Source organism: Lycium ferocissimum, chromosome 11 (genome assembly GCF_029784015.1).
Source record: "Lycium ferocissimum isolate CSIRO_LF1 chromosome 11, AGI_CSIRO_Lferr_CH_V1, whole genome shotgun sequence".
Lineage (NCBI taxonomy): Eukaryota > Viridiplantae > Streptophyta > Magnoliopsida > Solanales > Solanaceae > Lycium > Lycium ferocissimum.
Window position 1 is genome coordinate 13,481,438 of NC_081352.1, and position 72,089 is coordinate 13,553,526.

At 35.6% G+C, this 72,089-nt stretch overlaps 3 protein-coding genes across 21 annotated transcripts; 2 read left to right on the forward strand and 1 right to left on the reverse strand.

Annotated features, from left to right (window-relative positions):
- The first annotated feature begins 16,851 nt into the window (after positions 1–16,851).
- Positions 16,852–29,768, forward strand: LOC132036363 (protein RAE1-like). 5 transcript variants are annotated; one of them, XM_059426685.1, is made up of 12 exons: positions 16,852–16,973; positions 18,899–18,976; positions 19,415–19,501; positions 20,228–20,305; positions 20,393–20,583; positions 21,711–21,852; positions 24,640–24,720; positions 25,968–26,096; positions 26,676–26,753; positions 28,029–28,100; positions 28,347–28,427; positions 29,209–29,768. In XM_059426685.1, exons 2-12 carry the CDS (start codon positions 18,920–18,922, stop codon positions 29,257–29,259), a joined length of 1,047 nt encoding a protein of 348 aa, XP_059282668.1. In that variant the 5' UTR covers positions 16,852–16,973; positions 18,899–18,919; the 3' UTR covers positions 29,260–29,768. The 5 variants fall into 5 exon arrangements, with proteins under 5 accessions (XP_059282668.1, XP_059282669.1, XP_059282666.1 ...); XM_059426686.1 differs by having other exon boundaries at positions 16,853–16,964; XM_059426683.1 differs by lacking the exon at positions 16,852–16,973 and adding an exon at positions 17,022–17,119.
- Positions 29,769–30,682: 914 nt separating this feature from the next.
- Positions 30,683–37,477, reverse strand: LOC132037871 (cyclin-B2-3-like). Of its 14 annotated transcripts, XR_009410070.1 has the most exons (8): positions 37,272–37,477; positions 37,066–37,195; positions 36,918–36,967; positions 36,511–36,562; positions 36,286–36,441; positions 36,086–36,213; positions 34,704–34,760; positions 33,252–33,509 (listed from the first exon to the last, which is right to left on the reverse strand). XR_009410070.1 is itself a non-coding variant. In XM_059428512.1 (6 exons), coding segments are annotated over exons 2-6 (429 nt in total). In that variant the 5' UTR covers positions 37,127–37,195; positions 37,272–37,477; the 3' UTR covers positions 33,252–33,418. The 14 variants fall into 14 exon arrangements, 4 of the variants coding, with proteins under 4 accessions (XP_059284495.1, XP_059284497.1, XP_059284496.1 ...); XR_009410064.1 differs by lacking the exons at positions 34,704–34,760; positions 36,918–36,967 and adding exons at positions 30,683–31,306; positions 32,493–32,558 and having other exon boundaries at positions 33,386–33,509; positions 37,125–37,477; XR_009410071.1 differs by lacking the exon at positions 37,066–37,195.
- Positions 37,478–59,817: 22,340 nt separating this feature from the next.
- Positions 59,818–65,786, forward strand: LOC132037467 (putative methylesterase 11, chloroplastic). 2 transcript variants are annotated; one of them, XM_059428001.1, is made up of 6 exons: positions 59,820–60,208; positions 60,752–60,866; positions 62,424–62,660; positions 63,287–63,430; positions 64,498–64,629; positions 65,374–65,786. In XM_059428001.1, the coding sequence occupies exons 1-6, from the start codon at positions 59,997–59,999 to the stop codon at positions 65,650–65,652; spliced, it is 1,119 nt and encodes a 372-aa protein (XP_059283984.1). In that variant the 5' UTR covers positions 59,820–59,996; the 3' UTR covers positions 65,653–65,786. The 2 variants fall into 2 exon arrangements, with proteins under 2 accessions (XP_059283985.1, XP_059283984.1); XM_059428002.1 differs by lacking the exon at positions 64,498–64,629 and having other exon boundaries at positions 59,818–60,208.
- Positions 65,787–72,089: the final 6,303 nt, after the last annotated feature.

The following is a 72,089-nucleotide window of genomic DNA, read 5'->3' on the forward strand; positions in this document are numbered from 1 at the left end:
CACTTCGACTACCCATGGATTTACGACTAAGGGCATCAGCTACCACATTTGCTTTACCAGGATGGTATAGAATATTCACATCATAATCCTTCAGCAGCTCTAACCATCGCCTTTGACGCAGGTTTAATTCTTTTTGCTTGAAAATATATTGGAGACTTTTGTGATCCGTGTAGATGTCCATGTGGACGCCATACAAATAATGCCTCCATATTTTCAGAGCGTGAATAACTGCAGCTAATTCAAGGTCGTGAGTCGGATAATTCTTCTCGTGCTTCCGCAGTTGCCTGGAGGCATAGGCAATGACCTTGCCGTGCTGCATTAATACGCAACCTAACCCGACACCTGAGGCATCGCAATACACCACATAACCTTCTGATCCTTCTGGAAGTGTCAAGACTGGGGCTGAAGTCAATCTGTCTTTCAGCTCTTGAAAGCTCCGCTCACAAGCATCTGTCCACTGAAATTTAGCAGCTTTCTGTGTTAGCTTCGTCAATGGTGCCGAAATAGAGGAGAATCCTTCTACAAATCTCCTGTAATACCCGGCTAGACCCAGGAAGCTACGGACTTCAGTGGGCGTTGTAGGCTTTGGCCAAGTCTTCACAGCTTCAATCTTTTGGGTATCGACCCGAATACCATCGGCTGAGATAATATGGCCCAGAAAGGTCACAGAGTTCAACGTAATTCACATTTTGAAAATTTAGCATACAATTGGTGAGCTCGGAGAACTCCAAGAACAGTATGCAAGTGTTCTGCATGTTCTTCTTCAGATTTGAAATATACCAGAATATCATCGATGAACACAATTATAAACAAATCCAGGAATGGCCTAAACACATCATTCATCAGATTCATGAACACCGCTGGAGCATTAGTCAAATCAAACGACATCACCCGAAATTCATAATGACCATATCTGGTCCTAAAAGCTGTCTTTGGAATATCTTCTTCTTTGACTCTCACTTGATGGTATCCTGACCTCAAATCTATCTTGGAAAACCACTTAGCTCCTTACAATTGATCGAATAAATCGTCAATTCTCGGAAGTGGATACTTATTCTTTATTGTCACCCGGTTCAACTGCCTATAATCGATACACATCCGCAAGGATCCATCTTTCTTTCTTACGAATAAGACAGGTGCTCCCCATGGCGATGAACTGGGCCTAATAAACCCCTTCTCGAGTAAATCTTTCAGCTGTGCTTTTAATTCCTTCAGTTTTGCAGGAGCCATTCTATAAGGAGGAATAGATATTGGCTCAGTGTCTGGCAATATATCAATAGTGAATTCAATCTCTCGTTCTGGTGGAAGGCCTGGAAGCTCGTCCGGAAATACATCTGGAAACTCGTTCACTACTGGAACGGATTGAAGAGTCGGCGGCTTTGCTTCTGTATCATGGACCCGAACTAGATGATAAATATAGCCCTTGGCAATCATCTTCCTTGCCTTGAGGTAGGAGATAAATCTGCCTTTTGGAGATGCAGTGTTACCCTTCCACTCTAGAACTGGTTCTTCGGGGAATTGGAACCGGACTACCTTGGACCTGCAGTCTACGTTTGCATAACAAGAAGCTAACCAGTCCATGCCCATAATAACGTCAAAATCTAGCATCTCCAATTCAATCAAATCAGCTACGGTATATCGGCCGCACACTACAATTATACAATTTCTATACACTTGTCTGGCTAATACTGGGTCGCCAACTGGAGTGGACACTTCAAAAGGTTTGATTGGCTCGGGTGTTATCCCGATACGACCGGCATTATAGGGAGTAATATACGACAAGGTAGAGCCCGGATCAATCAATGCATAAACATCATAAGAAGATACTGTCAATATACCTATCACGACGTCGGGAGAGGTCTCCAAATCTTGTCGTCCGGTCAATGCATAGATACGGTTCTGGGGACCGCTCGAACTAGAGGCTCTTCCCTCGCCACCGCCACGGCCGGAACACAGGGAAGCTCGTCCCACAGACGTACCGACGACGATGAACCCCGTCGTCGAACCCGTAGGCTGGGCCTCATCTCGGCCGCTCCTCACTGGACAATCGCGCATAATGTAGCCAACCTGACCACAGGCATAGCAAGCATCTGAGCCTCGGCGACACCGACCCGGATGTAACTTGCCGCACTGACTGCACCGTGGTACCGGCGGTCGCCTCTGACTGGAATCACCATGATACTGGGACCCTGAAGCTCCTAAGCCCTGACTCGGCCCAGAATAAGTAGGGACGATCAAACCTTCGGCCCGTAAACCGAGGAGGCGCACTAGATGCAGACTGGCTAGAATGCCTGGAATACTGCTGCCCCTGGCCTCCTCTGTACTCGCTGCTAGCACCTGCTGACCTAGTCCTTTTACCATGTCCTCTGTCCATAACTCAATCTCCCCTTGGCGGCTGCTGTTATTCTTCTAGGTTCTGAGCATGCGCTTGAATGCGCAAAATATCCATCCCTTCCAACAACGAGGCTGTCAAACAGTCCTTAAATAAGTGTGGCCCTAAGCCTCTCACAAATCGATACACCCGGTCTCCCATATCCGCTACCATGGCCGGAGCATATCTCGCCAATGAATTAAATCGGAGACTATATTCTCGGGCACTCATGTTTCCTTGCTTGAGATTCAAGAATCTATCTGCGCGAGCCCGACGAACCTCAGGTGGCAAATAATGCCGAATAAAAGCATCCACAAACTCTTGACATTTTGGGGGAGGTGCATTTTCCCCTCTTGAAGAAATCCAGTTATTATACCATAAAACAGCTACGTCCCGGAGTCTATACGAAGCCAACTCTACGGACTCAGTATCAGAAGCATAGATAATCCTCAACGTCCTCAATATCTCATCAATAAAGCCCTGCGGGTCTTCATCTGGTTTCGACCCAAAGAATTCTGGAGGATTTAAACTTATGAAATCACGGGCTTGGGCATGGTCGCCCTATCACTAGAACCCACACTCTGCCGCTGAGCCTGCGTGGCAACTAATTGAGTCGGAATCGAACAAAGATCCCGTAAGTCCTGATCTGGAGCAGTAGGGGGAGGAGCTGGAGCCCTCTCATGCTCCTCTGCTGCTAGAGGAATAGGAGCGGGAGCGGTATGCGAGGGAGTGACACTCTCCGCCTCGTCGTGTCCCGACTCAATTGGAGGCTCTCGACTGGTGCCTTCCTCGGCGGCATCTAATATAGTGCGGATTTTCTTCCTTCTTGTCGGCATCGCTGAAATCATAACGAACAGTTAGAATAAGGGAAACCTTACATTCTGGCTCTATCGCACGATCTATGGAAAGAAGGACGGTCATTATTCCTAGATGTCCCGCAGCCTCTCGTTTATAAGTGTGGCGCGCTTCACACCCATAAACGAGACTCTACTGGACACGGCTCGTCGACACATCCTAGGACGAACTGCTCTGATACCACTTTTGTCACGACCCGCCTAGAGGGCCGCGACGGGTACCCGGAGCTAGATACCGAGCACCATACATTATACCATTATCGTCTTAACCTGTACTCATATAAGCTTCATAAACATGTACACATGTCCACATATACCAGGATTCATGGCAGCAAACGAATAATGTACGAAATATACATCGAGGGCACATGACAACTGCTACCCACATACAAGCATCTACGAGCCTCTAACTGAAACTCTGAGATCATGACGATGGGACAGGACCCCATCATATCCTAATACGTACACAAAAGAATATATCAAAGACGGCACCTCCGGTCTATGGAAGTGCTCTGGTGCCAAGGGGTCCGACTCTGTGAGGCCGGGTCGTCTCCGTCTCACCGCGGGGTACGGGCACGCATCCAAAGAAAGGGATGTCGCACGAACAACGTACCGAGTATGTAAGGCATATATCATAAAGTAACGGGAGAACAAGACGATGAAACAAAAGTGAAAAAATAGGCCGGTTTCTTGCTCTTAAGGCGGAGCCATGCATGCATACGCGTAACATGTCATATCATGTATTGCTGCGGAACGTGCAGCCCGATCCATATATTGTCGTGGAACATACGGCCCGATCCATTATCCATATAGCCCGCGTCCGGAATAATATCATAATAGGCCAGCTGATCAGGTGGCGGTGCATCTATAGCATATATTTAATATACGTAGCATGCATGAGAGCCCAAATAAAAGTGCGCTCTCGGAGTGACATAAGGTCGTAAGCCTCCGAGTGCATTATGACATCATCATCATTAGATCGTGTCCGTGCTCCATGACGTAACCTACGGCCATATGTAATATAGCTCGTACGTGCGCCCGAAGCCATATGCTTTATAGCCTGGGGCCATATGTAATATAGCTCACTGAGACACGTGCAGTGGCCATATGCTTTATAGCCCACTCGGTCACGTCAGGAAACTATTTAGAATGTTAAACTTGAAAATCTTTCGGATTGGAGTCATTGTAAGATTCTTTAGGAACCATAAGCTTTTGGCATTTCTGGGAGTACAAATATAGAGACTAACATAAACAGAATCAACGTATAGGGATCATGCCTTTGGAAAAAGAAGGGAATAGCCTCACATACCTTTGCGCCTCCTTATCGACGTCGACTAAGAGCTCTTCTTTCGACTTACGCTTCTACATATAAGAGGTTTCGTACGAAGGTTAGATTGTTGAGGGCATACTTAAGTTTAAGCTAAAGTGAATAAAGCTAACGAAAATTAGGCAGCATTTCGTCTGTTTCGACAACTTTTCCTCATACAATCAAACAGCTCCCAAACAGTACAACAACATCCATAATATCATAATACGTAAATTTCCCTCAAGTTAAGCATTATTCAACCTCTAAACTCATTTCCGGAATCCTCTATAACCATCGCTAGAATACAACTTCATACTTATTTGTAATTCAAGTTCTTCAACTACTCAACACCTTTATTATCATAAAATAATTATAATACTCACCTTGATTACGTAAGAATGATCTTTGGATAAAAATTACTCCACTTGAGAAGAACTCCACTTGACTACCAAGGAGATTTTCAACCTCTGTCACTCTTTCGGAAGCATTCACACCCTTGATTCTCCTAACTTTTGGTGTTTGATCCTTTAACTTACCTACTTGGATGTGTATTAGTATGATATGGAGAGAATTCTAGAGGTTTGGAGAGTGTTTGGATCATGGGAAATGAGAAAAAGAAGGGAAAACCGTGCCTTTATAAAATTAAAATTTGGACCCGACCCGGAATGTACGGTACAATATACGGTCCGTATAATTTATACGGTCCGTATATTGGACCGTATATTCCTTCCAGAATCTCCAAAAATTTCCCCCTTTACTGGAAGAGTTCTACGGCCAAACATACGGGCCATATAATATATACGGTCCGTACATTTGACCGTATAATTCCCTGTTTTCCCGATTTCGTTCTCGTCGCTTCGTTTGATCTCGAATCCTTATGGAAACTTCTTAGTACTCGTGCAACACCTCCTTAATGATCTAATGGACATTATAACTCGTCCTTAAATCCTTGCTAAACATTCCTTAGCTCGACGCCCATGAAATCCTTCCCAAACGTAACTTATACTCCACTTTCACGACAAGCCTAGTTTCGCCAAGTCCAATAGCCTAAGAATCTTATCGCATATACATTAAGGTTTCTAATCACTCTCTTGTAGTCGTGAAGGTCTCATGTCCGCCTTGATCGTCGCCAGTCCATTCGCGACGCAACGTCACGAAATGGCCGAGGTATAACAAAGTGACAATTAACTAATTAATGTTAATGAGGTCAAAATTCATTAAGAAACTTTTTACTTTTACCTCTACATTTATTACGTCAAAATAACTAAAATTACCAAAACATGTGGAAAAAAATTGCCCGCCATTTCTTCTTCTTCTTCTTCTTCTTCTTCTTCTTCTTCTTCTTCTTCTTCTTCCCCTTCCCCCTCTTCCTCCTCCTCTCCTTCCTCTTCCTCTCCTCCTCCTCTTCGACCTCAACCTCCTCCTCCTCCTCCTCCTCTTCTTCTTCCTCTTTTTCCTCTTCCTCCTCCTCTTCTTCCTCTTCCTCTTCGTCTTCCTCTTCCTCTTCTTTCTCCTCCTCCTTCTCGACCTCCTACTCCTCTTCTTCCTCCTCTTCCTCTTTCTCTTTCTCTTTCTCCTCTTCCTCTTCTTCCTCTTCTTTCTCTTCCTCCTCCTCATCCTCCTCCTCCTGCTCCTTCTCCTCCTTCTGCTCCTTCTGCTCATTCTTCGTCTTCTTCTTCCTCTTCCTCTTCCTCTTCCTCTTCTTCTTCTTCTTCTTCCTCTTCTTCTTCTTCTTCTTCCTCTTCTTCTTCTTCTTCTTCCTCTTCTTCTTCTTCTTCTTCTTCTTCTTCTTCTTCTTCTTCTTCACCTCCTCCTCCTCCTCCTCCTCCTCTCCTCCTCCTCTTCCTCCGCCTCTTCCTCCTCCTCATCTTCCTTCTCCTTCTCTCCCTTTTCTTCTTCCTCCGCCTCTTCTTCCTCTTCCTCTTCCTCCGCCTCTTTATCGGCCTCCGCCTCCTCTTCCTCCGCCTCCTCCTCCTCCTCCTCCTCCTTTTCTTCCTGCCTCTTCTTCCCGCCTCTTCTTTCTCCTCATCTTCTTCCCGCCTCTTGTTCTTCTTCTTCTTCTTAAGAATATCGAAATATTATTAGGTTTGTTGGACTGCATTTGCTTCGTTCTTGAGCTTGGAATTACTTCAAAGGACCATTCATTAATTATTTGTAAGTGAAAAAGATTCATTTTTGTGCATTCTTCAGCTGGGTTTAGCTAACTCAATCTGGTTGTTTTTGTTAACAACTTTTGTAGTTGTCCGGAAAACTCCGAAAGTTGTTGACATAAACAATTGAACATTGTCTATAGTTGTTGGACTATTGAATAGTTGATAGGACAACTAATTCAATAGCGACTTTTTTAGTTGTCGCAACAAATAGTTGGACAATTACAGACGTTATTCCAACAACTACTAAAGTTGTCCGACAACTGTGTTTAGTTGTTGATTAACTGATTAGTTGTCAGGACAACTAGTAAAATTATGGAACAACTTATCAGTTGTTGGAATAAATAGTTGAATAATTACAAAAGTTGTCCCCTAAAACTACTAAAGTTGTCTGACAATGTCGATGGTTGTGGGACAACTAAAGAGGTGTAGGGATAAGTAATCAAGTTCTTTAGCAATTTTGAAGTTGTTTGATGAATCTCTCTCTTGTAAGACCACTGAAATATGTATTTTTGTGATATCTTCAGGTATTGTGACCATCAATGGAAGACCAAATAATAATAATAGGAGTTGAGTTACCTGGTGAATGGGTAGAGAATGCTACTCATTATACTTGGCATTCAAAGGGTCGAGAGACAGTACCGATAATGATAAGCAAGGATGCTACGTATGATGAGCTAGTCGAGATCATCATTTCTAGTTTTGGTTAAGTTGTGATAAAGATGATCTTTCCATTACTTACCTGATGAAAAGCAAAAGGGATGTCCTGCTCCAATAAGGAATGATCTTGATTTGCGGTTTTATTTTTATGATCCAAACAAGCCCATTCTAAGGGTATCTGTGGTTGAAAAAATGGTAGAGGGAGAGATTCAGTGCAAGTGGAACCAAATATGACAAATGATGAAGATCATCTTGTGACTATAGATATTCCGATAAATGAAGGAGCTACACAACATCCTATACCAATGCAAGGAAGCCACGTAGATGATGACGGCACGGGTTTTTATAAGTTTAAAACTTTCAAGGACAAACACGAATTAATTAGTTTGTTGAACCTTGCTTTCGTGAAGAAAGATCAAAGATTCAAACTAGTGAAGATGTATATTGTGTTAGATGTGTCTATTCGGGTTGTGATTGGTGGTTGCGATCTACAAAGCTTAAAAGTTGTGATAGATTTGAAATTGTTATTTACCGCAACATTCAATCATGTGGGGCGCAACAGCTTACAAGCCATCATCCATGTGCTTCAGCGGACGTCATTGGACAATACATACACCATAGGTTCTTGAATGGAAAAGGTCCATCCATAAAAGAAATAAGAAATACAATGCAAGCTGAACTAGGTTGTAAGATTAGTTACTGGAAGTCCTTGAAGGCCAGTGAGATAGCTAAAGCTATGATAAGAGGGATACCTGAGCGCATGGGTATGTAGTTCTAGATGCTTACAGTTATATGCTTAGGTATGTAAATGAAGGAAGCAAGACATTGTTGAAAGTTGATGACAAAGGGAGGTTCAAATATTTCTTTGTACCTTATGTCACTTGGATTAAGGGATTTATGCATCTGAGAAAAGCCTTAGCCATTGACGGGACATTCTTAAGGGGCCCTTACGAGAGAGTTTTGCTATCTGCTATGGCACAAGATAGGGAAAATCATATTTTTCCTGTTGCATTTTGTGTAGTAGATAAGAAGTGTGATGCTTCATATGAATGAATTTTTTAGCAATTGCTAGACATAGTCCCCAATACTACGGATTTGTGCATCATTTCTGATAGGCATCCAAGCATAGAAAAAATGGTATCAAAGGTTTACTCTGAAACATACCACGGATGTTGCACAAGGCATCTTGCTGAAAATGCAAGAAAAGAATTTCATTGTGGAGATTTCCTTGGACTTTTTTATCATACAACTAAAGCATACCGTAGAGATGTGTTCACCTTCAGTTTGTTCTTTGTCCTAGCATTCTTGACTTTGGTATTTATGGCCAACCTTCTCCTTCATTCGGGAGTATAAGGAGATCGCATTACATAGCTCGAAAATCTATTCCTCTTTGGTTGCTGCTTTTCTAACTTCACTGACAATGAATTTATTGCCTCCAAAAAGGCATTATGCTTATCACAACATTTTTTGCATTCACAATAACAAGGGACCTTGGAGATGCTCACACCTGTTGTTTTTGTCACTCTAGGAGTATCTACTTCCCTACTAAGATCAGCTGCATACGAGTCTTCCTCCAACCCCACCAAAAGATCTACAAATATTAAAGTCCATGTGTGGACTAATGGGTTGGGTAGTAACTCTCTGCTGAACAACACAATCTCTCACAACACTCTTCTCGCCACCAGCTCCCTTAAGACTCTCATCACCACCAATTATATCTAATTTTATAGTTGTTACATGTGCCAACTCAGCTTTTAAAACATCAATGTTTGGATCCGGACCATCTTCAAAGGCGTAATATCTTGAATATAATCTTTCCCTTTCTCTATGTTTGTTGAAAAAAGAAAAGGGTGCACAATCTGATTTTGCATCTGCATTTAAGAAAATGAGTATGAATATTCAGTAAACACGAAAAACCCCATCAAGAAATGAGTATGAATATTTAGTAATTCTACATCTCAGTTTTCACTACATTGTAGTGAAATCACCTTTATCATATATACAGTACCCTCACCTAAGGTATCTTAGAACTTCAACTATTTATGCTCTCTAGAGTTGGTCCATAAGTTTCTAAATGAAAATACTAATCATAAATAGAATAAACTGAATAAGATAGCTCTAGTTCATCTTCACAAATGAGAATTTTCTCGTTACGACCATTCTACTGCATCTAAACAGACCATTCTACTGTATTGAAACAGATAATCTGTGTTTTCATTCTTTTGATGATAAGTCTGAGCTAATACATCCACTATCCAATTCTTACATGAAGCAAAGGATACGCATAATATTTTACTCTCTTAATCAGGGGAGGGTGGGCAGAGTAGGAACACAAAAGAAACAAATACTCACATGGTGCACATGTGCAGTACTTTCCTTTGTAAGACATAAAAAAATAAATGATTAAGCCCAATGCCAGCCAAGCAGTTAAAAGTACCAGATTATGGCCTTCCTACCACTGAATGTGATTTAGATGAGTTCTCATGAATCAATTGCTGACTGTTGTCTACTAGAACTAAAAGACCAAGAAGCAAGACACCTCATGTTAGCCCAAGGCTATTAGCTCAATAGTCAAGGATTCACCTCAGCAAAATTATGTTCCTCCTAACCCCTAAAGCCAAGCTTATCATTATTCTCACTCAACCCCACCACTCTATACAAGAAAAAAAAAAGTAAAGAAGGAACATGTTAGTGCACAAGAATGAAATAGGTGCACAATCTAGAAAACTGCCAATGCTGCATCTGATGAAACTACTAAACATATGCTTTCTACAGCTAGTCAAGGAAAAAAGGAAAACAACACATGTGAATAAATATATATCCTTCAAGCCTGGTAAAAATGAAGACCTCCATTTCCACTACCTGGAAAAGCCTCTTTCTAGGTCTTTGAAAAAGGACAGACTCTAAAACATCCAGCTTTAACCACACACTAGATATATATTACAAATCAATGCAACATACACATACATAATTATATAGAGCAGTTAGGCTTTGATCACTCGATCGCCAATTTGGGTTGTGTGAAACCAAGCTGCAGATTGTGGTTTACTTAAGAGTAGGAATTGGGCATAACAGATTCGAATATAAAGAAGTAGGCAATAACAGATGCTAATAAAATATACTGATGGAGGACTTTGGTATATTTTATTTCATATGGACAGGTCCTGAATACATTCTTTCTAATTTTATATGTAGAAGACTTCATAAACAAGATATACAACATAATTTTATATGTCATGATGGATTTTTCATCTTTCAAATACTTCTTAAGAAAATACACATAGATATAAAGATGTAGAAACAACACCAATAGTTATTTCAGTTGTCTGTGGTTGTGGAACAACTTCAATTGTTGTTGGACAATCGAAGCAGTTGTGGGAAAACAAGTTCAGTTGCCCAACAACTGTAGTTGATGTCCCCACTATTGCAAAACACTTGAAATTATTTAGATATAGAATCTTACCTCTTTTCTTGTCTGATCAAGAGGATCAACATTTGCCTAGTTAGAGTTGTTTTTTCTTGCTGGTTTTGAGGACAACCATTTAATCATTCTTGGCATTGAACTCTCAATTGAAGGATCCTTAGCTAGCCGTTGTACTGCCGTAATAGCTTCAAATGTCCAAGCCTATATAATAAGTAAAATGTAGTTTAGTGTACATAAAATCAAAATATTAATTTAACTCAAAACAATGAAATGAAAATTTTAATTACTTACCGCAAACGCCCATGGAAAGCCATAAAGGTTATATTGGTTTTTGGTTGGATTTTTTTAAAAGATATTCAATAGTAAGATTGAAGCTTATTCGACCTCATGGATATGAATCAAATACACTTTGATTCGACGCCATTTTTAATCAATTGGTGTCTACCTCTTTTTTTTGTTTTTTTTTTTTTGTATCTTTTGCACATAATATGCTATGCAAGAACCAAACCACGCTCACAGCCACCTTTTGTTTTTTTTTGTCAAGTTCGGATCCTTTAACTTCTCAATGAGACCGTCATCATCAACAGACTTCCCCACTATATCTACCAAACTTGTACCCTTTTTCAACCTTTGCTAACTGCTGACTAAGAGGGGGAGAGAATGGCATCAAAGTCCAATCATGATAGCGAATTCATTGAAGCCGAAACAAATAGGCAAGCCATTGTAATCACACCAAATTTCATTTTTCTTTTCACAAAAAATTCGGCGAAGAAGAAGGTCATGCACCAACTTCATTGGGAGATGTCTTTGCTACATCTTTCTTCAAGTTCAAAAAGTGACCAAAACAAATTTTTCTGAAACCATTTTCAATACGCTGATCGATCAAAACCTTTCTAAACTCAACAAATTGAGTTCCAAAGCTAACTCTCACATTGATCCTTGAATCATAAGGCCCAGACATATTCAAGTGGGTCTTAAATCCATACTTTTCAATGGAAATAGTCTTCACGCATTCTGGAACCGAAAGAGCATTGGGATAACTATTATTATATGATGATCCAGTACCTTTTGAATTACCACGACCAATATCATTATTTGATCCAGCCAAGGCTACTGATTGAGCATCCTCTTGATCATGTCGTTGTTCTTTGATATTTTCTGTTCTTTCTAATGTAGCTGTCGTCGAATCCTCAACCAATTTCTTAGCTGATGTATTATCCTCATTTCTTTCTTCTCTAGTCTGATTACCACACATGTCACCGGCCGTAGTTCTATCTTCTTCTTCTTCACCCGAACGCTCAGCTGCAGTCTCACCACTTTTTTCCTCTTCACCCGATTGCTCAGTTGCACTCTCGTCGCTTTTCTCTTCTTCACCTGACTTTTCACCACTATTCTCAAGTGTTTCTTTTTCACCAATCAACTGCTCACTGTTTGAAGGTATCAGCATCTCCAAAGGTGCATAAGCAAGAGCCTCACTTGCTCAGGCTGCTTCATCAGTCAGCTTTTGTACTGGTGTGGTAGCTCTTTTATTACGTGCAACATCTTGTTTTCTAGCAGCAGCCAAGCTCCTAGCATCAGGACAAGGTGATCTGGTTCTCTTCCTCTTATGTTGGACCATTTTATCTTATCTACACCAAAAAAAGAAGAAGTTAAAATTAGTATATTATACAATTTAATAATACCACCAAAAAAAAAAAGTTGAACAACAACCGTATTTGTAGCACAACTTCTAAAGTTGTGCCAGCAGTAAACAAAGTTGTCCTGCGACTAAGCAGCTGATCGGAAGAGAATTCACAGAATTGATTGTGAGTAGGAGAAATTTTGAAAAAGTACAAGTAGTGAAGTATTGGTAGCAAAACCATGTGGAAGAATTCTACTTTCTTAGCTCTCTGATTCAGATGCAAATGTGAAGTTGACTTTCTGTGTTTCCTTAATCTATATTTCTAATCCAGAACTTATCCATTCAGTATGTATCTGTATGAATACTAAATCATTTTGATGACGGTATTTGTTGTTTAGTTCTACCTTACAAGATAGAGTCGTGAGTTCCTTGAAATCAACTAAAGTTTTTCAAAGATTGTGGTTTTGCTTGTTTTTGCTAACCAACAAGAGCAAAATCAAAATTCATAATCTTTATCTTCTTCTTCTTCTTCTTCTTCTTCTTCTTCTTCTTCTTCTTTTTCTTCATTAAACCCTAGTTCTAACGGTTTGAAGTAAACAAGATAAAGGAAATTTACCTAATATTACGGCAAGATGATAATCTTGAAGTGAAGTTTTAGTCAAAATCCCAAAAAAGAACATAGAGTAGAAAAATGAGATTTTTTTTTTTTTTTGGTGGGGGAGTGTTGAATCGTGAAAAAGGAAGAGAGCAAATAATTTTGGAAAGGAAGAGAGCAAATAATTTTGGGGTTTTTTCTCAAAGTTTTGGTAATATAATTTGAGTCCCTTCCTCAAGGTTTTAAATATTATAATCTGACCCCATTCTCCCTAATTATTGTTTAAGTGGGGAAGAAAGAAAGAAAAATAAAACGGGACCCATTTGTCCCTTTTTTTAACTGCAAACTTCAGTGTCCTTTCGAGCTCAATATCCCGAGTTATTTAGTGGAGTTGTAACTTGCCTTCATGAATGAAGCAAGTTATGAATTTTTTCCATCAATGGGTGTACATCCTTTTCCAACATATACTACCATTTTTCGATAATATTTGTCTATTAAAACGTCGTATCGTCTAGTAGTCATTTGTCAGTAGAAAGACTTGAAGCAACATGCTCCTAGCTTTGAATATTAACCAACTTTGTCAACCACAATAAGTTCGTTTTGCTTTTCAGTTTCAGAAATTTTATTTATAGTCGTTGTGAATCACATTGAATTGTACTCTTAGTAAAGTTCAACTGAGAGAGAAACAGAAGATTGCAGAAATTGAAAGATGCAAGGAATATAAGTAAGGAAATCCTATCTTCTCCATATTGGAGACAAGCCTATGTAGCTTCCTCATTACTTCACTTATACGGGCTTTTCTCACATGAAAAAACAACCGTACAACTTTATCTCAAGAATATTGATATATAATTGAACTTTAAATATAGCTTGCTTTGTATTATCATTTGGGAAATCAACTACAAAGACTTATACTAATTTTGATAAATCTCTTCACATGCATCACCAAGTCAAGGCCTGTTTGAATGAAATCAAAGGGAATAATTTGAATTTACATGCATTAACTAAATAAGATTTTGAGAGATAGAAATTTGCACAAGCTTTGTAATTTAATTTTCACTACGGGCCTGTTTGGGAAGCCACCTGGTAATTGGAATTGGTGTAATTACAAGGGTAATAACTACACAGTAGTGTAATTACAACGACCTGTTTGTTTGTCATAACATAATTACAGTGTAATTACAAGCGTATTGTTTGGTTGCACAAGTGTAATTACACAGTTATTTTAATTTAAAAATAAAATTTAATTATAAAAAAATTAAAATTAATATTTAAAAAATATTTGCCTTTATAAATGATATTAAATTAATTATTTAATAACACATTATTTCTTGAAAATATATCAATTAACAATCATATATTTGTAACTAATATTGTAAAAAATAATTAATATATTTTTTTCAAATTAATAATATTTAATTTTAATTAATTATAAAACTGAAAAGAAGACTTTTTGTGTGAGAACGTCATGGGATTGGATGTTAGACAAAAAAAATAATATTTATAAATATAATGCCATAACATTATTCAAATATTTGACACAAAAAATTCATCAAATGTAAGTAAAAAATAAACAACATGCAATGTGAAAGCAAATAACTTAAAATTGAAAATATAACCTAAATTCAAAATCCAAAAGAACAAGTTTAACATAATACTCTTATGTTAAATTCCAACATTACATAAGTAAGTTCCAACGTAACTTAAGTAAATAATTCAAAAAAAAAGGGAAAAATATAAGTTTATAACCTCATTCACAACGAAATTCTACTTTAATAACGTCACTCGTTATAGGCCAAGTTTGTTAATGACTCATTCTTTCCAATAGTAAGACGTGTAGTTTCAAAAATTAGAATAATAACACGGTTATGCTAAATGAATAAAATAAAATATAAAAAACATACGAGCAATTACATGGAACCATAAGAAGTAAAGGTTGGGAATGAGAAGAAAGAAAATGAAAAATAAATAATATAAAAAGAAAAATATATTTTAAAAACAAAAATAATTAAAAAGTAAAAATAAAATGAAATAAAAATAAAAATAAATTAAAAATCAAAAGAAACTAAAAAAATAAATTAAAAATCAAAAGAAATAAAATAAACAAAAAAAAAACAAACTAAAAAGTAACCTTGTAATTACAGGGTGTAATTACACATAATGCTCAACCCCTCTTGAGAAACAAACTAAAAATAACCCTGTAATTCTCAATTCGGTAATTACTTAGTCAAACAAACAGACCAAACTATGTAATTACACTCAATTATAATTACCTGGGTGGCTTTCCAAACAGGCCCTACAAGAAAAAGCTTAAGTTCTGACAGTGGAATTGCGAGGTCTCTTTAAACCTCTCTGTAAATTCAATCATATTGTGGGGGTTTCCGTAGTCGACGTAATATTATAGGGAAAACTACATATATATATATATGTTAAGGAGAAATATTTACGAAACGTGACGATAATTTTCCTTATTTACAAAATATAATGATATATTACGAAACATGACGGATTTTCATATATTTTTTGTTTTTTTTCCAGAAAATATATTATTTATTTTAATTTTTTTTTAAAATAATTATATATATATATATATATATATATTTTTTTTTTTGGCTTAAAGGCTTAAAAAATTACCTCAATTTTTTGTGTATGAAATGTGTATATGTGAGCGAAATTTTTAATATAATTTTCATACACAAAGTTGTGAGCGAAAACTTTAAGCCTTGAATATTGTATGAAAATTGTTACAATGTTGTTGTAGTTGTATTAATTTTTCAGAAACCTAATATGAACTTTATATACGAAAAATGTGAATGAAATTCTAAGTCTTGTGCGAGATATACATGTTTCATATCATTCTCATGCATAAAATTTTGAGCGTAATGTTTAAGTCTTGATCGAGATATACACATTTCATACGTTCTTCATGCATAAAATTTGAGCGAACTTTTTAAGCCTTGAGCAAGATATACACATTTCATATACAAAAATTTGAGCGATTATTTTAAGTCTTGAATGTTGTATCAAAGTTGTATATAATGTTGTTGTAGTTGTATTAATTTTACAGAAATCTAACATGAACTTTATATACGAAAATATGAGCAAAATTTTAAGACTTGAGCGAGATACAAGTTTCATACACATGATTTTGAGCGGATTTTTTAAGTCTTGAACGAGATATACACATTTCATATATTTTTCATACACTAAATTTTGAGCGAACTTTTTAAGCCTTGAGCGAGATATACACATTTCATACATAAATTTTTGAGCAAAAAAAATATTTCAAAAAAAATATTTAAATTTTTTTTAAATTTTTTTTAAAAAATAAAAATTATTTTTAAAAAATAAAAAATTATTTTTTAAAAAATAAAAAATAAAAAAATAATTTTTTTAAAAATAAAAAAATAATTTTAAAAAAATAATATATATATATATATATATATATATATATATATATATATTTTTTTTTAAAAAAAAAAAGCATGCTTTGTATATAGTTTGTAATGTTATGTTTTGTAATTATAAAACTATCGTTACGTTTTGTAAATATTTCTCCTTAAGATATATATATATATATATACATAGTTGACCCTATATTATACCATCTACCTTTAAGAACGAAAAGAGAGAGAGATAATAGCATTTTTGATCCCTCCAATAATTAGTTTTAACTTTAATCCTCGTGATATATAACTTAGCATATTTCACCTTTAATTAATTAAAATGTGTGCTTTTAATCCCCGTATGAAAGAAATATGCAATGATTAAATATATTTAAAATTATATTACCGTCAAATATGAAATAATAATACAAATTTAATATAACACACCGAACAATTAAGTTGTGAAATAGTTCATAAATTTGTGAACATACAGAAGCAAAGCTATCAAAGTGCACGTTTTAGTTAATCGAAAGTCAAAAGCAATTAGTAAGATCAAAATTTATCAATAATTGAGAGATCAAAAATGCAATTTCCCAGGCATATATAGTAAGATAATTTTCCATCATTTTTTTTTTCTTTTCTCCCATGTAAACAGTAAATATCTCCCTATTAGCGGTTATTAATAATCCTACTACACCACAATAATCAAATCTGAGTCGGTTGAAGGCATCTACAAAGCTTCCATAATATCAGTAATTTCTTCTTCTCCGTTGTGTGTGTGTAAAAAAATATTTGGTGTACTGTAACTTGATATTTATGTGTTTTAACATTGCTTCTTATAGTCTTTCTTTCATATTGCATGTGCGTTTTTTCAATTTTATTTTGTCGATTGGAATTTTCTCTGTTGATTTGGAGTTTATATGTTGATTTGGAGTTTAAAATTTCTTTGGTGGAATTTCTTAGGATAGAAGGTTAGTACTTAGTCTAATTTGCATGTTATTATTAGTCTTGTACCATCTCATTCATCGGTTTTAGTACTACCTGTTGTTTCCTATGCTTCGCTTATCATATTATTTTTTGCTCTTTTGTCTTCCCCATTATTTGAAGGTTTCCTTAAATTAAGTTGCTCATCCTGCATGTGCTTTTTTTTAATTTTATTTTCTCCATTGTTTGTTGATTTGAATTTTTTCTGTTGATTTTTGGTTTATATGTTGATTTAGGGTTTATCCATCGGTTTGATACTTTTTATGTTGGTAGTTCCTTAAAAATTGATCAGAGTATTGTTTGCCCTTAAAATTAGGGAAGATTACCATTCGGCCATCTAGTTTACAAAATATGTACACAGTGTATTGGTAGTGTGTACTTTATACTAAAATTATTTGTTGATTTAGGGTTTGAAGTTTGTTTGTTTGTTAATACTTTTTATGTTGGCAGCCAAAGTGTTGTTGTTGAAGATTTTAAAAGGTAAAGTCAAAAGAGAAGAATTATAAGTTGTTGGTAAGAAGCGTAGCTGATCCATTTTGGATAAAGGAGGGATCCTTCCATCACAATAACGAATTGATATTACACCGGTTGTGATGACTCAAAGTGTAACGAAATTCTGTGTATATTTGGTCCCACCCTAAATTGGATTGAATTCTACAGTAAAAAATGTGATTAACATGGATTTTAAACATAATTCAAAACCAACCTGATTAGACCATATGAGAAGGTTGTCCGTTGCATAAAGATAGTCTTCAACCATTCCCCTACAAAGCAGTTAATATTATGTTTGTCAGTTGACAATGTTGTACTAGTCAGATGAAACAGTAAGATTGATCTCAGCTTTAGTATCCATCGCACATAGTTATAGTTCATGGTTTTAAAGTATTACATGCTTGAGAAATTTCACCTTCTTATAACAACCCTAGACAGAGCCTCTATATCAAAGTGCCATATGCTATTGTACGGTGCAGAGCTTATTTCCCTTGCATACTTGCTTGGCAAAAAGTTTTTGGTTGCAGTTGTCTATTAATAATAATACTTTGTTGTTTTCTTTTGTTTCATTTTCTTTACAGTTTTGCCTCTCTGTCGTTGTAATTATCTGTTCATGTGTTTGTGTCTAGGTACTGCTCTTCTACTTGCATATTTTTCCAACGAGTTAGATTTTGGGGTAACTTTTTCCTCTTTTATCCCACAAGTGTTTTGAGGTGTATACTGTGGTGACCCAAGTAAAACTATTTACATTATTATTATGTGTTCTTGTGCGAATAGAGTCAGCCCTCCCAATTGTAATTAAAATAAGCAATAGTATCCAAAAATAGTAGTATGAAGGTTTGAATTTTTTCTGGAAATTATGTGCAAAATAAGGTATAAAATATTGTATTTTTGCACCAATCCAATTCACCAAAAACAGTACACACATAATTTTATCATTTACACATCCTCAACTTTTGACTGCTTCTTTTTCACCATTCTGTTATTTCCAGTGAATTTTTATTCTGAAAGCTTCATCCATTTTTTTTTCCTTTTGACTTTGTTGTTCATTGTAGCTGAGCATAAGCTAAGCAGAAATGTCGATATTCGGGACCGCTGCTGCTGGGAACACAAATCCGAATAAGTCTACAGAGGTATTCCTTCATCAATTTTTGTTAATTTATTCCAAGTTTTTATCTGCTATTCGAAGTTTCTTTGTCCCAATTTGTTTCGCTTGGGAAGTTGAAGAAGTGTTTCCTTTGATTCCGATTTTCAGACATTTTTAAGTATAATTGTTATTTATAGTTTTTTTTTTTTTTGGTAAAGTTTCTAGATATGTATATATAAATTAAGGAATGTATATTCGGATTAGTAATGAAAATCAGTTGTGTTAACCGTCGTGCTCTAAATCCCAATTCTTTTGGGGACGGTGGGAATACAAGTTTTAGTTGTTGAAGTTAGATGCAAAATTTCCTGTTCTAGAAACTAATGATATTTCTAGTTCTTGGTTACTCTAATTTTGAGGGTATTTTTTTTTTTTTTTTCTCATGCTTGAAATTTGTATATAACATTGTGGGTACTCTACTCGTAAGGTTCAACAACCTCCTGCTGATTCTGTATCAAGCCTCTGCTTCAGTCCGAAGGCTAATCTTCTGGTTGCTACTTCATGGGATAACCAGGTTGGTTTGCTCTCAGTTGATATTTTCTCCTCCTCAGAAAATCTTTATGGGTCTTTTTACTTTTTGAGTAGGGATGGAAAGTATATAAATAATGTATATAGCTGAACTGAACTGATAGGGATTAAGGTGTAGTTAATTGATATTACTTTTAGAGCATTAAAAACATTTGATAAGCATTCGAGGCTCTCCAATCAGCAATCCCTGTTTGTAGTCTGTCCAAATAGGTTGTTTACATAATATTAGAAAAGTTAATCGAACTTTTAGATCTCTTACTTGTGTAGATAACTCTACTTTTGGATCTAATATGTATGTGATAATTAAGGGTGACCAGAAATCATGGCAAACTCAATATGTAACGTTTTCAAAATAATATTCTTAAATTCTCATTAGTGTATTTGCTAAACCTCGAAGTGGGATAATATTCTAAATGATTTTTCAATCAAAATATGAGGCGATGGGCTAAAGGTGGAGTAGGGTGTAGTACAGAGACAGAGACGTTTAGAAGTTCTCTTTTTTGTCTTTTGAATGTGTCTAGACTCTAGACACGGAGAGATGACCAAGGTAGTTACACTACATAATGTGTTTTATTAGTAATACATTTGTTAGTATGATATAAGGACTAGGAGGGGGATAATTTGAAGGTACAACCGTGTCTCTTCTATTTCTAGATGGTTTTGTTTGTAGGTGGAACTTGAAATCAATCTTATTCTATGAGCTTTTTTCTAGGTACGATGTTGGGAAGTGATGGGAAGTGGAACCAACATTGGAACTGTACCCAAGGCCTCTATATCACATGAACAGCCGGTAATATATGGGCATTTTGATGGTAAATTTACTCTTCTTGCTGTATGACTTTGGATTTATTAGCTATATACAATCTATTTCTGGCAGGTTTTATGCTCCGCTTGGAAGGATGATGGGACAACTGTCTTCTCTGGAGGCTGTGACAAGCAGGTGAAAATGTGGCCGCTATCTGGTAATCAACCCATAACAGTAGCTATGCATGACGCTCCCGTCAAGGAATTGGCTTGGATCCCAGAGATGAATCTCTTGGTCACAGGAAGCTGGGATAAGACACTGAGGTAAGTGGAATATGCTGCATATCGCATTTCTCAAAAATATCCATCTCAGGGGCCATTAAAATTTAAGAGAGATGAATCTTAATACGCATCTCAATGTTAAGATGTTGTCTTTAGATAGGACACTGAATGATTAAGAGTGCTTGTTTTTTTCAGCATCTGAATGTGTTTTAAGTTTATCAATATTTAAACATAATAAATATACAATTCAAATAAAAAATAATTAAATATTATATCAACAAATATCAAGGAAAATCTTAACTTTAAAAAGAAAATGTTATTATTTGAGATAAATTGTAGTAATATTTAAAGATATAAATGAAATACTATCGCCGCTTGAGGACTGCAGTAACCCAAATCTGATTTTAAAACATGAACTGTATAAAATCAAGAACAGATGAATTTCACTGCTTGAGAAATGCAGTATCCCGAATCTGGTTTGAAAATATCAACTATCAACTATATATAATCAAGAACAGATGAATTTAGGCAACCAAAGCTGCTCAGTCGATGGTCAATTAACAAAAGTCACATATTACATTGTTAACTGGAAAAAGACGTGTATTTTTAAGAGAGAAAAAGGGCGACTTTGAGAGAGAAAAAGACGTGTATTTTAAAGGTCTGAATGGTGTTGAAACTTTTGTACATAGCTGATTCATTCAGATCTATTAAGATGTTCTTTAAAAAAAAAAAAAACAAAACAAATGCACTTAATGGGATGAGACCTGAATGATTCAGATTCATATCCTTATTACGTGAACACAAATGAAGCCTTAGTACAACTAACTTTGTTATTCTTATGGGTGACCGGAGAATTGGAGTTTCAAACTATTGTTTTGTTTGTCAAAAGATGATTCATGTAGTAACGTATGCTTTTGGCGTTAATTTACTCAAAAGTGCATCTTTCTAGGGTGGGGCTTTCATTTCACTTCCTGCATACTTAGGTCATTACTCTCAATATGTAGTCAATCAAGTGCTTCTTTCTCTTGAGGTTCTTTTTTTGGGGTTCACATGCTAATATTCGCCCTTTTTTTTTTAAAAAAAAAAAACATATGTTGAATCAATGCACCTAGGATTCTGTAATAAACTTTGTGTTTTTCCTTGTAATCCTGGGCACAATTTTCTTGCAGGTACTGGGATTTGAGACAGCCAAATCCAGCCCATGTCCAACAACTTCCTGAGCGCTGCTATGCACTTACAGTGAAACATCCTTTGTTGGTTGCTGGAACAGCTGATAGAAATCTTGTAGTTTTCAATTTGCAGAATCCTCAGGTATTACTCCTCATGTTTTATGGAATTATTCAAGTCATTGAACAGATTTTAGCAGTTAGATTTCTTACCTGTGAGCAATTAGGTTAATCTTTACCTTAACTAATTGGTATGGTTGGCTGGCAATACATATTGTGACGCATACTGGACTATTATGTGCTGTCTTCATTGTAAATTTATATTACAGCGTAGTGGATATTTTTTCTGATGGTATTGCCTTCTTATTTTTGTCCGCAACTCCTCAATAAGCAAGTTGTTGTTTATAAGACAGTTATATGAAGTTTCTTTATTGGAGATTAAATGCTTTTGTGCAATTGTCCATTAATGTCATGTTTCTTTAGATATAGAAATCAATATTTTTTAAAACCGATGCATCCTGAAGATGCAGTGGTTAAAAAGCCAAACCGAAGCTCTTATGCAAAGCTCAAGGAGCTAATCAAATCCAAAAGTTCATCTATACCTTTTACATATGTGAATTTACACCCAAAATACATTAATTAAAAATTTGGTGTTCAAAGAGGGAGTGGGGGTATAAATTACTCCATTGTAAGATCTCTGATTGTTCTTCGGGGGAGGTCCATAGAATGCTGCCTAGAATTGCATGACACATTCTTCTAATCGATTTGCTCACCTTCCAACCGCACCAACTTACATATGCATTTCTCTGAGCGTAAGGCATAGTCCACTCTAGGAATATCCAAGACACTTTTTGCCTATGTTGCTCGGACCCTTCACTTTTGCTGCCGTACCTGTGTCCGACACGACACGACACCGACACCGGATTCGTGTCGGATCTGGTCAAACGACATTGGATACTTTGACCAAATCCATGGACCAATCTGAGAAAAAATTTGAGGCTTAAAATTGAAAGAAACGGAGAGCTCTTGAAGAGTGGACACTTATTGTATCTAGAAGAGTTTCAAGTTAATTAAAAATTAAAATTTAATTATAAATGAAACATAACTATAAAAAATTATTTTTGTTTTTTATTTCTAGGCATAGATTTAGTTATTTTTCTTATAATTTTGAATTATTTTAGCCGAATCCCCGCACCCGTATCCGCACCTAGATCCGTACCCCCGAATCTTAAAATTTAGATTATACCGAATCCGACCTCTAGATCCGTACCCGTATCCGACACTCGACACCCGACACCGAGTCCGAGCAACATAGCTTTTTGCAACAAGACACAGCGAAAGTAGATTCTTGGAGTCTCATCTCTACTTTACTGTAACACCTATTCAACACAAAACCCTCCTTTTTGGCTTGCTCTTTGAGTAAAGCAAGCACCAGGCAAAGCTGTCCAACTGAAGCAAGCTACTATGTCGGGGCTTAGTTCCTTCGCCAATTCTTAATTGAGTTCCCAGAATTATTCAGGTTTTGTTGGCAAGCCTGAGCAGTGAAAAGGCCTATTTTTTTTCCACCTATCCATCTCATTTTTTCCACTGTCAGTGTGCATTGTTTTTCCTCCTGCAAACTGCTTGACAATGCCAGTAATCTTTCTACGTCCCAATCGTGGCAATTCCTCCACAAATCTTCCAGCTTCCACTACTTCAACCTGCAAATTGTAGAATCAGGACAAGAGGCAAACTGGAAAAGGTCGGGGAATTCATTTTTTAGTGGAGTCTCCCCTATATCCGAAGATATTGATTGCACTAAAAGTACCTTTCGCAGTTGCGTTTTATTGCTAAAGTTATTCCGTCTGTGCTTTATGATTTTACTGGAGAGACTAGTTTGTGAACTCTTGACCTTTCTACAATTTTGGCAGCCAATTGTTTTCTATTTCTTGTGGGCCTAAAGGAGTTTTAGGGGCCAGGTTACTCTATGGATAGCATAATATTAAATAACTTGTTAACATATCCAAATCTGCTACTATTATTATCTTATCCTCCAATGGTATTACTACTGTTGTTTCTTTCACTTGGGTTATCTTTACTGTTTTTGTTGTCTGTACTTTTCTTTTCTATGGTATTTTCATCATAGCTTTTACTCTTGTATTTGTCAAACCTGTTTTGAAAACATTTTCTTGAGCTGAGGGTCTATTGCAAACAACCTCTCTACCTCACACAAGGTAGAAGTAAGGTCTGCGTATACCCCACCCTCCCCAGATCCCACTTGTGTGATCTCACTGGGTATGTTGTTAATATATCCAGACCTTCTACATTTGATGAAAGGTTGTCACATTAGATTAACCTTTCGACTTCATCAAAATAATTAGTAAAATCTTTTTAGAGAGCATTTTTAGATCAGAAAAACTGAATTAAAAGGCTTGAAATGTTAACCAAAATAAACATTTAGAATGTTAGTAACATCAATTTCATAGGTTTTGGTCCATGCTTTTCTTTTTACTCTCAACTAATTTAAATAAAAAAAAAAAAAAAGGAAAGATAGAGAAAACTTAAGGATCCTCCCTCTGTCCCAATTTATGTGGCACCCTTCCTTTTTGGTCTGTCCTAAAAAGAAAATCACCTTTCTATAAATAACTTTAAATTTCCCCCTTTACCCTTGATGAAATGATTTGTAGCCACACAAATGTCTAAAATTATCTTAGTTCACAAATTTCTAAAGTCTTCCTTTCTTTCTTAAACTTTATGCCAAGTCAAATGGCGCCACATAAATTGGGACAGAGGGAGTACTACATATTTTCTTATTAGATTTTAGAAAGAAGTTAGTAAAGCCAGGTTTTATATTTACATATTTATTCAAGTATTAATTATTCTGCAGCATCTACATATTACTAGCATTTCCTTTTAATTGCTAAAAGCTTGTATTTCCTTAAAATTGTTACAGACCGAGTTCAAGAGAATAACCTCACCCTTAAAGTATCAAACTCGGTGTTTAGCTGCCTTCCCTGATCAACAAGGTTTCTTGGTGAGTAGCTATTTTATAGTGTAGTTTTCTTGCTGCATAATCTAATACCTTCTTGTGTATGCTATGTTAAATTGCTCAGTCTCTTATTTTTTGTCCACCTTATACAAATGCTAGAGTCCCATACAGGGATTGGGATTAGTAGAATGATCTCAAGCTTAATATTTTTAGCTGATACAAATTGCTTCTTATATCAAACTAAAGATGAACAAATAAAGAGACAGCCTAAAAGAGTGTAATTTCCTTTGTTTTGGCAAGTTCTGCCAAGACTTTGAATTAGAGAGTCAAGGTCCTTTCCTTATGACGACAGTGATCGTACATAATTTCTTCCACTGGAGACTGGAATTGATCTGCATAAGACACCTCCTGTCACATGAGAATTATGTGGTGTTTGAAGAATTGATAATATACTCAAATCAACAAAATCAGTCTGTTCCTGAAAGTTTTAGGCCACTTGTACTGCCCCGAGGAGGAGGTAAATCACTTAGTTGGGTACTCATAAATTGGGAGATGCAAGCTGATATTGCAAGTCTCTCTCTTTGTGATGCTCGCAATATCTTCTTTATCTGCCCAAGCACTTCATCCGCATGCGGGGCTTCTTTTTTCAATAGCTGGCTATCTTATGAGACAGTCCCAGCTCTTCAAACTCCTTTGAACTCTCTAATAAACTTTCTTTTTCCCTTTTCACCTTTTCTGTCTGCTCCAGTGGGTATTTTGTTTTGGGGGAAAGGGTGACGGAGGAAATGATTGGATTTTCTTGAATTATTCAGCAGTCTGAGAGAAGCAACCAAGGAAGCTTTATATCAACACTGAACTGAACTCTTGTAGATCTTTTGTTTGTAAAGCATTTTGGATCTTTACATAACAAAGTCCAAGATAGGAAAAAGTAATAAATGTTACTGGCTGATCCAAGGCTGTAATTGAGATAATGGAAAGAGGACCAATTCCCCTTCACTTATGCTTTGTGATGTTTAAAGTCACTTCAACTGAATCTTCCTCCTTAAGAAAAGACACTTCTACGGAATCTACTTTAGTTATTTTCTGCAAAGGAGTTTTATGGTGCATTTGGTTTTACTGTCCTAGGCATTCGTGACCGGTTTCCCTATGATTATAGCTTATTTCCATTCTTTCATGTGGTCTGTAAATATTTTCTGATATTCTGGTGTTGTGAATACATTATTTCATATGCATCTAGGTTCTAGATTCATTGAGACACGTATCATTTTAATATTTATACATCCTATATTTAGGTTGGCTCTATCGAAGGACGGGTTGGTGTGCATCATCTTGATGACTCGCAACAAAGTAAAAACTTCACATTCAAATGCCACAGGGAGGGCAACGAAATTTACTCGGTCAACTCTCTGAATTTCCACCCTGTAAGATCTTTTCTCTTTTTATTCATTGCAGTCAGCCAGCCTCATTCTATAAATTTTGCTCTGTCTTCTAATGCTGCATCTTTTGGGCGGTAGAGGATGTGTAGCTGTCTCTCATATCCTTTTTTTAATGTCTGGTGGATATAGTTTTTTTTTTTTTTTTTTGCGCTGAATATAGTGTTGACAAAGAGAAATTGCCAGTCAATTGCTGTGAGGACCAGTTTTAGATAGTCATTGTTAGAAGAACCTATATATGGTGCATGTACATTTCTGGTCTTTGGTAATTAAAATCTAGAAGCTTTATGATTGTGCCATTTCAGTTGTCCTTACCTTTAGACTGGTATTCTTAGTTTAGCTGGAGTAGGTTGAACTGCTTAGTGTAAGAGCAAGAGACCTGAAAGTATATAGCAATCTTGTGTTAATACACAAACTGAACATAAAGTAGATAAATACAACACTGGACTAGCTTCTTAAAGTTGGTCTTCAGGGAAGTTGTCACTGTCAAATAGACGCTATACTATTGCTAAATACTATTAATATTGCTACTTCAACTCATTTGTCATGTCTCACATCGCCGTCCAGACACATGGAACGTTTGCAACTGCAGGATCTGATGGTGCCTTCAACTTTTGGGACAAAGACAGCAAACAGAGGCTTAAGGTATCCTTGATCCTTTTTAAGTGCTAATTTCTATAAATTTTCAGTCATTTTCTTTACTCTTTATGATTTCTAGCATGTATTCTTTATGAACGTAATTGGCGTACATTTAAATGCATGAACATGATAAATGATCTTTTTTTTTTTTTTTTCTAAGAATATCCTAGTTTCTGGCCAATGGACATTAAAACCAAATATCTCTCTTCGGTTGTTGTTAATTCATTCATTTGATTATGACAAAATATAAACTGTAATGTTGCAAAAGAGGATTGCTCTACGAGACCTTACTTGGTCGACATAGACCTTTCTTAATATTAGGGAGTTTCTAGGATTTGTCTAATGTTCCTCTGTATCATTTGGTACACATCAGCTGTACCTCTTTCTTTAAGCACGCCAGATTGCAAATTTATAACTTTAAAGTTTGCATCAGGGTGACCCATAAATTTTAGCAGATATCATTCGTGAAGTAAAGGAAATGCTACTTGTGGGTTTTTTATTATGAGAAAACCATTATGTTATGTCCTGAGTTACTTTTTATTACTTAAGATACAAACTGTCTTCCTCTTGGAACTTTTATGACTTTCTCCAAATTAGTGATGGTATGGAGTTACAAGTGGAAAAAAACATAAACAAAAAGAGCAACAAGCTAGAACATGTTAAGACAGTTGTTTGTTTGCAACCCTATCTTTCTCTCTGCTGCAACCTCACTTTTGCTGGTACGAGTTTTCTGGCTGATTCTCCTTGCTACGGCAACAACTATGCCTGAATCCCAACTAGTTGGTGTCAGCTATATGAATTCTCAATATCCATTCCCCTCCACTTGACCCTTTTCATTCCGATACTTAAATCATTTTATCTTTTACAGTATAATCCTCACTTTATATGACACTTTATTTTAGGATATCCTAAATGTCTCAGTGTTTGACACAATTCTAGTCTTATTCAACTTTCACAACTTTCAAGAATTCAAATTTATAAACTATTCAAATCATTTACTTTGGATGTATATTTTCTCTATCAAACAGCTTTTCCATCATCACTATAAATACTTGTCATTATCAAATTTAACAACTTAATAAATCTGTGTCAATCAAATAGTGATATCAAATGGAACGCTGGCATGTCTTTCAATAACACTAGCATGCTTTGAGATGGCTCATTCTTCATAGCATGTTATAATTCTTTAATTGTGGAAGAAGACAAGAATATTTTACATTTAACATTTGTAGCTGCTTCAACTTTTGTATTGAGTTTTCTCTGTGTGTGTGTTTTCTTTAGGCAATGTCAAGATGCAGCCAACCCATACCTTGCAGCACATTCAACAATGATGGCTCAATCTATGCATATGCGGTATTGTTTTGGTTACTTTTGTTCAGTAGAACCTTTACTATGATATCTTTTGTAGTGCTTGCTCACCCTTTAGAAAACCATTACTAGGATACTTACCCCAGTTTCACTGTAGCCTTTTTCCTTGCCAGCATGAATGCAGAATGCCCCTTTTTGTTTCTCTTTTCCCTCCTAATTCTCGAACCTTCTTAAGTTTCTGATTGCAAATTTGCTTCAGTTTTCAATATGTTTATCCAATTTTGTGTATAGGTTTGTTATGATTGGAGCAAGGGTGCAGAAAATCATAATCCATCAACTGCAAAAACATACATTTACTTACACTTCCCACAGGTATATTCCATCAACTGAACCCTTGGTTTCTTTAGTCTTTCTTAATGTTTGAACCATAAATACTCATCAATCCCCAAGCGAAGTATATTAGCAGAGGCGGATCCAGGAGTTGGAGGCTCCGGGTGCCACTTTTTTTTTCCGATTCCAAATAGAGTAAAATTTTGGTCAATTACGTTGGGCTTCGGGTCAGGTTATTAGTTTCTTCCATTTATATTAGACAAAACGATAGAATGAAAACACGTAATAATTACAACAACTTGGCACACGGATTAGAACTTTGGACTATAAAACTTATGATAATTTAACTTCTTATATTTAAACGAATAATTAATAAGAGAGGAAAAAAAGTCAAGAATTAATAAATAGTAATTATTAAAAGCAAGTCAAGAGGAATTAAGGAAATGAAAAAAGAAAACGAAGAAAAGAAAGAGGCAACTGATATAAATGGGTTCAGAAATTTGTGGAGTCAATTTGTAGAATTTAATGTGTAATGTCTATTTACTGCAGCAAGCCAAAAGTTCAATTAAATGTTGTAAGTGAGGTTCGAACCCTGGTCACCAAGGAGGAAACTAACGCGCTTTGCCACTGGCACCATGAGGCCATTTGTTACTCGGGGTGGCAATCTAACTATTTATACGATTTCTTATGTATATATATACATATATACACAACGTTTTCACCGAAGCTTGCGGGTGGCGTGGCATCCCCATGGGCCTTAGTAGATCCGCCCCTGTATATTAGTGTTTTCAGCTATAAACGAAGTATGCTATTTTTCATGCAGGAGTCTGAGGTTAAAGGCAAGCCACGAATTGGAACTAGTGGTAGAAAGTGAAATCAGCGGTAAAGCTTCTTCTCACCATTTTGGAGAAAGTTCGTCGTGTTGTTCTGTACATGGAGACATTTTTGGGTTTTTCCGTCTGCAGTCATGCAATTAATTCGTAGTTTGAGCTTTGAAAACTCAAAAGAAAGGTTCACAGGTAGTGATTTTAGTCTGATATGCCTTATTAGTAGGAGCTTGCTTGTGACAATACTTGTATATAATTAGATAATTGCTTAGTCTCCATCTCTGCTTCACTAGCTTGTAAACTGTAGCCCCTGGCAGTGATTGATTTGCTATCTCAAAAGTCGAATTACAGCCGTTTCGCTTTTAAAGTTCGTAATTACCTCATGAAGTAGAGTCCTCAATGGTACTTGAATCTAAGGGGTGGCAAATGGGCAATTTTTTGCACGGATTGTCCTTCATACGGACTTGTCTTTAATTTTTGTCCCTCATATTTGTGGTCTGTAATTTGTGCCCCTGCTGCTTGTTTAATGAAAATATCCGAATATGCTTCGCTCAGCGTAGATTTTGTAACATTTTTATCTTCGAAAATTAAACTTTTGCCTCGCTCGGCACAAGTTCGGAAGTAATTAAGTTATGCGACATAAGTTGTGTCGTATTTTTCAGATTATGCTTAGTGTTTGAAGTTTTGCCTTTTCTACCATAACTTGTGTAGGTGTGGTGATACATATGTCGAAGTTAAACACTAACTTTGTGAAATCTAAACTTATGCCTTTTTCAGATTATGTTGAATGTTAAAAGTTTTGCCTTGTATGACATAATTTGTGGGATGTTATGATACATATACCGAAGCTTTATGCCACGTCAAAAGTGTTGAAGGACAATAATTAAAGATCATCTCGAAATAGGGGCATTTGTGTGAATAACCTCGCAGATGGGGCCTTTGGATTGAATTTGGGTGGGCTAAGATTTGATACAATTGCTAAATTCGATCAAGATTAGCAGATGAGCTAACAATGGTTCAAAACTCAATCCGTCCAACTCGACATAATTTCTTTAAATTATTAATAATTCGGTTAGAGGTCCTATGCCTATCTGGCCACTTGTCCATCTGAATTAACAGCTTTGGAATTAATGTGGCATGCTTTAACTAATACTAGATGGTTTGTGCCCGTGCCTTGTGCTCGACATTTGTTTGTGTCGTTTAGTTTGATAGAATATCAAATGGGAGAAACGAACTATACTAAAATTAAAACTCAACAATGGACATGTGGACTATAAAGGAAGTAAGAATCATATTTGGCATATGTAGCATTAATATATCAACTCTCCAATCCAAACTCTAACCTAAATCTGGAAGCTAATGAGTCATTTAATTCATCACTTCTCAACCTTAGGGACAAACTTATTCTGCAATTAAGAGAATAAAACAGGTGGTAAGATCACAGGTAGCCGGGATGAATTAGTATACTGTCCATAGCATATCAAAAGTTGATTTTTTTTCTTTCGCAGAGGTAAAATGGAATGTCATTTGTCTCCTCATTTTAATTTTAGAACATCAAATGACTTACATTTATCTGGATAAATAAAAGCGCTACCAGAGACATGTTAACATTAAGTGTATATACCATAGATTCATAGACTTTAAAGTCTCATCGATGGGGTTTACTGCATATATACTGCACAAACTTGTTACTTATAGCTACCCATAACAGAGTGTGGACTTGCAGGAATTCATCAATAGAGAAACCAAAAAATTCAGTAGAGTTAACATGCAAGATGATTTCAACCCAAAAACTAAACGTAACAACAGAAACTGAAAGAAACATCAAACCTATCAAGAAAATCAACAAAAAGATACAGAACAAAAGCGATTGCCAAAAAAAGACAGCATAAGCTTACCTCAAAGAAAGCAATCAGTTGACTCCCTGTTTGCAATTCTTTGTTTGTAACTGTAATCTTCAACCTCAACTTCAGAATTGATACTTTTCAAGTTAAACCACATGGGTTACTGGGTAAAGTTGGAAGATAGATGGGAAGGTGCAGTGATCGAGAGTCTAGGGTGACTGAGAATCTGTACGTTTGACTCCTCGAGGAACTAACTGATTTACCAAAAATAGCTCAAAGTTAGATAATTTTTTGGAAACATTAAAGTATCCGACGTTATAAATTCAGGAAAAGAGGACTAAACACGTCGGTAATAATAAAGTGGCCTAGTTTTACCATGGCAAGATGACATAACATTTAAGGAAAGGCTTTTTAGATAACTATCGTTCCCCAGCTGTCTTACAGCCCTGTGATAGACAAGCAGCATGTAAAACGCATATAAATCAATCAACAACTCTTTAGTTTTGAAAGAAATAGTGAATGCATCAATTTTTTAAGAAATTAACTGAAATTTTCTAACTTTCATTCATATCCATGTATAGATCTTCAGAATTGTCAGTTATTCTCAGTTAGGTGCTTCAGAAAAACAAATAAGTACAATATATATAGAGCTTTCAATAGGCAGATATGGTATGCTAAACACGTAGAGTATTTGCCTGCATATACTTGTACCGAAAAGGATGAAATTTTCATTTCTCAAATGACATGGACTGCAAAATGTATGTTTTCAGTTTTAAGTGCTTGGACTCCCGAATTTCAGAAATTTCAGGGAAATGTTATATCAGTACATTATACCTAATTTAACATCTGTTTTATTTTTGATATTGAAACTAATTTTTTTTGCAGAAGGTTCTGGCGAACATTTTGTGGATGAAGATTTTGAAGAAAGGTCAAAGCTGCAAAAAGATGAAGAAAACTTTGGTGGATACTGCAAACAAAGAGAGAGTGACGTGCATCAACCTCTTCGCAAATCGCATAACTTTGAAGAAAAAAAAAAGATTTAATGGCGTTAAGAACTCCATTTCTAATTATTAAACGTTCGCTACATTCTTGATTAATCTAGTCTCCTCATATACCAAACAAAGAGCTCTTTAAATGATGATTGCATTCAACCACAGAATGATGAATCTCATCAACCACTAAGAGGTCATAGTAGAACTGAAAATGTGAATACAACATCATTCCACAAACAAACCAAAAAAAAAAAAAAGTTCCCAAATGATAATACATTACTGTATGGAACTCCAAATAAAACCTCTTGAACAGAACAAAGCTGAAAGTTGTTGCGCACTTACAAAGTATGGAATTATATTTTTCTTTATGCCAAAAGAGTATAATTTTTTTATTCTTCTCTACTATTCATAGTTTAATAATGTGAAAACAAAGTGAGAATTAACCTCTTACAGTCGCAATAGTATTCCACTATTCCTCTTTTCCCGCTTAAGCAGCTATCACTTTCAAAAACATGTACAATCAAAATTGTTCAACCATTATATTTCAACTAACTGGATGAAAATTGTTTAATTTATTGTGATGTCATGCATAATATTAAAATTTACAGAATACACTCCACAGCCTGAGTCATAATATTCAGCTGATTTGTACCATTAAGGTCAATACCAAAGGTAAAAGACTTGTGGTAGGTGTTTCAGTTTGATCTTTTGCCCATGAAGTCAATGACCATATATGTCCACTTCTCAAGTTAGTCCCAAGCTTCATTTTGGGCAGAAGGCTATTAATTGGGTAATCAAACCTTTGTCGTAGTGTACAATTAACAGAACCATTAGAATTCAATTTTCTTAGCACAAAATTGCCATTATAAAGTAGTATAACCCTTCCAAACTAAATCAAAATTCAAAATCAAATTCTTAAATTCTTAGAAGAAAAAGTACCAATTTTCTACATGTCAAACAAAAAGAAAAGCAACAATTGAATACGGGAAAGCCTAGAGTCCCCCTAAGAAAGTAAAAACAGAACTAAAGAGTAATATAAAGTAACCTTCAGTTATCTTCATACAGATAAAGTAATATGACATAGCAGAAGCGTTCTGAAAAAGTAATATTCTTTTTTTCACCGATTGAGAGAATAAGTTCAACTTTCAACTACCTTATTATTTCCAGTCATTAAATAAAGTAACTAACTAAATCTCCAAGTAATGAGACCAAAGTAGAACTTCTGATCTAATATGATCTAAAACATAGAATTTGCATTCTAGTTCAAAAGGGACAAACTCAATTTGTTGTATCTATTGTTCTTTATTTGTTTTAAGAACAATTTCTGCTAGTTTGTTACCTTGTAGAATATTCTTGTCTATTTCCTTGCGTTAAATCTTTATAGTTGTTGTTCTTTTCCTCATTGCTTTCCAGTGTATCCTCCAAGCGTACACCGTAAGGAAGGGGTGCTGATCCATCGATCTGCACATGTAACAAAGCAAGATACATTTGTTTCAGTGTTAGCAGTGAAATGATAAGTCAAAACTCTTCTTCCGCCATACTACCATCTTATCGAATATAATAAATTATAACCAGAAGTTCAACCACAAGAGACTATTGTATAATGTCTACAAGATTTCTATCAAATGATTACAACCTACATATCAAGATAATATACCTTTAGAATAAATAGTGTAATGGAAATGTCATTTTCTAATGCAATCACCTTAGTGCTATCATCATGCTGGGAAAAAAAATTCCAGAATCAAAATCCAGCAAGATCTTCACTCAGTTTCCTTGTTATCGTCGATTCAACACAAGACTCATTTCAAATAAACATGATTCCTTCTGACCACATATAGTTGTCAAGAGCATTTGTCCATGTTTTACTATGAGGCTCAACCTCATAATCCATATTAGTTAAGTCAACAATGAAATAGTCATATAGGAGGATTAGTTTGAATTACTTAAATACATTATCTCCAATCTTTTTATTTAATGTGTATCAAATTAACGGTCAGTAATCATGTATCTACGTTTCTTCTGAAGTCTGAAAAGTAGTCCATTACTTAGCTAATTCATGTAGTTAGTTTTCGGAAATGTAAAAAGTATTGATCAACTTTTCCTTCATTTTGCCCCCCTGTTGTGCTCTATGCTTCCAAGACCACAACCATAACTGAACACATAGTCACTACAACTTCAGATTATTCATTCGAGTCAGTGTTTTTTCTTTCCCTTTGCAATAAAAGAATAAGCTTCAAAAGCTTTTGAAAAACGATTCCGATGTAACCCTACAGTGTTCTATCAAGAAACTTCTATGTATTTAATAACGGTTAAATAAATGTTATAACTCATTAACAGGACTCCAGGACCAAAAAATAGACCTCCATTAACAGTGATTTCATTCATAGCAGATTAGAGGATTTCTCATAAACGAAGATGATTATCAAAAAGATATTCTCAAACACGAACCACCATATTTTCTGCTTTATTGATCGAGTTTTATAAAACTATATCAAACAATATCCACCTACACAATCATAAATGGCATGGACCTGTAGTACTATAAATAAAAAAATCTAGTATGCACACAAGTCAGCTACCAGTAAGCTCTCTGTGTGGTTTTTAGTTATAGTTCAGATGCTTTGATCAACTGGAAGCAGAAAATAATCTAACCTCTGCTGCTACTTTCTTGCATCTAGCAAATCTACCTTAACTCCGGCAATTGACAACCTATTCGAAAAATAAGGAAAAAAAGAAAAATCATATAAAATGACAATATGCAAAAAAAAAAAAGAACACTAATTAATGAAAAACACAATAGAAGGAAGAAGAGAAACTGTTTCAGTTTTCTTTTCCAACACTGTTTCAGAGTTCATAATGGCCAGGTTTAGTAGTATGTTTTACTAATTTTTTGAACTTACTAAACTGTGAAAACAGATCCAATGTTTCCCTGTACAAATAACTTAATTGATTTATGTAAGATAAATTATTAAGCTTGCAAATAAGATTCATAAGTTTAACTTCACATGAGTTACAGACATTGAAAAAGGTAGTCGGAATACTATTTAGCTTCTACAACTTACTACTAACTAATAATACTCGGTGAGAATACAGAGGCACAATTAAAGTAGGTTAGAGACCATAAAATTTCAGTGACTGAGAGATTTACCATTGGTGAGATGTTTCTTTATTGTATTCCAAGTCAGTGTTGTTTAGGTACTTCGTAGAATTACTCCGCATAAACTATATCTTCACCAGAAATCTCATCTATGCCCCAATTATCATCATCACACTAACTTAAAATCTTGATTTTCTTTCACTCTCATCCTTTATCCTTTCCAACATAGCAATAATCTAAAAGATTTATTCAGCTGTTAAGCATAACCTGTAAGTGCTTAAAGATCATTTCTTCTATAAATATAGCTTAAATGGTCATAAAGTCATGAGCTACTACCAGAAAAGATAAAGTGATATTATCCTTTCTATCCCAAAATATAAAGGAAACATAAACATAAACCAATTAATGAAATGACCAGCGAAACGCTAAATAGAGATTAGTAAGTGTTGTTTTTCTTCAGCGTAGAACAGCTCCTTCACCAAATTCCAATCAAAATAAAAGCTGAACAGATGGATATAAAGGGCAAACATGTCACTCATTCTGTCTCCACAACCTGAGTCATAAGAGCAGTCAATTTCTTTGTAATATAACAAGATTTCAACTTTACTCTCAAAGGTAATAAAAATCTTGCAATAACAGAGAACCTTACCCTCTGAAAATCATATTAATCTTTTGTTTTACTATTCATTCAATTAGTTTCACCAAATCATAACCTGATAGAGAAATAGCTAGATTTACACCAACAACTATAGAAAAGCTAATCCTAGAAGCTTAATACAATGAGGAAATGATGATCATTGTGTGTATTTTGAAAAATCAGTTGAAAAGTATGAGAGTTCTGCAAACTCTACAGGCCATAATCCTAATGAGCATATATAAGTTATCAAAAACAAAAACTCTAACAAACATATATGGAGAATGGAGATAACATCTCTACCTCAGCCTTCTTGTAGTAAGCATAGATATCGTCAATGTATTCCACCACCGCAAGTGAGTTCTTTTTATAAGAACTGCATGTGTCAACAAATCAACACTTGACCAATCTTCCATCTCTATCTCCTCATCCTGAATGACATATTAAACATCAATGGGCAATCCATAACAAAATTAATTAAGATATAGATCATATCAGTTTACCATCCTGTCAATTTCCTCCATCATTGCTTCTGTATGTTGCACAAACATTGGCACGGCAGAATAACCAGTGGCCTTGTAATCTTCAGCATCGATAATAATGCAGTCTTCTGATTCATTTCTGTTTGGTGCCACTGGGACTGGCAGATGCTTTGTTACCTATGAAAATACAATGTCAACAGCAGCTCATGAGTTATAAAATAAACCAAGAAGGGATTTTAAATGTACCTCGACTGCTGGTTGTTGTTGTTGTTTGCTTACGATTTGTGCAGCTAACTTCCTGAAATGTCAATAACCCCACATACAATTATTAACTGAGATCAGATGTAAAGGAATTTCAGGATAAGTAGTACTCCCTCCGTCCCAAAATACTCGTCATATTTCGCTTTTTGAGAGTCAATATGACTAATTTTCAAGCTAAATAGGATTAGATTAATTTAATGTTTTAAAAATTATATTTGGATATTCGGAAACTATACAAAGGTACTATGAGTTGCAATTCTTTTCATATCAAATGAAAAAAGTACTATCATAAAATGTTGGTCAAAATTTATGTAGCTTACCCTCAATAAGCGGAAAGTGACAAGTACTTTAGGACGGAGGGAGTATAATGCAACCAAGAATTAGAGTCAAACCTTGTGATTGGGCGAAGGGAGGGATCTTGTTAACAGCATTAGCTTTATTACTATAAAGAAATAGAAAAAAAGAAATCAAAACAGGTTGTAAAAATTCAAGATTGAAACTAAAAATGAAATTGAGTTTTAGGGTTTAAGAAGTGTTTACTCAGTAATGATATTTCTCTTGTTGACAACACAGGGTACTAATGGAGGAGCTCCAGTTACATTCTTATTGATTGTACTTAGTGCTCTCTTATTTTGCCCCAATTTTCCTCCAACACCAGGCCTTAATAGCCCTAATAACATGAAGATTTGTCTCAACAAACTAAAATGTCACTGAACGAAAACTAAAAAGGACGGAGAAGAACTCACCGGAGAAAGAGAAAAGAGAAACAGAGATGAGCAGAAGAAGAGCTCAAGAAGAGAGTAAGAATGTGTCAGAAGAAGCTAGATTTCCAAGTGGGTCTGTGCCATTAACACGTGGAACGTAATGGAGACACAAATGAGGGTTTAAAATTTGCCCTCATCTTTGATTTATTTACATGAATGACCTTCGTCGTCCCTATGGACTCACACTTATTATACAATGGTGGCTCGTGGTGGAGGACTGGTCGGGCTCAATGGAGCTCGCCGAAACTGGCGGAGGAAGGAAAAAACAGAAGAGTGAAAAAGTGGTAACGGGTAATAAAATAAAGATGGGCTAAACCGGGTAAGTATTTCATCATAATTGGCACACATTGTTATTTAATTTACGGCAAGACAAAATATTATAGGATTGAGTTTTCGATTCCTAAAAGGAATTGAAAATTTTCTATTCAGGTTCGTCAATTTCCTTTTTTCCTTCTGTATAGTGATAGTTTGAGCCTTTTTCTTTCTGAAATCTCTAATATATACCCGTCTGATTTTCGGAATGCCGTCTGATTTTTACTTATATTTCAACTTTTGATTTCACAAAATAACTTTGTCAAAGTTTTCTTGACCAGAATTTAAGTTAATTATTTCAGAAAAATACATTAACCTTCACAATTTTTTATTAATAAACAAACAAAGAGAAGAGGTTAGGTCATGTTAAGTGGGTTGAATTACGACACATTATTTGACCGAAGCAAACTTTGAATGGGTCATTTGCACTTCGGGCCCTATTTTCTGTTGGTCTTTAATTTTTGTCCCTCCAAACAAACAACTTTTTCGCAGGGCATAAGTTTATATTTTTACATTATAATATCCCACAAGTTATGTCCCGCGCCTCTTAAAATACTTATGTCCCTCTAAGCATAAGTTCGATTTTGAAGGCCAAAATTAAAGACCAACCCATTTGGAAAGCAAACCGTGCAATTTCTTCTAATAAGTTTGGTCATAGCCCGTTAATTAGTATAACGTGCTCAAGTTTGACCAACGTGTCCATTTGCAAGGAAAACAGTAATCATCAACCATTTCAATAAACAAAAAAAAGAAATGAACACCATATAAGAGCCCAAGCCACAATAATGGAAAATCTTTTCAGAAAGGGAAGCCTGCAGAAGTCAGAATCAAGAACTACTATACTATTACTCAATTCCAAACAAGTTGAGACTGGCTATATGAAACCGCTCTGACCATGCCGCTCCATTTAAGCTCGTCACATGTCAGTATTATACAAAATAAAAATAAAAGATACTAGAAGTTCTCTATATTTTCTACGGACATATAAACATCTTACATGACTAAAACACATTTCCGACTAACAAAAAGGAAGCCTTGACAATGCACTATCTCACCCTAATCAGGTGAGAGATCTTCTGCATCATAAGTTCAACTGATGTTTGGTTTCAGCACCATTTTCACTTATCAGAACATGTAAAGTTATGCCAAAAGAGTGCTCAAGGAACAATCCAACATGATTAAGAGATTGTCCTTGACTTTTATTAATTGTCATGGCGAAACATGGTGCTAAAGGAAGTTGATGTCTCTTATATAAGCTTGAATAGCCACTTTATATCATTAGGAGACATGATAATTCTTGGAATTGTTACTCCTGAGAGAATGTTCTTTCAAAAATGATATTTGTCCTAACAGACCAGTTACCAAGATGCGTGACATTAAGTGGGTGTATTGATAAATTCTCACTATATACATGAGTCCCCACTACCCATGCATGTCACACATGGTACCACAACCCTAACCCCTTAGTCTAATATCTTTTAAAATTAATTTGTTAATTGTAAATCTTAGTGATAATTTTTTAAACAAATTAAAATCGAACCCAAAATCTTACATTAAAATCTAACCCAAAATCTTACTACTATTTATCACCCTAGGAATAGAGACCATAGTAAAGTTTAATACACAACGAATAGTGCTCAATTTCTCGTAGTATTCTCTGTGTGATTCGACCCCAACGGGTTCTATATTTGACGAGGACCGCTTTATGCTAGTTTAAATGATGTAATTATTTGGGCGCATCAATTTGCCCTTACCTTTCCCAAAAACTTTACCACCCATTTTTCGCTTCCTTTTCGTCCCTTTTCCTTTTTGAAGATTAGTAATCTGTGACCTGGTCCTTGTACTAGAGATAGTATCAATCAAAACTATACTCGGTGACCTAGTCTTTCTATCAGCAGGACTATCAAGCAAAACTACATTTTATGACCTGGTCCTTCTATTAGAGAGAGTATCAATCAAAACTACACTCTGTGACCTAGTCATTCTATCAGCAAGAGTATCAAGCAAAACTACATTATGTGTCACGGCTCATTCCGCGAGTCGTGCGGGCACCCACACTATCTGCCCTGGTGGGCGAACCCTTTTTTCAAACTACATCATTTGAAATAACCATGCAGAATAAAAGCGAAAATATATTAAAGTCATAAACAATAATAGAATAACATAAGTGTGGAAGGAAATCCAGGGCTGCAGATCCAGCTAGTAGCTCACCCCAAATCTTTGATAATAGCCTCGGACAGTATGAGACCTCGAACATTAACCTGGAAACACTCTACACCCCACAAAGAGTATAGCAAGAGTAGTATGAGCACAACACTAGGCTCGTAAGTATCATAGGCCGACAACGATTAGCTAACACATATAAATGAGCAGAAATAAATAGATAGAGCAGATAAGCAATCAAATACAATCACTAAGCATGTTCAGATAACAATTCACAACAATTACAACACAATATCTCATTATTCTCATATCATAGACCTAGGTGAAATCTCTAACCATCAATCCGTCAAGTTTCCAATAAAAGACCTTGAAATCAAACAACAAATCGAACAAGTCATCAATAATTCCAGTCAAATAATCAATCAAGATTTCCATGAGAAGTATACAATGCAATGATGTGGAATGTAATACCAATGGGATGCAATGCAGTGATATGCAAATGCTATGCAATGCCCCCCCTCCCCAAGGTCTCTTCTCCGTACCCGTACATACATGCTAAGGGCAATGACTCATAGTCATGACCCATGGGGGACCCTCGAAGTCCATGTACTCACACAGAAATATCCGCGAGGGTTCACACAGAACGCTGCCACTAGGGTTCACACAGAATTCCTTTGTTACTTTTGTCAATTGGGTCCACACAGAGTATCCTTATTTCCATGGTAACAATTGATGCATATGAATGAATGATATAAATGATTAGATACGTCTCAATCAACAACTCAAATTATGGAAACAGTCAGTGCATATTAGGAATGTCGTACACAACTCAAATCATCAATACGTAATTCATTCTTTTTCAATAACTTTCATTTCAAGATGATACGTAAAATATTAAGAAACAGAGATGAGTACGGTCAATTCACAATTACAACGAACCATATATGAAATATGGGATAGAATGCCATGCATGGAATCAACCTCAAATACACCACATAACATATGATTAATAGACACTTGACATAAAATGTGTATCAAACTCACTTCTTTAATGTTTTCCTTACCTTTTCATGAGAAAAGTGAGATGTAACAATGTGCATCATAGTATCAATAATGTAAGCCAAGAGTACTGAAAACAATTCAAGTCATTACTTTCAGCCTTTCCTTTCCATGGGATAAGTGGGAATCAAATGACAAAACAGATCAATCAACTAACACACGTATTAGCAAACATGGCGACAAGCCCAAATAATAACTGACGATATCAATCCTAATTGGAATTCAGCTCCACACCATGCCTGAAGGCATATCATGCTTTCCCCGTCAATCACTATCATCTACATGTGTGTCCCTAATCGGAGTCTATCATAAGTAAGCCGTAAGCTACCTCGATGCCGAACATGTGCCACGAACTAATCCACTTGAGCTTTTCCCTTTCGGATGGCCTCAGAACGGTCTATCAATTCATTATTCTACATTAGATTATGGATCTAACAACACCCATATTGCCATAATACTATTCAAATTCGAAATGAACTTTAAAAAGGAAACTCGGGATTACAAGGGCAAAATAGGAATTTTAGCGGTAAATTAGGTTACCCAAAGTCTAGAGACTCCAAAAAAACCAAGATTCTTCACAATCTAACCTCAAATTAGCATCAATCTCGACATTAATCGAAAATCCCCAATTTTAGAAAAAACCCTTATTTTTTTTCCATAATCAAAATCTTAAATAAAAGAGAGATTCAAGCTTAGCAACTAGTTACCCCAATGATTTAGATGGTTAGAAATCAAGAAATTTCCCAACAAAACTCATTTGGATTGAACAAGATTCAAAAAATCCTCTTAGGGTTTATGGCCCAATTTTCCCCAACTAAATCATAATATTCACCATAGACTCCATACTTAAAACAAAATAAAATCACAAAGAGAGTATAGAGGACTTACCTAAAGAAGAATCACCCAAAAGCTCTACAAAATCGCCCACAATCTCTCTCTAGGTTTCAATTTTGGTGAATAAAAAGAAATGGCAGAATTTGGGAAATTTATGGTTCTGAAAACCGTGGTCTCGCATCTACGGAACCATTTCCCGCAAATGTAGCCTCGCATCTATGAAGAAATATCCGCATATGCGGACTCATTAAAAATCACGTCACTTTGCATCTGCAGACTAAGGGCCGCATGGGCGGGCCCGCAAATGTGAACCCCAGTCCGCATAGGCGGCACACCAAAAAACCAGTTCTGGTTTTCACCAAGATCAACCCGAAACCTGACTCTTATCCGAGACCTCCTAGATACAAACCAAACATGCATACCAATGTAAAACACAGTACGAACTGACTCGTGCCCTCGGAATCCCAACAAAGGTCATCTTGACCCGGTCAACCCCCAAAACCCCAAAAATAAGATTCCATCCAAAGGACCAAAACGCTCCCGAGTGCCTCATGGAATCGACGAAAATCCCAAAAAGACTCAAATACCCAAAAGTCAACTTTTGGTCTACGATTTTTCACTTATTCAACTTAAAAACTTCTAAATTCCTCAAAAATCAACCAAGACTCACCCGATCACCTCGAGGATTGTTCCACCCATCCCCACAAGTCAAAACACTCTAATGATGCTGGGAAAAAGGTCAACAAAGGTAGAAAGGGTAAAATGCCTAGACGACTAAACGGGTCGTTACATTATGTGACCCAGTCCTTCTACCAGAGGGAGTATCAATCAAACCTACACCATAAGCACTCTGTGACCGAGTCCTTCTATCAGTAAAAGAATTTGGATTTCCTTTAACAATTTTTTCCGATTCAGTGGCATTATCGTCCTTTGAATGCTCCAAATCACACCCAATTGCAAACCTCTTTGATGGTTTAGTAAAATCATCGTCATCAACAATAAATTTAAGACCAAATTTCAACCCTGTACCCGCTAACTTCACAATATTTGCGCATGGTGCTTTCTTTGGCTTCATTATTATCGAGTTCTTACACAATGAGAGCACGCGCGAGCTTACGATGGAAGAAACCTCAGGAAGTTACACTAAAAGAGGTGCAGGGGTAATGGGCCTTTAAAATTGTGTGGGCAAGAACTTGTGAATAAAATGGGATCAAAGTATATTTCGAGTCCAATGGTCCAAAGTTGGCCATTAAAATTTATGTCAATCACACCATGTTAGTTTCCCTACTATTGTTAAACCTCTTGTCAAAATCCAAATTACTAAGCTGTGAAGGCACCAACTCCCTCCAAGTTGGTAAGCCATCCACCAAGTCGGTAAGTCATCCACAACCCAAGTAAAACATCTTTGAATTATCATACAAGTCGATTTAGAGTCTTAAAGTATTCTTTTAATCATAAAATGTGCGGAAAGCAAAAGTACAACCATTCCAAAACTGTGTCATGAGTACAAGAACTTACTAAATAAAGATACAAGTCAAGGATGTTACTCGAAATACTGTCTAGATATGAAAAGAGCATAAAGTAATGATAGATAGAGAATCCAGTGCCACGGGTCAATGGTAGCTCACCCCGAATACTCCGATAAAGTCTCCTCAACGACCAGCGTAATCTCGATATCCGCTCGTGCTCAGGATAAAACCTGCACACAAAAAGGTGCAGCAAGTATAACGTAAGTACGGGAATCAACGTGTACTCAGCAGCATCGTCGATTGACCCTAAACTAAAATGGAGACAAGTGTTGGTCTTCCAAATACTACTTCCACACTTAACTACTTTTATTCCATCTTAATAATCATAAAATAAGCACAATAATCTCATGTTACAAGCCTAGGTAAAAGCCTCTAAATCCTCAAGTCCGTCAAGTATTTAAATGAGCAAATAAAGACAATACAATCAACAGTTCAAACAAGTCATCCGAAAAAGGAACCAATGAGATAATATGATATGTAAATGCTATGAAATGCAAGGCCTTTCCATCACCCGGTACACACACATTCAAATACTATGAGTCATGACCCATGGGGGACTCGCAAGGTCCATATACCAAACCGGGATTTCCCATCGGGTTCCTAGCCATTTTAGGCTTCGAATCATAATACTTATCCCTTAGGCTCACATTACCTGTCTCTAGTCAATCAGGCTTATACTATTTCCCTTCGGACATCACATATGTATCCTAAAATATGCATGAGATTATAAAGCATGAATATGACATGCAACACAATAAGCAATCAAGCTAAGTAATAAAGGCTCAATCTTTAGCTCTTTTTCACTTTTTACAACGAGTAATTGTGAGTGATGGCAATATTTAATCACGGATAAGACATGTAAGAAACATAAATTCAGTAAATAAGGGATCTCATGTCCCAATGAATAGATATATGAGATCTCATGTTACAACGAGTAATTGTGAGTGATGGCAATATTTAATGAGAAGTCTAAACTCGAAATGGGGGATTAAATACTTTCTGTCCAGCGATTTTCACTTCCGCGGTCAAACCCTCGCATCTGTGGGCCCGCTTCTACTGTCTAAGACTCACAGATGCGAGGTCTACTTAAATATCTCATAGCCACAGGTGCGGCCCAACAATCGCAGAGGAGGCCACGCAGACGCGGACCAACCTCGCAGAAGTGGCCTCGCGGATGTGACCGTTCCTTCGCAGGAGCGGCTTTGCCCACTCAGCCATGCACCGCACCTGCGGCCCACTTTGCGCAGGTGCCAGCCAAATCTCGAAGAAGCGAGATTTCGGACCTAATGGAATCGACGAAATTTCCAAAAAGACTCATTTACCTCCAATGTTGGCTTTGGTCAACCAATCCCTTAAGAATTTCCAAAAATCTCACTTTCTTACCCAAATCTCATCCAAATGCCTCGAGAATTGTGCCACCCATCCTTGCAAGTAAAATATCTATAACGAAGCTAGGGGAAGGGTCATTTGGAATAAAATAGTCAAAACGACCTAACAAGTCGTTTCATCTCTCTATAACCACACACTTATAGAACAACACCTTACTATGAGCCCGTTTGAATGGGGTTTGGATCCCCTCCAGTAGAGGATCCTCAATGCAGTGCTTTAATAAAACCACGTTTCTAACTACAAAATTAATGGTCTAGATTGTTATTCATTCTATATCACCTTTGGTTTTCCACAATCAACCCACTTCCTTAACAACTCATAAACTCCGTTTATTACCTTGTTTCATTACTATTACCCATTACCTAAAACTCCGTTTCTTTATGTGAATATGTAAATATACTCAATTCCTCTCTATATTACTGTATATAATTTAGACCGTACCCTTGGAAGATTATAAATTTTAGGTTGAAAACTTGATTTTTATAGCTCGGTTGCAACTAAGAATAAAGTACTTGAGGATGTGATTCGGTTTGAATAGCTTGGTTGATGAGATAGAATGCTTTGTGCTCTTCTTTTTAAGAGAACTTCACTATCCAAACTCTTTATATTTTGTAATCTAGAGAATCTAGAAAAAAACATTTGAAAGTATAGTGATGCCAGAAAATCACGGTGGCATAGAATGGAGGAAGGGTAACAATCTAGACCATTAAATTTGTAGGTAGACACGTGGCTATATGCATTGAGAAGTATCGGAGGGGATCGCAACGCGTTTAAATTGGCTTATTTTAAGTGACTTTTAATCATAAGCCATAAGTTAGGAATTCTAGCTTTTAGCTTATTTTTATTATTTTGGTTTAAAAACAAGTGCTTAAAATCACTTTTTTACATTACTCAAACACTACAAAAAGGCTTAAAAGCTGTTTTGGTTTGAAAATACTTAAAATAAGTCAATCCAAAAGGGCTCTATAATAACCAAGTTTTTATCGGAACTGATTTTTTATGATATATTTTACCTCTCTATAACATCAACAACAGTATTTATAACAAAACGCTCTTTGTAAAATTACCCTTTATAACAATTATCGTCTTTTCTGATGATATTATAATTGACAATTTTTATAGAAATAGAATCTCTAAGATTACCAATAATAGGTCTAGAGATTTTCATCAAATATCTTGATACTTTACACTACTTATGGCAAAAATCACACTCCATAGAAAATGCAAGATGAAGTGGAAGAACTGAAGAAACATATGAAATCCACTGGTTTTAAATTGATACATTGTTATAGGGAAGCAAATAAAGTAGCAAACAAACTTGCTTCACTGAGCTACACAAGAATTACATAACAAGGTTTTTGAAGTTTTTGCTGATCTTCCTCAGAAGTTAAGGGGCTAATGAGAATGGACATATGAGATTTAGCTTCCTTTAGAACAATCAAAAAGAAAAGGAAGGAGATAACTTGGGGTCCACCTTGATAAGTAGGTTCATAATTGTCTATATAGGAGTAGACATAGCTAGCAGTCTTGATGCTTGGATCTCATGTATGTATGATCAAGTACTCAAGTTCTTCTTTTGCAGTTACATCGTCTCAAATTAGGAGGTTTAACCTCAAGCTGAAAAGGGAGGAGTAAATCATTTTTTGTAAGCTACCTTAGATCATTGTGTAATTTGCTGGAAGATGAATAAAGCGCAGAAAATTTAAAGTTCAAAAAACAAATAATGGCAAAGAATATTGTATGAATATATACTTCCATCATTAAGAAATGTCCCCAGTTTTTGATTATAACAACCAAATATTATTTATATGTGAAATGTTTTTATATGTGTACCACAACCATTTGCTATAGCAGTCAAAAAACTTGGAACAAGCGATCTTTGTTACAGAGAGATTTGACTGTATCAGGCTTACTAGCTATGAGCGGATTGCCCCTCAAAGGCACTGGTCTTTAATTTTTGTCCCTCAAATTGCTAGTCTTTAATTTTTGCCCTTCGCTTAAAAAGGTGGCCGAAAATACCCCGAGGTTCTGGATTCGAACCCCCGCTAAGTAAAAAATAAAATAAAAAAACTCGCAAGGCAAGACTTTGCCAAAAGTCTGCCTTATGCGATAGAGTGTGCCTTAAGGCATAACTAAAGTCTGCCTTATGCGGCAGGCGTTGCCTTAAGGCATAACTAAAAGTTTGTCGTATCCGGCAGACTTTTCGCGAAGCCTTGCCTTGCGATTTTTTATTTTTTTTATTTTTATGACTAAGTCGGGATTCGATCCCAGAACCTCAGGATATTTTGCGCGAAGGACAAAAATTAAAGACCAGCAATTTGAGGGACAAAAATTAAAGACCACCCCCAAAGAAGGAAAATCGTGCAAATTGCCCAATAGCTTCACCATGGAGAATTCAGCCCAACTTGTCAGCTCAAGTGGATTCATCTGATTCTGAGTATCATAGAAGTGAGAGTTTGAGATTTGCCTCTCAGCAAAGACCAAAATTGTGTCGGCCCAAGTGAAGTCGTATATAATTGAGTTTCCATTCATTTGGTGCTTATCTGCTGACGGCTAATCAAAAAAACTCATTTTGACTTTTAAAATTCGAAAGATACCACATAAATTAGGAAAGAGAGTGCTACCTACTGTACTTGTGAGCGTGCACGCCAATGGCAGGTCTATGATATAGTAATCCTCACATAGGTGAATTCATAACCTTAAGATAATGAAGGTAGAACATTGCAAAGTCGCTACTTTTATGTGATATAATCGACACAAGTATAAATATATAATTTAAACTTACTCAAATATATACACATTGTTGCTTCCAAACGCACACGCAAGTATACGCGGTCGTACAAGTAATATAGGATTAAAGTCCAGACCCATAGAGACTTGTACTTTTTACTTTTTAACTACTTTAAATTCAGTGGTAACTATTCAAGAGAATAATGATTGAAGAATTTGTTGTGACTAGAGTAACAATCGAAAGAAAATAATGAAACGAACTACTTATACTAACAAGAACTGAGACAAAAACTTTAAGGTTTATCAGATGAGAAAGAGTTCTAGGATCATGGCTTCCGACAATCTAGTTGAGTCTTCTGATCGATCTACCTGCTTTATTTCCTGGGTTACTAGTTGATGGGTTAATATTTACTTTATGAGTATCTTCTGAGTTGCTCACAAGTCTATTCAAGCTACTCCAATGCCTATATCCTTATGGTCATCAGAAAATAACAAGAACACATTTAAATCTTCGTATTCAACTAAGCGAGGCTAAAGGGTATATTCATATCCTCAATAGCGAAACAATCACCCTCAAGAGGATCACGAACAAGCTCCACTTATTCTTATTACACATGCATATTTTCTTTCCCAAGTTCAATTCACACGCTACAGATAATGTCTAACTGTTTGCCAGATAATCAAACAATCAAACAAAAGAATAAATAAGCAACCTAAAGATGGAAATTCAATAGATAATAACTATCGTCAAACCAACTATCATGTCTTTGCCACAACCCTAGAATTAGAGAATTTAGCTACTCATGATTCGAGAAGAGATGCAAGAATTCATGAATAACATAGGGTTTATGATGAATAATAATAAGAAAAGAAAATAAACCTAAGAACGATGGCTTACAATGCTCAAAATAAGTCCCAGCTGTCGTTCATACAACAAAAATGTATATTTATAGTCTAGGGCTAAGTCTGGAATAAGTAGAACCAAATCTCGAACGAAATAGGAAAACTGTCGACGACGTGTGCCACTTGTGCGATGCGGAAGAAGAGATTTTTTTAGAGGCTGCTTCAATTGGCGACACCTGCACGACGCACAGGTGCCGCGAGACCTTAAGTGGTTCAGCTTTTTCTTCCAACTTTCTTCTCGTCTCTTTTCTCGAGCGCAATTCTTCCAAAACTTCACTAAAATGCTCGGAATTGCTTCGTTCTTTCTCGTTGTACCTAAACATCACAAACAGAGCGACATAAGCTCGAATACAACGATTTCATCACAAAGGAGCGATTAAAAACTAAGAAACAAAGAGAAAATGACGTGAAATATAGATATTTGTGTCAAATATCACACATCGAATTAAAAGTAGTAGATGTATTTATGTCTGTTAGGAGTGTCAAATGAATGACCATAACCAAACCGACCTCGAAGTTTACCCGATCCAAGCAAGTTGGGTGGTACATTAATATTGTCATCACTCAACATGTCTAATTCAAATTGTTTTTTATTTGTTGCTTTGATATAATTTTTCTTAACCACCCAAAAGATATCCTTTTACGTGTGTGTGAGAGAGAAAGAGGATGAGAAAGTAGAGAGAGAAATATATTCAACTAACGGATCAAAAATCTTCTTTTTCATATTTTTGACATAAGTTCTTTTATGTGTTAATTGAGCTATATATCTAGGTAGCCTAAGCTGTCCTAAACTTTTTTAAGGGTGAGATTGAGCTGTGCCTCAATTAACTCATCAATGCATCTATTTTTTTAACTTGGAATAGAATAATTAGTATTAAAGGTTATGGTGGGATGGATAGCATCTTATCATGTTGGAAAACTTTATACATTCCACAAGATCGCAAGTAAATCATTAGACATCGATATAAATCTAGAAGAACAGTAAAGACACTTACCTTGATCCATAGTAAGAATCGATTAAAGAAAGTTATGATCTTCTAAGTCTTGTTACTTTATTTATGATACTTCTCTTAATGGGACAAAGATATAAAGAACTTGATAACAGACTTAGGGACCACAACCAATACATAGAATAGTTAGGCATCTCTTCGGAAGAGACATAACTCTTCAAAGGTAACCTTTCAGAAGAGGTGTAGCTCTTCAGTTATGAACCCATTAATTATAACTGAAGAGTTAACGAGGTTTCTACGCATATTATAAGATCCATACCTTATAAAATATATTCAATAGCCCTTAAAAATAACACTTTATTAGATCAGTAAAATGGGCTTCCTTAATTGATAGCATATCTATGTACAATTATATCAAATATGTGAGTCCACTAAATAGAAAATTTCTAACATATCATTCTTAATCAAGGGTCTTAGGTTCTAGCTTTGGAATTTTTTTTTAGTATGAGCGCTTCCTTTTTTAGGCCTCATTTGTTTGCACTTAATGGAGGTCTGAATCTAAATGGTTCAGACCTTAGGCCATTAAGTGCATTTGTTTGCATTAAGATCTAAGCACTTATTTGGTCTGAATAGGTCTTAATCATTACGATCTTGAACAAAGTCTTAATATCATTAAGATGTATTTTGTATGGATACTTTTTACCACCGGCTCCACCCCTTACTCCCACAACCCTCCACTACCCACCCCGACCACCCACCCCCAACCCCTACCCCCACCCCCACTCACCACCAACGATCACCCCAACCCCCTCAACCCCACCTACCCACCCACTATCCCACCCCACCCCGCAAACTCACCCCCACCCACTACCCACCCCCACTCCATTCACCATTCCCATCCTACCCCCGGACTCGTTGCACCACCACCCCGCCCCCTACCCCCCCCCCCCCCCCCACTATAAACATCTCCATCATTACTTGCAAACGTGAATGTTTCATTTTTTTTATCAAATAATATTTTTATTTTATTAATTTGTATTTATTTTCTAATATTTAGTTACTTTTTTTATTTAAATTGTATATTTATTATGTTTAAATAAATACATTATGCACATTCAGATCTTTGAAAAACAAACCGTCTTAATCATTCAGTGTTTAGATCTAGAGACAACATCTTAATAATTTATATGTGTATTCAGATTCAGACGTCTTAATCTTAACGAAAACAAATGAGGCTTAGGGGCCTTAAGCGGACGAATATGGATTAGCTGAGGGTCTAAAGCAAGTACCCAACATCAAATGAGAAAACAAAAGAGGATTAGTTATACGTATATATGGAGGAAATATGACAGACCTAGCCACTGCGCAAATGTTGCATTTGTCAGTCCTATATCTTGATTCAAACATGAGAGAATGATGAGCAAGTGATGAATGCATAAAAAGTGTTTGCTTGTGGTCCAATCAATCTTTCAGTAAGAAGGACATGATGGTGACAGTGTACTCCCATATTCTTTGAATCCAAGAATTTGGACCACAAATCCACACCAATTGGCAGTGTGATGCATGTGCATAGCACACAAAAAACACTCTTAGAGATCAAGTTTTCTGCGAACAGTAAACTTATATATATATATATCTATATATATATGATCATTCCTAATCGTACCAAAGCAGCCTTTAGAAAGGGCACGCTATATATCTTGCTAAATGACTTGATCAATCAATGATGATCCTATGCATATGTAAATTCACGATCGATCATGCTTTAATTTCTTTAGTCTTTCTTTTCCAGGATCCTATATATTCCTTAATCAAGTGCTACTAATTTATTTGGAAGCTTCCTCTTTTTCCGATAATAACTCTGGCCTTAGGACCACTAAGTGGTTATTCCCTTGCATAAGTACATACATCATGCACAGAGTGATCATGAAGAAGATTGATCATAGTATTTTCAGTAATCCACGTGCCAACTTTAAGTTCCCAGATATGAGATACTTATGATGTTATTCTTTGAATCTTAGACCACAAGCCTCACGGCTCCTGCATTCCAATCTCTTCTTGTTTTTTTACTTTGTACAACATGCAACTAATAACTTACAAGTTTAACTTTTGTGCACTAGTAATTTGAATATTTTATTCTATCAAATTCATCTAAAAGATAACTGTGCTGTAAATAATAAGTGGAATTACTAACTTACAAAGTAAGCCAGACATAATTAATAGAGGATACCTAGGGGTATTTATGTAATATGTAAATATTATTCATATATATATGAGGTCATGGCACCCGTAGAGGGTGTACAGTATTATTATTTCACATGGTATCAAGAGCCACGTTATTCTAGGGTTTAATTTTTTTCTTTTCTTCTTCTTTCCGTAGCCCTAGCCACCTGCTTCCGCCCAGTTTCATGGCATCTACTGGAATTCCTTCTTCCACGGTCTCAACCAATATTGAGTCTGTCTTGTCCACGCCTCTTTCTTCATCTTTGTCGTCGGTGACGCTGCCTGTTCATGGCGCCACTATGTCGCTGCCCTTTACAATTGGCAGCCCTCGTGTCTCCTCGTTTCCTATGCACCAAGGTAATGGAGAGCCATCCTCGACAACTTTTATGTGGACTCCAACACGGTCTGTGGCTCCTTCTCCTCTCTTCCAGACCAGCCAATTTGAGCGTGGTCTTTCTTATGGGGGTTCGACGTTCGCTGGTCATCCAGGACTCGTATCCCAGCCACACACGCCTTCTGGCTTTGGCGGACCCCCTGGTTTTCATCCTCATCGCCCGTCTCTTGCCTCTCTCGCTGCTAGTCTAGAGCCGTCTAAATTTAATGTCAAGAATTTTGTTACTACTACTCTCAATGTTGTTGAAGATTATTTACCGTGGCGTACACAATTTGAATCGTTTCTTATTGCTCATGGTCTGCTTGGCATGGTTGATGGTTCCATTCTGAAGCCTCCACTTTATATATTGGATAATAATCATCGTGCGATTGGCAATCCGGATTATCATCATTGGATACGAATTGATCAAATTGTGCGTGTGTGTCTGTTTGCTACATTGTCTAAAGAGACTTTAGTTGATGTCCATGATATTAAACATTCGATAATGATTTGGGAGAGATTACAGTCTCGTTTTATGAATGCAAGTATGGCTCGGTCTATGGAGTTGAAACGTATGTTGTCTCATGTCGAGAAAGGCGAGACTCAATCTATGGAGGCGTATCTTCGTCAGATTAAACTGATAGCTGATTCTCTTGCTGCTATCAATTCTCCTGTGTCGAATAAAGACTTAATTGAATACACCGTATTGGGTCTTGGTGAGGATTATGAATCCTTCATTACTGGAGTTACTCATTTTTCGGGGGCGATGTCCTTTGATGAGCTGCGTTCTATGCTACTAGTTCAAGAACAACGGGTGATTTTCAAGAAGAACAGGGAACATGGGCTAGTGACTCATCAAGCGTTTGCTGCAAGTACTTCGTCTGCTCATACCAACACTAACTCCTCTACTTCTAATTACCATCAGCAGCAAAAACAATACAATAAAAATAACGGTAAGGGCCGAGGAGGCTGGCGTGGCGGCCGTGGAGGCCGTGGAAGCCGTGGGCGCGGTCGCGGTCGCGGTCACAGTGGCCAGCAACACGGACAGCAGCAAGGGGGTGTCTCAGGGCCACAGCAAAATGCACACACTCAGAATACTCCAGGAGGTATGGCAGTTTGTAATTCAGATTTAGCATCTAAAAGTATTATGGCCCTTGCTTCCTGTGGTACTAACCATATCTTTGCAGGCAACTCTAATGTTGAGGGGGTGTTTGGGACTAATACTCCTCCCGTAGTTTGTCAAATATGCTATCATCCGAGTCACTCGGCAGCTTTCTTGTCCTTCCCGTTATGCTCGGACGTCGTCACGTCGACTTTCGCACTTCCTACGGGCGAGAATGAAACCACTACTTGGTTTCCTGATTCCGGGGCATCTTCCCACATGACTCATGATCAAGGTATTTTAACGAATAAGTCTCTTTACTCTGGCCAAGTTCAAGTTCAGGTTGCAAATGGTACTAAAGTCCCTATTAAAAATATTGGTGATGCCTCCTTAAACTCCAACAATAAGTCTTTGAAGTTAAACTCTGTTTATCATGTTCCACAACTTAAATTTAATTTAATGTCCGTTCAAAAATTGTGCAAAGATAATAATTGTACTGTGAGTTTTGACGAGAATCATGTTTTTGTAAAGGACAACCACTCGGGGGAGGTGCTACTCAAGGCTACTAGTCAGGGGAGTGTATACCCGATCACCATCACCAATCGTTCTACTCCGCCAATAGCTCTTTTGACAACCTCCATTCCTGGTCCAACTTTGACATCGTCGACTTGGTCACTTTGTGGAGATAGAGTTCTAGACACACTTAGGAAAAATAAGGCTATTGTTTGTGCAACTAGTTTTATTCGACTGTGTTTCATGTCGTTTGGGAAAATCTCATCGTCTTCCGTTTAAAGATGTCATTCATTCGTGTGATAAACCTTTGCAAATTGTTCATTCTGATTTATGGCAATCTACTATTTCCTCAAATCTTGGATACAGATATTATGTTTGTTTTGTGGATGATTATTCTCGCTACTCTTGGATTTATCCTTTAAAAAGAAAATCAGATGTCTATCAAAATTTTATTTTCTTTCAAAAGTTGGTTGAGAATTTATTTGATACAAAAATAAAACATTTTCAAAGTGATGGAGGGCGTGAGTTTGATAATGGTCCTTTAATTAACCATTTTTTACATCATGGTATTTCTTTTCGAAAATCATGCCCGGACACCCAGGCACAAAATGGGGTAGCCGAACGAAAGCATCGACATATCATTGAGTTGGCCCGAACAATGCTCATTGCAGCCTCACTACCTGCTCAATTATGGGTCGATGCTGTTTATACGGCCACCTATATCATTAATCGATTGCCAACTCCAGTTTTGCATGGTGTATCACCTTATGAGAAATTATTTAAACGGGTTCCAGATTATAATTTCTTACGCGTCTTTGGAAGTCAGTGTTTTCCTAATTTTCCTGCAAAACCATCAAACAAGTTAGCTCCTAGGTCAGTGTCATGTGTTTTCATTGGCTATGCTCCCGGTTATAAGGGTTATCGGTGTTTGGATCCCATTACGGGCCGGGTATATGTGAGTCGGGATGTCGGATTTCATGAGTCCGTCTATCCATATCGAACCTTAGTGTCGAGTCAACCATCCAAAGTCATTGGGACTAGTGATTCGGACCCTTCACTTTTATCCTTCTCCCAATCCCCGACTAATGTGGCTCACACCATTCCCTTAGGTGACCGTTCTGTTTCGGACCACACCCGTCTGTCTGCCCCATCCCCAGGTTCACCTTCTTCGTCCAGCTCATCTCGTGGTCCTCTTAGTCCACCACCGAGTTCTACTCCATTCCCGCAGCCACCTACACAGTCCCCTCTTGAGTTGTCACATTCCAGTCCAAGCGTCCCACCTAGCCCATACCTTGCTGAGTCGTCTTCCCCACCTGCGTCTTCTTCTGAGCCCCACAGTCCGCACCACATTTGTGCTTCTTCTGATACCGTGGTCCAACAGAATGTCGCTCCTCCTTTGGGTGGCATCTTTGTTCCACCGTCTTCTACTAATGTTCATGGAATGCGGACTCGCGCTAAAGATGGTATTTTTAAACCAAATACTCTATTAAATCTCAACACTATTGAGTATGAAAAAGAACCGAGTTGTTTCTCACAAGCTAATAAGGTGCCAAAGTGGCGTCAAGCCATGGCCGAGGAGTTTAATGCAATGCTCACTAATCATACTTGGGACTTAGTACCATTTAATTCTGATAAAAACTTGGTTAGTACAAAATGGGTCTATACGCTAAAATGCGATGAACATGGTAATGTGGTTCGGCCTAAGGCTCGTCTAGTTGCTCGTGGAATGCATCAACAAGCTGGTGTAGATTACACTGAGACTTTTAGCCCTGTTGTGAAATCGACTACTGTTCGGTTGGTTTTAACTCTTGCTATTTCTTTTGGTTGGATTATTCGGCAATTAGACGTTAAGAATGCCTTCTTACATGGGACACTGTTAGAGGAAGTGTATATGGAACAGCCTAAGGGGTTTGTTCATCCTGATTTTCCGAATCATGTTTGTCGTCTCCGAAAGTCTATCTATGGTCTTAAACAAGCTCCACGAGCTTGGTATCATCGGTTTAGCAGTTTCTTGTTGCGACAGGGCTTCTTTTGTGCACAATCCGATAATTCTCTCTTCATTTTTCGTAAGGGCAATTTCATTATTTATCTTCTTTTATATGTTGATGATATCATTCTTACTGGCAACTCTACTCCTTTAATTACCAAGTTCATTTCCGTTTTGGCCAAAGAGTTTGCTATGAAAGATTTGGGGAATTTGCATTTCTTCCTTGGGGTGCAAGCAGTGCGTACGTCTAATGGCTTATTTTTATGCCAACACAAGTATGTTAAGGATCTTCTTCGTAAGTTCAACCTTCATACAGCTAAGCCGCACGCACTCCTCTTCCCGATCGTACTACTTTGTCTCTCACCGATGGTGAGTTATTGTCGATCCTAGTGAGTACCGTAGTATGGTAGGGGCCTTGCAATACTTGACCATGACTAGACTCGATATTACATATCTTGTACACTTGGTTTCTCGTTTTATGCATGCTCCTCGTACATCTCACTTGTTGGGTCGTTAAGCGTGTCTACTGTACTTGGTTGATTTGGCACGATTTTGGTTTGTGGTTACGTCCTTGCAGGCAAGCTTCAATTATGTTAGCTTACTCAGATGCAGATTCAATGGCTGTCCCGATAGTTGCAGGTCTACCACGGGTTATGCGATCTTTTTTGGGGACAGCCTCATTTCTTGGCGCGCGAAGAAACAATCCACGGTGTCCAAGTCGTCCACCGAGGAGTAGCGAAGGCGCGATTTGCCTCACACGGTACAAGACACTCTTTGGATCCGTTCTCTGTTAGCAGAGTTGGGATTGATGATACGTTCTCCTGTTAGACTTTATTGTGATAATGTTTCTGCGACGTACTTAGCTGTGAATCCAGTTCAACATGATCGTAGTAAGCATATTCGAATTGATTATCATTTTGTACGAGAGCGTGTTGCTCATGGTGATTTGGTAGTTCGCTATGTCCCAACTCAGCACCAGTTGGCTGATATTTTCACGAAGAACTTATCCGGTCAACGCTTTGAATATTTACGATCCAACCTGCGCGTGGTTTCCCCCGCACAGTTTGAGGGGGTGTAATAGAGGATACCTAGGGGTATTTATGTAATATGTAAATATTATTCATATATATATGAGGTCATGGCACCCGTAGAGGGTGTACAGTATTATTATTTCACAATAATCAATCACCAAGTTAAATTATAATCAATAGTGTAACAAAATTTTGATCTAAAACTTATTAGCAAAACTTAGGTGGCGGTGTTCCTAAATGGAAGATCATAGTTTTGGTTGATTCTCCTTTATAATACTATCCGGTTTGGATTGACAAGAGAAACATTTAAAAAGAAACTAAAACACTGGAAAGTTGTCGTAGCTCACACTTGAGCAAAGACATGCATATATCATTAGATTGCAAGTTTATAAATGCACTAACACTAGAAAAATATTTCCACAATTAATGTAAGCTAGTTATAGATAAAAAAAATTATAATAAATATTGATTAATTAGTAATCTAATAAAAATGGTAACTAATAATTTATCATGCATATGTTAGATCTAATGATAGAATAAGAAAAATATATATTTTCCAAATGCCAATATATATACTTTTTAATTATCAAGCCACACATTTGGCCGCTTGACTAACAATAATTACAGTTTCCAGCTAATATACAAAACTATACATTAATTATGTAAGATATGTATATATTACAATTGATATACAAAAATATATTTTTATTGACTAGTATTGGGTAGGCAGCTATACAATATAAAAATTCCTTAAGTTTTGAACTTTTAAAGCACTAGCTTTCCAACCTTTACATGCCTTTTTTTTTTTTTTTTTTCAGAATAAAAGCTCGTGCTTTTAATTTTTAATGAAGAAGGAATCACAATGAAATTCTGCACTTAATTGATCTCCCCGACCGTTTTTTTGTAATAGATTAATGTTCCATGCTTGATGATGTAAAGAATATTTACACAACAACATGTAACTTTCTTATTAAAAGAAATAACGTGAATTTTTTTTATATTTAGCCTGATATAGTAGTAATTTAACAAATAAAAATAACCTTCTACAATTTATTAAATTACACTAATAATGTGAAAATTTTCGAAACTGTCATGAGTAAATATAACTTAAATTCCTCTGAGAACAAGTGCCAGACTATTGCACCAAACACTACTAAAAATAAAGGTTTTCCCCATCGATGTTCAGTAAAGAAATTTGTCTTTATAAAATATGATTTTTGCACCTCTTTCTCACAGAACCAACTTACTGAAAAAACGCATGGTGGGAAACAAGTTTCCATTAAAACGCTGGGAAACTTCCTAATCTTTCTGTGTGAAAACACTACAATTTAGGTTTTTCCCACCGACATTTAGTAGGAAATAGCAACTGAATGTTTTTCAGCGGGAAATCAGTTAGAAAATATAGATTTCTTAGGAGACAACCCGTGAACCCACCATACAACAGAATTTATTAATCTCTTTTAGCATAAATAGCATTTCCACAGCGTTTGGGACCAATTACACCTAAACGAGTGATCAATAAAGTCATATCATCTATGATCTACCTACCAAGTAGCAACATATCAAAATCCAATCAATACTTAGGTACATATTTTATGACATATATATACTCCTGTTTTACAGCACTACAGAAAATAGTAGTTGGATGACATTGATGCCTTCTCGGTTGGGGGTTAACGTCCCATTACACCTAACTCGATTCAATTCCCTTCATTTGAAAAAAATTAATAATTACTTCTTTTATTTCATTTTATGTGATTATATTTGAGTAGCTATGAGATATACAAAAGAAATAAAGACTTTTAAACTTTTGATTTTTAAATAATTACTATATTATTTGTGTGTTTATAAAAACTTTTGAAACATGAGATCTTAAACATGTTATTTGGCTATATACACTTGTAATCAATAATAAAATGAGAAGTTAAGTTATTTTCAACTTTAGAAGAAAGTATTATTTTCGAAATAGAGTAATCACATAATCTAAGAAGATGGGAGTAGAAAGGAGGGAATTTTTTTTTTTTTTAATTTTTTGACAACAAAGAACTTTACTGTATTAACACATAATCAACCTTAAAGAGTCAAAGATCGATGCATGCATATACGATTCAACTAGGAAAAGAAGAGCCTAATTAACTTTATGTAGCAAAACTACAAGAAAAAACAGAATTTGTGACGGACGATTCTGTCACAAATTAAATTATGATTTGTGACGAATTTTGGGCCCGTCACATATTCGTTGGTCGCATCATTTACAATTCAACTAAAGAAAATAAGAACGTAATTAACTTTATGTAACAAATTAAAGAAACACAGAACTTGGCTAATAAGTTGTCTGCTAGCTTATACCAAAATCTAGAAATATATACAAAATGTACATCATCAAATTAATTGATCAACTTTCAAATATCTTCGCAAGTAGTTTCTATCTTCCATATGAGACTACAGTCCTCTGTGTGACTGTATCATGTCCACCACAATTTTTACATCGGACAAAATTTACCCCTTTGACCATCGATCTGTTTTGAATAGTGTTTCCCAAGGCTTTTGTGTTAATAAAGTACAACTAATTCCGTAGAAAACTAGAAATAATTCTAAGTAGATAAAAGTATCTAAAAATGAGTATGATATTCATGCCAGAGATGGAGTTAACAGTTTAGTTTAAGGTTTTTAAATAATTTTTAAATATATATTAAGTATATTTTTAAATACAAATTAGGACAAATTTGGGATATTTTAAAAAATATACAACTTTTAAAATATTTACGCCATTCATACGTTCGAGTGTTGCACACTAAATTTTCTCAAGTTAAAACTTAGGATCGATCTGCTCCTAGTTCTTCAGTAAAGTTCAATTAATTTTGCACATATCAATAATTTATTCGTTCGTTATCATAAATTGGTTGATAAATGACGCTTGTTGTGTAAATACCAGAAAGTTACCTGTCGGTTCACTTTTAACTTCGCACGCCCCTTAATAATTAATAAATTAAGTATATATTTTACCTTGATACCCATATTAATTGGTGTATAGCAGGGGCAGAGGGAGAAAGGGCCAAGGGGGTTCCGCCTTCGGTGGAAAATTACACTATTTATACATGGTTAAAATTATTTTTTTTATATATATAGTAGACGTTGAACCTTCTTCGTGTGTTTACTTTTTCATATTTTGAATTCTCTCAGTAAAAATTCTGACTCCGCCACTGGTGTATAGTCTATGTAGACTTGAAAAATGATTTGAACATGAGTAAATAATATTAAGGTAAAACAAGAAAAAAGAGTTTGTTTTTCAAAGTGAACAAGTAAAATAAAAAATTTATTTTTAGTATAATGGACAATGAAAAACAACTTAGCGAGTAGGTTATAAGTAATAATGGCAAAAAAATGGATCCATTTTCACATCCACGTCCCACTCTTTTAGTATAAGCTTCTGTATAATCATTTCATCAGCATAAGAGAAAGTCCTAAGCAAGTGTAGTACTAACCTCTAACCACCTTCATCTCCTTAACTCCATTTCTCATCATCTACATTCTCGTCTACGTATACATATTTTCTTCTCCATATACAGTATATATACAAATAATTCTGCGAAGCTGTTACATGTGAAAATGGGGTTATGTTTCTCCCGTAAGTCCACCGTTAAGAAGAAGAGTCCACCAGCGAAGCGTTTAACGTACCAATGGTCCTCTAGATTTCAGTCTTCCAAAAATGAAGATTCTTTCACCTCTCAGGATCGAGCCCTGGCAGCCGCAATTCTCTTCCAGCAACAGTTGCAAAACAACGGAGCTGGTGTTTCGTTTGATCGTTCAACGTCGCTGCGGTATTGTTGGAAAAAATAATTCTTACGATTTGGTATTTTAATTATGTCTCGTTAGTATTTATAGTCAGAATTATACATGAACAAGTTGTCGTGTTTTGAGTTAAAAGTGATGTTGCTAGCTACTACATTTATTCTAATTTATATGACACTTTTATTTTTCGAGAGTCAAACTTCTTTATTTAATCGTGAATTCAATTCGAACATACAATTTTTAAATCTTTTGAAAAATAATTTATATATTTAGAAACTATGTACATAAAAATAACTATAAGTCATAAGATTTAAAAATTTAAAATATTGAATGAGTATCGCAGTCAAAGATTTTTTATTTAACTCTCGAAATCCAAACTGTATCACATAAATTGAGTCATAGAGAGTAGAAAACTAAAGTACGTTGATTAGGATCTGATATTTTAATTATTTCTAGTTAGGATTTATATTCTAATTTTTTGTTTTGACCTAAAGTAGGTTTCGTATTGGACGTTGCTAGCTATTTTTCATAGTGTAGAGATTTGGGATTTTGAATAAAATATTTTCCTTTAGGTATTCCAATTGTAAAGCTAAGAAGAAGAATGAAGGAGCGCTGCCACGTTGCTCGAGTTCAAGGTCTCGCTCACTAACTGATCCTCTGCTTCAACCTCACCAGCTTCTTAACAAGGTACTACTTGCACTCCTTCTGTCCTAATTTATGCTAACACTTTTCGAACTTTAATTTATAATTTAAAACATTCCCTCTGTTTCAATTTATGTGAACTTATTTATTTTTTAATCCGTGCCAAAATGAATGACCTCTTTCCTAATTTGAAAATAAATTCACTTTATGAAATTATTTACAGCCAAACAAATATGCAATACTTATTTTGAACCACAAGGTTCAAAAGTCTTCACTCTTTCTTAAATGTCGTACCCAGTTAAATGGATTCACATAAATAGATTGAAATGGAGGGAGTATATTTTTTCATCACATTGACATGAGAAGAATTGTGGTATTTTTCATGTAGGTATTAAATATCTAAATTTTAATTTTAAAATGTTGAGTTGATTTAATACTCTCTGTGTCCCAATTTAAGTGTCCTAATTTGATTATTCACAGAATTTAAGGAATAATAAGAAATTTTTAAATCTTGTGATCCTAATTAAAGAAGTATGTAATTTACTAAAACGTCCTTCAAATCTTGTGGTTTTAAACTTGCTAAGTAGGATGTTTGAATTGTTAACTTATTAAATATATAAAGAGATACTTTTTTTGGGACAAATTAAAAAGGAAAGTAATGCACTTAAGTTGGAAGAGAGGGAGTATATATTTTCACCATATTACTATGAGAAAAAAATGCAACTTATAGTACTTTTCGTACAACTTTTGAAGATTTAAGTTCTAATTTTGGAATATTAAATTAATCTAATTGAATGTAGTTCTAAAAATAAACAGCCTAATTGATTCTCGAATAGTGGAATGTGACTACTATTACGGGCCGGAGGGAGTATTACTCTCCCATTTTTGGATGCGCCTTATATCATTTTTATACAACTCTAACAAACTTTGGAGAATTCAAGTTAATTAAATCATTCAAATTTTGATGTGATGTTTTCTTTATTAGACTATCTATTCAACCATTGCATTTTCATTTACATAAGTTGAAATGAATATTTTAGACTATATGCCCTGTCAAACCTCAAGACAATAGGTAGAGTGGCCTAATAGATTTAAACACCTCTTTAGATGTATTTCTATAGCCAGGGTGGGACACTACATAACTCGACAATCTACACATTTTCAATATTTGTTGCATATCTGAGTGATGAGCTGCAAATCCTAATAGAGAAGTTCCACTTAAGGAAATTTGATATGGATTAGACTAATGTATTGAAGGTTTCAAATTATTGAGCCATTGAGAGTTCCATATCGCTGCAAGGGGGGAATAATTAAATCTGCAGAACCAGACAATGTAATCTAACATTTTCTTTTGACTATAGAATAGTAGATTGTCCTCAATTGGCTATTAATGGAAAGTATTGACTGATACTTCCTCATAGTTATTTCAGAAATGTAGCTTCTTTTACTTTGTTTATTTGAGTCTTTTGACAGATAAGTGAAGAGGTCATTTCTGCTATATTAGTAAAGAAACACTGTGTTTTGCTTGTTGCTGTAGTGTGACTTTGACTATATTTGATCTCCCATTTTCATGCTAAATGGATGTCTATATATAATTGGCAGGAATTAACCATCGATGATTTAGAGACAAACCACTTTGTCCTTGTCCATGGTGGTGGCTTTGGAGCCTGGTGTTGGTATAAAACCATTGCACTTTTAGAGGAGGCTGGATTTAAGGTGACCGCAGTGGATTTAACTGGTTCAGGCGTTCATTCTTCTGACACGAATAGCATCACCAGCTTATCGCAATACGCAAAGCCACTCACTGATTTTCTTGAAAAGCTTGTTGATGGAGAGAAGGTCAGTTCTTCAGCCTTCTCTTTCTTGATTCCAATTTGTTCTATTGTCTTATCTTCCATTCTTATGGAAATTGTGATGGTGCTGAAGCCTAGAAAGGGTTCTGCTTCCGAATCCTAGAGATTGATAGTTAAAAGTATGTTTAAGAAAGAAGTTCAGCATCTTCAATAAGCATCATTTTTCGCCCTAAGTTCCCCTCAAGTTAATTTATCAAAAACTGTGGCACCTGAATATGAAAACTAACATTCTTCTTCATTGTCTATAGTGATTGAGATAATGTCCTGATCATTCTTGAGGGTATGGGTACTCTTCATGAGTGTCTCTCCTCCTCCCCTCAAGAAAAGAAAACTACGAAAACGAAGGAACAGAATGCTAGTTCTTACATTGGACTGCTGGCTTGTTTTATGCAGATTGAAGAAGTCGCTTAGTAATATAATTGGGCTTGGATGTTCTTTTCTTTCTTTCACACTTTAGTGCAATTAGTGTCACTGCTTGAATCTAATTTCGTCATACTTGGACGTTATATGCTGAAATTTTCCAAATTTTGTAAAACCCAAATTTTCCAAAGGAAATTCCTCGAGTTTGAAACATGTGTCTTTAAATTTTGGAACCTTTATTCAACCATGTAGGTGATTTTGGTAGGACATGATTTCGGTGGTGCATGCGTTTCATTTGCAATGGAGCTCTATCCCTCTAAAGTTTCAAAGGCTGTATTTGTTGCTGCAACAATGCTCACTAGTGGACAAAGTGCCCTTGATATCTTCTCAGAAAAGGTATATGTTCATAGGTTTATCAATTGCTTCATTTGATTCTTCCGAAATTTTCACTCATCTATCCATTCTATTCTTCCTTCTTACAAAGTTATATCATATATTCTCCCTTGATTCACGCACTGTGCATATGGTTAGAATGGTGACACTTAAGCCTCAATCATAGTTTTTATGCGTGGAGTGCCTTGCTCAAATTTGATTGGTTTTATCTTCTGAGTATTTGGGGGCATGTATTTCTAGAATTTAAAAGCAAATTTCTGAACTACTTTATAAGATACTGATTTCACTAATCCTTTGAAAGATAATTAGCAGTCAGCTGATTGTTGGTACTCCAACTTATAAGGTGAATCTCATTTTCTTATGCATTGCCTTGTTCTGGCATTTGATGTTAGCAGTATCAGTTGTTCACAAGTGAAGACACTGATGCCTCCATCCATACATGAAGAAATTTGAGTTTCTTTTTGGAAATACAGAATCTCTTCTGATGCATGCATTTTTATGCTTCACAGTTTTTTGTCTGATACGTATTTCAGGGTCCTTTTTGTTAATCCCTGTGAGGTTATACTCCTCTAGCAAAGGACTAAGCTTTAACCAACTATAGCTTGAGCAAAATTGTGAGTGATCTTTTTGTTCATCTCAATGCAAACAATATTTTTGACATGGAAAGGAAGGAGGCGACTTACCAGGAAAATAAATTGCCCGTCTCTTCTCTGGAGAGGAGAGAAAGAGAGTGGGTGATATTGAAGGGTCCATCGTCACCGACTCTTGCAATCCTTCTCGAATTGAAGGGCTTGGGTTGAGGATGAGGTGACTCAACAAGTGCCTGAAGTTTCCTTGCTATTTTAATTTTAGAATGAAATGGATTAAATTTTAGAGGATCTTTAACTCTTCATGTCCCGCTTATCCTGCATTCCATGAACAAAATAACACATGGTGGCATAATGTCATTCTACACAAGCTAACTATATATGCAGCTAAAGGGGGGTTGTGCTATTTTAGGGGGTGGATGGTTGCGTCATGGTCAAATAGAAGTTTATCTGTGGTTAATGAAAAGTCCATTATTATTTCAGATGAAGACAAATGACCTTATGAGGCAGTCTCAAATATTTATTTATGCAAATGGGAATGACAAACCACCAACTGCCATTGATCTGGACAAATCACTCCTGAAAGACTTATTATTCAACCATAGTCCTGCTAAGGTATGTTGTGCTGTATGAACTATTTTTTGTAGACAACAAATTTGCTATTACTTGCATAAAGTACTTTTCTCTAGTAAATGGTGAAACAAGTCTCCTTGTATATATATATTTGTTTGAACTTGATGTATATATCCTCACTTTTATTCATGGATCTTAATTATTACTCCAAAAATACTACTGAAATTATCTCTCTTCGCTCAAGTATAATACTCTATTCAAACTTGAATTTCTAATCTCCATTGTCGGTCAAGCTAGGCTGTCATATATTTTGAGCTGGGAAAATGGGTGTGGAGAAGAAGCTATATCTATGAATTGGTAACATATTTCTATTGGGTAGATGCCAATGGCATTGAAATGGTGAATCTATGGGCATCACACAGAGTGGTGCGCCATTTTACATGAGCAGCTAATGTTCTCTGTAAACAATATAGACATCTGAGAGCAAATTATCTCTCTTATACCAATGAACTTATATATCTTGATATGAATTGCCAATATGCCAGTAGAAGATGTTTTTCTTTTATCCATTAGCACCCTAACCTCAATGCTAGCGCTACTAAGTTTTATCAGAAGGGAGGGGAAAGAGAAAATTCTCCGGGAATTAGCTGATAATATCATGCTTCTAATGTAGCCATTCCGTTAACTCTTAAAATCAATTCCGCTACACTACCATGAGGTATATCTTAGTTGAATTGACAAGTTTCAGATATTCAGAGCTTTCTTTACTAACTCAGAATTTTTCAGGACGTCGCATTAGCTTCTGTTTCAATGAGGCCAATTCCATTCTCCCCAGTCCTTGAGAAGCTCTCTCTGTCTGACCTCAAGTATGGTTCCATCAGACGGTTTTACATAGAAACAACGGAAGATAATGCTATACCAATAGCTTTACAACAGAGCATGATTAGCCAAAATCCACCAGAACGGGTTTTTCATCTCAAGGGTGCTGATCACTCACCTTTTTTCTCCAAGCCGCAAGCCCTACACCGAATTTTGGTAGAGCTCTCAACTGTTCCATCAACATGAAGCTGTCACGCTTTCATAAAGTTATACTGACATGTTCCAAGTAATTCAGGTGCTGCCTACACTTAAAATTGCATCAGCATGTAAAGTTGCCCCTCATGTATACGCACAATATATCTAGCTTATTTGTTTTGTTTAGATTATTTGTTGATGGGGAGAATTCTCTCATTGACGCGAAGCCTTTAACATTTTTAAGAAGAAGAAAAGAACAGAAATTAACCCTTTCTTGTTTTTACATTTGGACTTCTCATAAACTAGATATCCATGGCACCATATTTTACTTGATGCTGGCGCTTTTAACGTAAGAAAAAACAATTGAGGTTGGTTTCTGAAGACCCTTTTAATCTTTTTGTATTGTTCGCCTTTATATTGATGATTGTGAGGGTATTTACTTGCTTTATTTTGTTAACGAAATTTTTACTGTTGGTATAATGTAGTTTCACTTGGTTATAACGTTCTTAACGGAACTATGGCGTCAAATAAAATATGAAGCTGCAAACTGCTGCTATGAACATGTCATGTTATATGTATCTTTGGCTTTTCACTTTATTTCAGTTGCTTTTTTCTTAACTCATCAAGACATCCTACGAAATCAACAACTTTGCTTCTTTTGAAAATTGTTTGTTTTCTACCATTTATCTGCATTTTATAGTTGAGAAATTGGCTTAAATATACCATGCATAAAATTTTGGCAGGAATGACACAACTTGCTGTTATTAGTAAGGTCTAGCCCAATTTTACATTCATAGTCAGAAGCTTGACAAACTATAAAACACTCTTAGATGTAGGGGTGTTCACGGTTGGTTTGGATCGGTTTTTGGTCAAAACCAAAACCAAACCAACTTAGTCGGTTTTCTAAATATTAAAACCAAACCAAACCAAATATAATATACATTTATCGGTTGGTTATTATCGGTTTTGGTTCGGTTTGGTTTGGTTTTTCGGTTATTTACAATACATAAATATATACTCTTTCTTTCTTCTTCTACTATTATTTCTTCAATTTAAACAAACAAATAAAGTGACAAATTTTATTAGGTAAATGTAACATCCTTATGCTAAAATATACTCAGATCAAGTCAAATATATTTAACTATATAGTGTCTTATGATATATTCTATATAAGTTAGAATACTCAAAAAACTAAAAATTCTTGAAACTTTATCTTCCTACGACACAAGAAAGATTGGCTAATCCTTACGGAAGAAAAATATGTGATTAAGCTTCGTGAATTTCATGGTGATTTCAATCTAATTTAATATATCATTTATATATTTAATTATAAAAAATATGTATATAATTTGTCAGTTCGGTTCGATTTTTTCTTCGATTTTATTTTAATAAAATCAAAACCAACCCAAATATTATTGGTTTTTAAAAATTTAAAACCAAACCCAAAAAAATGTCGGTTTATTCAATCAGTTTGATTAGGATTTCGGTTTGGATCGATTTTTCACCAAATCGTGAACACCCCTGCTTAGATGTTTAGCAAACGCACAAATAAAACAAAAAGTACTTATGCTCTAAATTTGAGCTTTACAGACACTCTCCATTTTGTCTTTGTTGACAATATTATTATTGGGTGGGCATGTTTTGGGAAAATATTTGCTATTGTAATGCTCCCTCCGTCCTTAAATAATAGTTTGTTTGACCAAACTTTTAAAATCAACTTATTTTGAAAAGTGCTTTTCAAAAAAGTATTTTGGTGAAAAAAAATTGTGTTTGACCAATTAATTTAAAAAAAAGCACTTTAAGCAGCAATTAGTGTTTGACCAAACTTTTAAAAAGTGTTTTTAAGAGCCTTTTTGGCATAGCGGTTTTGAGGCCAAAAGCGCTTTTTAAAAAAAAAAAAATTAGAAAAAGCACTTTTTTTTTGGATATTTGAGGTGTTTGGCCATTTATTAAAACTGCTTTTAAGTAGAAGCAGAAGCAGTTTTTCTGCGGTTGGGAAAATAGAAGCAGAAAATTATTTTTTTCAAGATAAAAATATCCCTACCATAAATACAGATTTATCAAGTATATCCCTCATTAGTCCATTAATTCAAATTAATAATCCTGTGTTGAATTTTATTTTGAGGAATGACTTTGAATTTTATTTTGGTTGTAGTTTTGTAGTTGATATTACATCAATATTTAATATATTTTTTAATTATCTACGTATTATATTAAATTTTAATATGTACTTTTAAATTTTAATTCAATAAAAGTAAAAACCTTTCATATAGATATTCAAAATAGTCTCTCTCTGTAAAATATTCTTGATAGTAAATGTTCATTAATATTTGTCCTTTTTCGTAATTTGACATTCAAAAGCTCCTTTTTAAGAAGATTAGCCAAACACAATCTGCTTTTTAAAAGCAGTGAAAAGCATTTTGCAAATGAATTAGCAAATACAAACTACTTCTCACCAAAAGTACTTTTTTGAAAAACACTTTTAAAAAAGCACTTCTCAAATTAAGCAGTTTTTAGTCGCTAGGCCAAACAGGCTCTAAGTGTATTTTTCTCAAAAGCGCTTTTGGGCAGAAACTATTTTTTTAAGCTTCTCTACTCCTCAGAAGTACTTATTTTCTCCCAAAAATTTGACCAAACACCTCACTTTTTAAAATAAGCACTAATGGGGAAAAATGAACTTGACCAAACAGGCTATAAGTGTATTCTTTCAGCTTTCCACATTCATTAAAAATATTAATTATCATACCAATTTTACCTAATTATGTTTATTTATTGATCATTATAATCAAACTTAACTAATCATCTCTTACCTCTTTAAAAGCAAGGACAGTAATGGAAAAGCAAGTAAATTATGCATCGATTTTCTAACTGACACTTATTTTAGGACACAAAGAAAAAATGGACACTTATTTAGAGACGGAGCGAGTAATTTGGAAAAGTTGGAATTTTCAAGTAGCGAAGGTATCAAAATTTTCATGTTTTAGGATTTTTACACACTGTCACACATACACATAAACTTAGAGCATATTTGACCAAACTGCTTACTTTGATAATTACATGACTAGCTCTTTAGAATAGTACAACAACAACATACCCAGTGTAATCCACAAATGGGATCTGGTATCCCTTTAGGAGAATAAGGCTTGAAATCTATTTTGAATTAAAGGTCTGATATGTTTAGACTTCATTTTGGTTGAGTCTCGAAAAAAGTGTTTTTGATGTTGAGTTGAAAAAATGATATGCAAGTTTTTGAAAACTTGAAAAACTACTCCAGGATAGTTTTTGGGTTTTCAAAACCCATCTTCGAAAAATTTCTAATAGCTGACCACATTTGAAAACAAACAAGGTTTTGTTATAAAACTTTGTAATTGCAAATAAATAAAAGAAGGAAACCAAAAATAACTTTGTAGAGAGGAGGGAGAGATTGTATTATCATTTTTTTTGATGTTACAAATGAGAAACAAAGCTCCCTATTTATAGAAGAGTTTTGCCTTTAAAACTACAACATATACAACTTGCAACTTGTACACAACTTGGCACAACTAAGATACAACATGCAAGTGCAAGTTGTATTTATCACTTAAAGTCAAGTGGTACAATTTACAATTCTACTTGTATAATCATTAATAATACATCCAAAATACAACTTGACAAAATGGTTTATAACACTCCCCTTGGATGTTCATTAATACATTTGTGCCTCGTTAAAACCTTACTAGGAAAAAACCCAGTGAGAAAAATCTTAGTGAAGGAAAAAGAGTACACATATCTAGTAATACGCATTGCTAGCTGCCTCATTAAAAATCTTACCAGAAAAACCCAAATGGGACAAAACCTTGGCTAAGGAAAAAAGAGTACAGCGCGTATTTTACTCCCCCTGATTAAAGCATTACATAGCTCTTGAAGATGATACACTCCGATATTGTATACCAACTTATCATATCTTGAGGTTGGCAGAGCCTTTGTGATCAAATCTGTCAAATGATCATTTAACGAACTGGTTGATCATTTGCATCTTCATTACTTAAATAGAGTTGCATCATCACCATATAATATTGTTGGAATCACGCCAAGTACATTCTTGACTTGCTTCATAAATTGCTGCTATCCTTCTATGATTTGATAAAACAGCATGGTACGATAGTAATCCTTCATGCAAATAGATACCATATCTGGATCGAACTCTTATGTTGATCAGATGAATGCCCTCTATATCCAAAACACTTGACAACCTTTGTTAGGATAAAGACATTCATGCCAGGGCTTTCATTGACAATATGCAATTGATCTTATTTCAATAGATCTATGAAGGAGAGAAATTATATCATGTTCATAGTTATAGCAAGATAAATAAATGCATCAATTGCACAAATATATGGTACGTCAGGACCAATATAATTTTCTCATTTCGACTTCTTTTAGCAGATAATCTACAAGAGCTCCAGAAATATTCAAGTCATCAACTTGTACAATAATATGAAAGGTTCTGATTATCATAAAGAGACAAGGGTAAACATGGTCATCTTTGTACCCTTCGTCAATGAATATTCACTAAGGTTATTAAAACACATTCGCCTTACCTAATTGAATCCATATAATGATTATGAACAAGTTCCCCAAGAACTTGTACATGCTTCAAACATTTTGGATCATTCAGAAATTTTTTAATTTTATCAAGTAAGACATAGATTGTGACAACATCCATTTAGTAGTTAAATGGCGTGACATCTTCTGATGTCAGGACTGCAGGTCCAATAAGCTTTACGCTTACCAAGATGTATCATATCACTTGGTAATTATTTCTACTTCGGCATGCTTTAAAAGACGTAGAATTCAGATCCTCACAATCTTATACAATATTGCGCGCCATATTGTATCAAAGATATCGTCGACGAAATATCATTTTGTATCGGTTCGCAATTCGACATAACTTACTAAGATCTCATCACTTCATTATTTTCAGGTAACTGAACCTCATATAAGGTTTCATGAAGTGTTATGTCGTAGGCTCTTCAAGAGCCCATTACCTCTTTATTATGATCAATTGCTCATCCCCTTTTTCAAGGATTATTACATTTGGAACCAATTGGTCTACCATGCTTCATGCATGTTATAGACTCTGTCCTTCAGGGACATTAGGAGCATTTTGCAGCTGAAATATAAAATTACTTAGGTCAGCAAATGTTTCCAACATTTGACTTGTGTTATCTTTTGAATAAGGATCGTATGATGATAATTTACAACATATTTCTTAGCTGCTTATATATCTCCCCCTCATGTTAGAGAAACCAACATATATCCCCATGTTATTTGGAGAATCCATCTGTGTGGATCATGGTAGATCCATTAATTATATACCACACATCAAAAGCTATAAGATGGAAATATCTAGTTCCTAACCCTGAACCAATTATGAGAGGAGAATTTATCATAATTTATTAGTCTGAAGCATACAGGTATCGTTGTATGCAATATATCATATCTCAGACCAACATCTAAAGCTCTGTTCTCTTAAGCAATGGTTTAGCTATATTATGGAGGCATCCAATGCCAAACCAGCTTAGATTTAAACCAGCATTATTAAGATGAATTGTCTTGATTACATATTCTGGAAATTGTGCTTCCAACTCAATTATTTTGAGCAATCAACTTAGTAAATGTCAAACTGCCAGTTGACATAAACTTACATGTGACCGTCTCATAGATGCATCTATTTAAGACATCACATTGCAGGTGAAGGGGCCCACATTCACCTTTTATATTTTCCAGAATTTAGGGGATTCAATCCCAACATTAACTGGTATAATCAACTTATCGTGAGAACAAGCAATACAAATAAATTATTAAAAAATCTTCTAGTTCTTCAATATATGTGTAATACTCAATATGCACATCATATTTAAATTGGATGGCAAAATTGCTCATGCCAACTGATAGAATTATCTATACTAGTAAACTTCAAGTTTACCATGACACGTCCTATTTGTTTTGTAAACTTCTGATTTACTATTGCATAAGATTTTATATCAATAAACTTCGGGTTTATTGTGGCATATGATCTTATCATGCTAGGGTTTCACATATGTATTTCTTACCCGTTGTCATTTGGAGATATTCAATCTTCCAATCATTTGTAGTATCAATATGATTATCATTTTTATTGCCAATAAACTTCAGCTTTACTACAATTTGTGTTCCGATCATACCAATTATGATCTAGGATGAATGGTGCTATCATCTATAACCTCTTCAGGAGACTTTAATTTATTTACCTTAATCAGATATTATTTGGACACTATTGGTCATGTCATGATTCTTGTAAACAAACAATTAGCTCTTCTGGAGCCCTTGGAAGATATATTTGTATTACCAAATATTGCTTAGATACAGCTTGTATCATGAAAGAAAATTTGGTTAGACAACACTCATGTCATGAAAGAAAACAACAATCAAATAAAAATTTAAAAACAATTTTAATTTATAAAGTA

Coding starts and splice junctions, on each gene's coding strand:
- LOC132036363 (XM_059426685.1), top strand. CDS start 18,920: ATGTCGATATTCGGGACCGCTGCTGCTGGGAACACAAATCCGAATAAG. Junction 19,502..20,227: donor CTACTTCATGGGATAACCAG/GTTGGTTTGCTC, acceptor GCTTTTTTCTAG/GTACGATGTTGGGAAGTGAT. Junction 20,584..21,710: donor AGCTGGGATAAGACACTGAG/GTAAGTGGAATA, acceptor ATTTTCTTGCAG/GTACTGGGATTTGAGACAGC.
- LOC132037871 (XM_059428512.1), bottom strand. Junction 36,442..36,510: donor AACAACAACCAGCAGTCGAG/GTACATTTAAAA, acceptor GTATTTTCATAG/GTAACAAAGCATCTGCCAGT. Junction 33,510..36,085: donor CTTACTACAAGAAGGCTGAG/GTAGAGATGTTA, acceptor TTACATGTGCAG/ATCGATGGATCAGCACCCCT.
- LOC132037467 (XM_059428001.1), top strand. CDS start 59,997: ATGGGGTTATGTTTCTCCCGTAAGTCCACCGTTAAGAAGAAGAGTCCA. Junction 60,209..60,751: donor GATCGTTCAACGTCGCTGCG/GTATTGTTGGAA, acceptor ATTTTCCTTTAG/GTATTCCAATTGTAAAGCTA. Junction 63,431..64,497: donor TTGATATCTTCTCAGAAAAG/GTATATGTTCAT, acceptor TTATTATTTCAG/ATGAAGACAAATGACCTTAT.